The 72,089-nt window shown below is 36.1% G+C and overlaps 1 protein-coding gene across 8 annotated transcripts; it reads right to left on the bottom strand.

Moving 5' to 3' along the window:
- Positions 1-17,230: 17,230 nt before the first annotated feature.
- RGS13 (regulator of G protein signaling 13) lies at positions 17,231-68,019 on the bottom strand. 8 transcript variants are annotated; one of them, XM_065538939.2, is made up of 8 exons: positions 67,703-68,019; positions 39,636-39,706; positions 39,094-39,133; positions 37,360-37,429; positions 32,745-32,813; positions 29,089-29,150; positions 19,133-19,299; positions 17,231-18,156 (listed from the first exon to the last, which is right to left on the bottom strand). In XM_065538939.2, the coding sequence occupies exons 5-8, from the start codon at positions 32,807-32,809 to the stop codon at positions 17,965-17,967; spliced, it is 486 nt and encodes a 161-aa protein (XP_065395011.1). In that variant the 5' UTR covers positions 32,810-32,813; positions 37,360-37,429; positions 39,094-39,133; positions 39,636-39,706; positions 67,703-68,019; the 3' UTR covers positions 17,231-17,964. The 8 variants fall into 8 exon arrangements, with proteins under 8 accessions (XP_065395011.1, XP_005540324.3, XP_065394995.1 ...); XM_005540267.5 differs by lacking the exon at positions 67,703-68,019 and adding an exon at positions 40,973-41,132; XM_065538923.2 differs by lacking the exon at positions 37,360-37,429.
- Positions 68,020-72,089: the final 4,070 nt, after the last annotated feature.

Raw genomic sequence — 72,089 nt, 5'->3', positions numbered from 1 at the left:
TTTACCTTAGCTATCTTTTATTCTTTTCTCACCATAAGAGGCCTGTGAGAACTCAGTTACAAGTGCTGCCAGGGAAACACATCTAAGTGTCTAATAATATGGCAAAATGCATTATTAATTAGAAGCAGCAAGATGAGCTGTAATCCTGTCAAGCAGTCAAATTGCCGAGTAGATTTTCCCACCTCTTTCTTTACACGATTCCTTTTAAAGTATAAATTTCAAACTAAGTATGTTTCTAGATCTGGCATATTCCTTTCTTGTATTGAAAACTTTCCTTTCCTTATTAAGAATGAAAGTTCTCTAATGAAGGATGTTTATCATTAAAAACGTTGCTTATTTACCATCATAACACTCTCTGCATTGTGCTTATTTTTTCATTTATCTCTCCTCTATTCTAATGTCTAAGCACATTGAGGGTTTGGACCACATTTTATTTGCCTACTGCATATTGCCTGCAACTAGTCCAATGCATCATATCTATTAAGTATTTAATGAAATGCTAAGGAAGCAATGAATAAATTTGAACTTAATAAATTGAGACACACTGGGTCTGTGAATTCTGTTTGACGTCTAAGGCTGATACTCCTTTCAGTCTACTTTACTACATATTTCATTTTGTTTTCTCTTGTATCCTAACTATTGCTTTCATCCATTTTGGTTCTTACAAGCCATTACTTTCTAAAATGTGTTCTCTTTTAATAACTGTCTTTTCAGGATGACAGTTATCTACCAGGTACTGTGGTCTGGGCATGCATGTCCATCAGCTTGCTGGATTCATGCAGCACCCCTGAAGGGCAGGTTCTGTTTTCACCTTTTTACCAGATTTTTGTTTGTGTGCTTGAATCTTGCCACTCAGTCACTGACCCATATAAATCAAAGGTCCTACTTGTTGGGTTTCATTACTCTCCTCCTTTATACATCAGGGAGAAAAATGCCTTCCCACTAGGACTGTTTTGAGGCTCAAGTTAAATAATGTATACCAATATTCTTTATGAACGATGAAGACTTCATTGATTTGGGGAGGCACTCTGTCCTTAAACTGTTGAAATGTGAAAACAATCCTGGGCAAGTCCTTTCTATAAACGTATTTGTTTATACTTAGATAAATTATGTAAGCCTGAAGTGGCTAGTTCTTCATTTTAAGCAAGATCATAAGACAAGGCAAGAGTGATAGGTGCCAGATACTGGGTAGTGTCTTCAGAAACTGGCAAATGCTGCTGCCTCTGGCAGATAACATCAGATGAGTAAGATGCTGCTTGTTAAAATTAAATAAAATGAGCTCATGATTTTCTACTTTATTTTCTCTAAATTATTTGGCCATACATTCCAGATCCTTTGAGTACTTTTTTTCTTTCACTTTTGGTGTTTCTAATGATATTTCTTGCTATTTGCTCACATCTGTTGTTCCTCAAACTGAAGGTGAAGAAGCCAGTTGGTACTGACTGCCCACAGCCCCGACCCTGGATCTCCTCTGCTTACTTATTATCTAAGACAACAGTGACATGCTGGGGTGCCACATGGTTTGGACCATGGCCTCCAGCCTCTTGACAGGTGGTAGTTTGGCTCTTTTACCTTTGCCTCTTCTCCCTTTAATAAATGTATAACTGAGTACCCAATATGTGCTTTTCACTTCCTGGCTGAAGTAACCTATTTGCTAATTAAAGAGAAAGCGTTCCCTTTTAGTACTGGAACTTGGGCATCATCACATCAGTTCCCAGGTAAACCTTCTGAGACCTAAGCATCAATGATATTTTGAACTAATTTGTATAAGTTTATTAGCAGCAGTAACTAGAGATAGGTATAATAGCAAACATCCGTATTAAATCAGTTTGTATAGGTAATGGCATTTTAAATTTGAACACAGTTACTTATATTAGATCATTATACATTTATTTTCCATTCAGTGTGTTTGTAGAAGGCAGTACTTATAAGGGATTGGAATTATGAAAACTTTCGTTCTAGCCGAGAGTCATTAAGGAAGCTATTTATTCAAGTCCTTAGTTCGTTTCCAAATCAGGCTATTGGCTTTTTTTTTGCTATTGAATTGTAGGATACACACACACACACACACACACACACACACACACACACACACACTCATATATATGATATATATATGAGATACATATAGGATATTGACTGGTAGGATATATATATGTAGGATATATATATATAATCAATTTCTTATGAGTTATATGGTTTGTAAATATTTTCTCTCATTCTCTAGATTACCTTTTCACTCTGTTGATTTTTTTCTTTGCTTTGCAGAGATTTGTAGTTTTTTTTAGTTGAATTGTAAATATTATTAGGAGCTTACAATGGGAATTTAAGAGTCATTAATATGTTATGTTCTCTCCTAAGATTGACTCATTTGAGTTTCCACTGTGCACAGTTTCCTGATAAGATCTTACCTATTTTGGCTTTTGCTGCCTGTGCTTTTGGTGTCATATCCATAAAATAATTGTCAGGACTAATGTCAAAAAGATTTTCCCCTACGTTTTCTTCTTGGGGTTTTATAGTTTTAAGTCTTCTGTTTAAGTCTTTAATCCATTTTGAGTTGATTTTTGTGTATGGTATAATATTAGGGTCCAATTTCATTATTTTGCATGTGGATATTCACCATTTGTTGAAGGGATCATTCTTTCTCCGTTGTGTGTCCTTGACACCTTTGTCAAAGATCAGTTGACCATATATACATTGATTTCTTTCTGGGCTCTGTATTCTGTTCCATTGTTCTAGATGTCTGTCTTTATTCCAGTATGATACTCTGAAGAAGACATGCAAATGACCAACAGGTATATGGAAAGATGCTCAGTGTTACTAATCATCAAAGAAATACAAATCAAAACCACGATAAAATCACCTCACACTTGTTAGGATGACTAATATATACATAAACAAGACAAGTGTTTTTGGGGATGTGAGTAAATTGGAACGCTTGTATGTGTATACTGTTGGTGGGAATGCTTGTACGTGTATACTGTTGGTGGGAACACTTGTACGTGTATACTGTTGGTCCTGCTGCTATGGAAAAGAGTATGGAAGTTCCTTAAAAATTAAAAACAGAACTATCATATGATCCAGCAATCCTACTTCTGGGCATTTATCCAAAAGAATTGAAATCAGGATCTCAAAGAGATATTAGCACTCCCACATTTTTGCAGCACTATTTGCAAGAGCTAAGATGTGGAAACAACCTAAATGTCTATTTGGATAAATGGATAAAGGAAATGTGGTGTACACATACCCTGGAATATTATTCATCCTTAATAAAAAGAAAGTGGCTGGGTGTGGTGGCTCATGCCTGTAATCCCAGAACTTTGGGAGGCCAAGGTGGGTGAATCACTTGAGCTCAGGCGTTTGAGACCAGCCTGGGCAGCATGATGAAACCCCATCTCTACAAAAGAGTACAAAAATTAGCTGGGCATAGTGGCGCCTGCCTGTAGTCCCAGCTACCTGGGAGGCTAATGTGGGCTTGAGCCAGTGAGGTTGAGGCTGCAGTGAGCAGAGACTGCACCACTTCACTCCAGCCTTCTCAACAGAGTGTCTCTGTCTCAAAAAGAAGAAGTCCTATAATATTTGACAACATGGATGAATCTCAAGGACATTATGCTAAGGGAAATAAGCCAGTCACTGAAGAAGAAGAAATACTTCATGATTCTATTTATATGTTGTATCTAAAATAGTCAAACCTGTAGAAGCAAAGAAGAGTGGCTTCCAAAGGCTGTGGGGAGAGGGAAATGGGGAGTAGCTAATCAATGGGTATAAAATTTCAGTTATGCAAAAAGAACAATTTTTAAAGATCTACCATACAGCATCATACCTATAGTTAACAATACTGTATTGTACAAGTAAAAAAAAAATCTGTTAAGAGAGTAGAGCTCATGTTAAGTAGCACACACACACACACATACACACCCACAAATTGTTTAGCTTCTCAAAGCATCAGATTCCTCATTCTTCATCAGGGCTGTCAAGAGAAGAGGAGTACATGAACTACATATACTTTTGATATTTTGATATTTTGAACTAATTTGTATAAGTTTATTAGCAGCAGTAACTAGAGATAGGTATAATAGCAAACATCCATATTAAATCAGTGTTTAATCTTTCTCTGACTTCTTTCTCTAGTGTGTCCTCACCTATACCTGCCACTCTCTACTATTTTATTTTATTTTCACTCTTTACATCACTTATCACAATTGATGTGATTTTCTTTAGTTGAGTACCCTTTTTGTTACATAAAACCAATTTAAGCTCCAAGAGGGCAAGCGTGTTTTGCTTGGCTTGTTGCTGAATCCGCATCTCTGATAACCATGTCGTCATACAGTAGATGCTCAATAACTATTTGTTGAATGAATGAATGCTATATCAACACTTAGCTCAATACCTTTTATATGGTAAAATGTCATAAATGATCATTATGATAACTGTAAATATCATGAGGAGTTTACAGTGAGAATTGAGGAGTCATTAATCTGTTATATTCTTTCCTAAGCTTTGATTGAGTCTTTTGGATTTCCACTTTCTGTTCTGCACAGATTCTCTGTAAGATCTCATCTGGCCGGTGTCTTAGTCATGCCAACAGTTCCCAGTTCTGCATTTCTGGCCTCTACCTCTCTGGAGTCCCACTTATGACACGGCGGCACCTCACACGCAACATGCCCTCTGAATCCTGCCCATCCCTCTGATCTCCTTCACTCAGTTAATGGCACCTGTTCTTACTCTGCTGCTTAAACTAGAGACTTTAGATCAACCTTGATCTCTCCCTCCTTGCTGCACTCATAATTTCTCTTTCAAATTGTTTCTCTTTTCCTCATTTTCCTAGCTCAGACTGTCATTGTCTCTCATTTGGGCTTTTGTGATAACTCGTAATACAGTTAAATTATATTGAACACAGAGTCAGGACTTTATATGCACTTTTTATATAAAGAAGCCTATGAGGTAAGTGTGATTAATGCTTTTTTAATATATATTATTTTACTGATGAAGAAAAAACAAGGTTCAGTGAGATTAAGCAGTTTTCTTAAATTCTCATAGCTGCTAACTGTTAAAGTCAGACTTTGAACTTAGATCTATCTGATTTCAAAGCCTCTACCCTCTTCTAAATATTTCTAATTGCTACAAGATTCTCCCTTCTCCAGCTCTTGTTCCAATTCACACTGCTTTCCCCTTTCCTCTGAGTGATCTCTTAATTATTCTTCAAGATTCATCTCAAACATCACCTCTTCTCTTTTCAAATTGCACTGGGTAGAGGTAGATGCTTCTGCCGGGATTCCACAGCAGTCTTTACACAGGTCTACCTTGACTACGATTATTTTGTATTTTAATTATCAGCTTACATGCCGTTGAGAACAGAAATACCACCTAATTAATGTTTGTGTGTACAATGTCTATACTCAGTGGGAGCTGGGTAGATTGTTATAAGGAATGCTTCTGTAAATACTATTTAATGAGGAATTTAATACTTGCTCTTTTATTTTTATAGAAATCTTATTTCACTACAGTGTATAATTATCAATTTAGAACACCTGATTTTTTTAAACTAAGCCCTGTTTTGGTTTTCCATAAGCATCATGGGGAGATTTTTATAAGCAACCCATTTCCATTTGTTCCCCAAATCCTATTCAGCACCTGATAATCTCTAGCTTCCCTACTATCTTTGTTCACTGAGCCTAGATATTTTCCTCTGCTCCCTATATTCCAGCATTCTATTTTACCAGAGTTTGCTTTCTGCTAGGCAACAGCTAAAGTGTTAGCACTAGTGTTTCACTTCTCATGATGTGGATTTTGATGCAATGACAAGTGGTGAAAGTTGCAGCCCTACATATTGTGAAAATATTTTTGGGCAGTGGGGTGAAGAAAATAATTTTCTTCAAATTGCAACGTTTTATGTCTTTGGAGAAAGCTTTATATATCTCTTTTTCATAGTAATTCTTCCAAAATTCATAAAAAGTTCTTTGCAATTGATGAAATCATGGTGTGGCTAATGAATTATAGAGAAGTGTTCATATCTGCCAAGATGCTTGAATTCTGAATTGTACAAATCTCTATCATTATCTTATTTTGGAGAAGCTAAGATTTTATTTCTAAGCAGGAACAATGAAGGCTTGTCTTGCACATTTCCATAGTCTGGAAGTATATCTCAAACATTTTTTAAAAATCAAATATATTCAGGTTCTGATCTCGGAAGTCAAAGAATATGATTTTAACTCAAAAATATTAAAGTACTAAGGATAAAACAAACGTCAAAATGCATTAATATGAACATAGGCTTGTAGCCATTTGATAATTATCATTTAAAATTGTCTTAATGGAATGAAATACTTAATAATTTAAAAAATCCCCTGAGAAAAATTAGCAATATTTAGAGTATTATTAAGTTAAAATAATGTGAAACTATTTTAACTATTTGTAAAATGAAACACATACTTCCATGCAGTATTCTTGGACAGATAGCACTTAAGCGCAGATACAATTTAAGTTTAATTTCTCTCTTTCTAAGTCAAATACTTAGAACTCTTATAATTAGGGGTAAATGCAAAATATAATAAATAGATCATTATTAAACTCCTTATGAAAATTTCAATTTTTGGAGAAATTACTCTTCAAAATGAGTCCAAGTTACAGAAAAGAAAATGATGAACACATTAGTAATGGTATGTAACAAAACATGGATAGCACATGGTTTACTCAATCATCTCATCCTACTTTATTTTATAGATGAGGAAGCTGAAGCCTACTGGTCCTAAAGGTACAAGAACATCAGGTGAATGAACAGATGCTAATCCAATTGCTTTGTACCTCAATCCAAAGCTTTTTGTTTCCTGACACCACATGGCATCTTCTTTGTCCACCATGATGTGGAGGTGCTGAGGGAGCAGGGCAGAAAGCCCGTATTTAGGAGGTAAAATCAGAATATTAAGCAGAACTGAAAACTCTAGACTTACTCTGTTTTGGAGTACAAATATCCATCTATTCAAGGGGAAAAATAAGTAGTAAAGAATGCTAATTATTGTGATATCATTTACTAGTTATGTCCATATTAGACTGATTTAGTATAATTTGAATGAGAAAGACCCATGGTGTTCTAAACGTGCTTGAAGCATGTGTATTGTGGCCATGCATGTTGTATTAGTTCGTTTTCATGCTGCTAATAAAGACATATCTGAGACTGGGCAATTTACAAAAGAAAGAGGTTTATTGGACTTAACAGTTCCACGTGGCTGGGGAGGCCTTACAATCATGGTGGAAGGTGAAAGGCACGTCTCACATGGTGGCAGCAAGAGAGAGAATGAGAGTCGAGTGAAACGGGTTTCCCTTTATCAGACCATCAGATCTCATGAGACTTACTCACTACCACGAGAACAGTATGGGGGAATCCACCCCCTTGATTCAATTATCTCCCACCGGGTCCCTCCCACAACATATGAGAATTATGGGAGTACAATTCAAGATGAGATTTGGGTGGGGACACAGGGATAAACTATATGTGTAACATTTCCTACTTGCCCGTATATACATGAGTGTGTGTGTGTGTGTGGATAGATAGATATATACTCATTCACTGATGGAGTGAGATGAGGAGAATTTGAAACGTGGAAATATTTTTTTTTTCTACTGATAGTGGCTAGAAATCAAGTTTAGATATCTAGGACTTCAACCTGTATTTTTATACTGGTATTTTTAAGAGAAAGTGAATAAAATCAAGTGGCTTAGATAAAATTGGACTAATGTGGTAACACCTTCCACAACTAACAACAGTTCACCTTAATCAATCATATACTTTTTAATGAAAATATTCTCTTTTACAGCTAATTCTCTATCTTGGAAATGAATCCCCCAATATTTATTGTGTGGAATATCACAAATAAAATTTCTCATATTTAGATAAAGAATAATGGTAGTTTACTTTCAATATGGACAACATGCCTATAATAATCCTTTTGCTTCTTAGTATGAATTCTAGTTAATACTCATTTTCATATCATATGGTTCGTAAGCATTTCAAATTAGTAATGACATTTCAGTTGAATTTGAGATCCAAGAAACATTTTTCATAGTAGAACTAAATATCTTCAACAAAAATTTTCTACATTTAATTCTTTGGAAAAATAACTTTAAATATTTTAGGTATTTTATTTTTCATCAAAAGTATAGAATATTTATCCATTTGTACAGAACATTTACCCTGTGCTATGTGCTGAATAAAGAAAGTGAAACAGATGTGAGTTTTTCCTCTAAAATATTCTGACAAATACTAAGAATCTGCTATGATAGTGATGTGAAAAGCTGTCTTTCTGCAATTGATAGAAATATTAAATGTAAGTCAATTAAACATTTAGAAGTTCAGCTTTTAAAAATTATTTTGAAAGAAAATTTGATAAGCACATTTACCTTCCTGACTTTGGAAAAGAAAACCAAGAACTCTTTTAGTTGGAAAAGGAATTAGAAGTTGTTAAAAAAAAAGATCAAGGGAACATTTAATATATTTGTTAATAATGAAAACAACCAGAATTATCACTGCTTTATTGATGAGATAACCGAGCATTGCTTTAAAGCCTGCTCTCCCTTCAGCTAGTGAACCATGCTCACAAACTTATACATTTTCCTGTACCTATTTGGCTTGTATTGTCACACTCTCTCCTGTATCAACAATATTTAGTAGAACTGATCTTTTGTTTGTCCAGTCTTTCTATGCATTGGATAGAAGATTTGCTCAGTTATTAAAATTCAGATCATAATGCTCTATTTTTTATACATATGTTATCCTGAAATTTTACATTTTTTGTGCAATCCTGGAATTGCTTTTTAAAAGTTGGCAGTGCTAAGTTACAGAGTAAAGGAGATCTGACACCAGATTTATTCATTTCTCATTGATGATGAATTGACTGATTCATTTATTTACTCATTCACTCATTCATTTACCTATTTTTTTGAGTGTCATATGTTCCAGGTCCTCTACCTAGCAGTGAGGATATGATGTAAGATAAGATATGACTGTAGTCTTAAGCAATTCATATTCTTCTGTTACCTTCTGGCCTCCACAGCAATGAACAATATTACTTAGTGCTCCAAGAATCTTAATGATACCCTATTTTCTCCCATCCATTGTAAGTCATACAGGTTCTAAGACTTTACACATATTATCACTAAAGTTTAAATACAGTAAACATACAAATGCAAAGTTTAAATACAGTGAAGTTTAAATACTGTAAAGAATATTAATATCGCCCCAGCTTCCAAGATGGCGGAATCGGAACAGCTCCGGTGTACAGCTGCCAGTGAGATTGACGCAGAAGATGGGTGATTTCTGCATTTCCAACTGAGGTAACTGGTTCATCTCACTGGGACTGGTTGGACAGTGGGTGCAGCCTACAGAGGGTGAGCTGAAGCAGGGTGGGGCATCACCTTACCCGGGAAATGCAAGGGGTTGGGGGATTTCCCTTTCCTAGCCAGGGGAAGCTGTGAGTGACTGTACTGGAGGAATGGTACACTCCTGCCCAAATACTGTGCTTTTCCCATGGTTTTAGCAACTGGCAGACCAAGAGATTCCTGTGCCTGGCTTGGTGAGTCTCACACTCACGGAGCCTTGCTTGCTGCTAGTACAGCGGTCTGAGATCAATCTGGGACTCTGGGGCTTGGTGGGGGGTGGGGCATCTACCATTGCTGAGGCTTGAGTACACGATTATATGCTCAGAGTGTAAATAAAGCAGCAGGGAAGCTTGAACTGGGCGGAGCCCACTGCAGTTCAGCAAGGCCTACTGCCTCTCTAGATTCCACCTCTGGGGTCAGGGCATAGCTGAACAAAAGACAGCAGACAACTTCTACAGACATAAACATCCCTGCCTGACATCTCTGAAGAGAGAAGAGGCTCTCCTAGCACGGCATTCAAGCTCCAATAATGGACAGACTGCCTCCTCAAGTGGGTCCCTGACCTCTGTGTAGCCAGACTAGGAGACACTGCCCAGTAGGGGCTGACAGACACCTCATGCAGGCAGGTGTCCCTCTGGGATGAAGCTTCCAGAGGTAGGATCAGGCAGCAATATTTGCTGTTCTGCAGGCTTCACTGGTGATACCCAGGCAAACAGAGTCTGAAGTGGACCTCCAGCAAACTCCAACAGACCTGCAGCTGAGGGGCCTGTCTGTCAGAAAGAAAAGTAGCAAACAGAAAGGAATAGTATCAACATCAACAAAAAGGATATCCACACCAAAACCCCATCAATAGGTTACCAACATCAAAGACCAAAGGTAGATAAAAACCACAAAGATGGGGAGAAACCAGAGCAGAAAGATTGAAAGTTCCAAAAACCAGATAGCCTCTTCTCCTCCAAAGGAACACAACTCCTCGCCAGCAAGGAACAAAACTGGATGGAGAATGAGTTTAACGAGTTGACAGAAGCAAGCTTCAGAAGATTGGTAATAACAAACTTCTCTGAGCTAAAGAAGCATGTTCTAACCCATCACAAGGAAGCTAAAAACCTTGATAAAAGGTTAGATGAATGGCTAACTAGAATAAACAGTGTAGAGAAGAGCTTAACTGACCTGATGGAGTTGAAAACCACAGTATGAGAACCTCGTGAAGCATACACAAGCTTCGATAGTTGACTCAATCACGTGGAAGAAAGGATATCAGTGCTTGAAGATCAAATTAATAAAGTGAGAAGACAAGATTAGAGAAAAAAGAGTGAAAAGAAACAAAGTGTGCAAGAAATATGGGACTATGTGAAAAGACCTAATCTACGTTTGATTGGTGTACATGAAAGTGATGGGGAGAATAGAACCAAGTTAGAAAACATGCTTCAGGATATTATCCAGGAGAAGTTCCCCAACCTAGCAAGGCAGGCCAACATTCAAATTCAGAAAATACAGAGAACACCACAAAGATACTCCTCGAGAAGAGCAACACCAAGACACATAATTGTCAGATTCATCAAAGTTGAAATGAAGGAAAAAATATTAAGGGCAGCCAGAGAGAAAGGTTGGGTTATGCACAAAGGGAAGCCCATCAGACTAACAGCGGATCTCTTGGCAGAAACCCTATAAGCCAGAAGAGAGTGGGGACCAATATTCAACATTCTTAAAGAAAAGAATTTTCAACCCAGAATTTAATATCCAGCCAAACTTAGCTTCGTAAGTGAAGGAGAAGTAAAATCCTTTACAGACAAGCAAATGCTGAGAGATTTTGTCACCACCAGGTCTGCCTTACAAGAACTCCTGAAAGAAGCACTAAACATGGAAAAGAACAACCAGTACCAGCCACTGCAAAAACATGCCAAATTGTAAAGATCATCGACGCTCTGAAGAAACTGCGTCAATTAAACTGCTAGGCGAAATAACCAGCTAGCATCATAATGACAGGATCAAAATTCACACATAACAATATTAACCTTAAATGTAAATGGGCTAAAAGCCCCAGTTAAAAGACACAGACTGCCAAATTGCATAAAGAGTCAGAACCCATTGGTGTACTGTATTCAGGAGACCCATCTCACGTGCAAAGATGCACATAGGCTCAAAATAAAGGGATGGAGGAAGAAATAACTAAGATCAGAGCAGAACTGAAGGAGATTGAGACATAAAAAGCCCTTCAAAAAATCAGTGAATCCAGGAGCTGGTTTTTTGAAAAGATCAACCAAATATATAGACTGCTAGCAAGACTAATAAAGAAGAAAATAGAGAAGAATCAAATAGATGCAATACAAAATGATAAATGGGATATCACCACCAATCCCACAGAAATACAAACTGCCATCAGAGAATACTATAAACACCTGTATGCAAATAAACTAGAAAATCTAGAAGAAATGGATAAATTCCTGGACGCATACACCCCCTAAGACTAAACCAGGAAGAAGGTGAATCTCCGAATAGATCAATAACAGGTTCTGAAATTGAGGCAATGATTGATAGCCTACCAACCAAAAGAAGTCCATGACCAGAAGGATTCACAGCCAAATTCTACCAGAGGTACAAAGAGGAGCTGGTACCATTCCTTCTGCAACTATTCCAATCAATAGAAAAAGAGGTAATCCTCCCTAATTCATTATGTGAGGTCAGGATCATCCTGATACCAAAGCCTGACAGAGACACAACAGAAAAAGAGAATTTTAGGACAATATCCCTGATGAACATTGATGTGAAAATCCTCAATAAAATACTAGCAAACCAAATCCAGCAGTGTATCAAAAAGCTTATCCACCAAGATCAAGCCAGCTTCCTCCCTGGGATGCAAGGCTGGATCAACATATGCCAATCAATAAACGTAACCTAACACATAAACAGAACCAACAACAAAAACCCCATGATTATCTCAATAGATGCAGTAAAGACCTTTGACAAAATTCAGGAGCCTTTCATGCTAAAAATTCTCGATGAACTAGGTACTGATGGAATGTATCTCCAAATAGTAAGAGGTATTTATGACAAACCCATAGTCAATATCATACTGAATGGGAAAAAACTGGAAGCATTCCCTTTGAAACTGAGCACAGGACAAGGATGCCTTCTCTCACCACTCCTATATAACATAGTGTTGCAAGTTCTGGCCAGGGCAATCAGGCAAGAGAAAGAAATACAGGACATTCAATTTGGAAAAGAGGAAGTCAAATTGTCTCTGTTTGCAGATTACATGATTGTATATTTTGAAAATCCCATCGTCTCAGCCCAAAGTATCCTTAAGCTGATAAGCAACTTCTGCGAAGTCTCAGGATCAATCTGCCAAAATCACAAAATCAATGTGCCAAAATCACAAGCATTCCTATACAACAATAAATCAATGTGCCAAAATCACAAGCATTCCTATGCAACAATAACAAACAGAGAGCCAAATCATGAGTGAACTCCCATTCACAATTACTGAAAAGAGAATAAATACCTAAGAATCCAACTTACAAGATATGTGAAGGACCTCTTCAAGGAGAACTACAAACCACTGCTCAATGAAATAAAAGAGGATACAAACAAATGGAAGAACATTCCATGCTTATGGGTAGAACAATCAATATCATGAAAATGGCCATACTGCCCAAGGTAATTTATAGATTCAATGCTACCCCCATCAAGCTACCACTGACTTTCTTGACAGAATTGGAAAAAACTCCTTTAAATTTCATATGGAACCAAAAAAGAGCCCACATAGCCAAGACAATCCTAAGCAAAAAGAACAAAGCTGGAGGCATCACGCTACCTGACTTCAAACTATATTACAAGGTTACAGTAACCAAAACAGCATGGTACTGGTACCAAAACAGAGATATAGACCAATGGAACAGATACAGAGGCCTCAGAAATAACACCATACATCTACAACCATTTGATATTTGACAAACCTGCCAAAAATAAGCAATGGGGAAAAGATTCCCTATAAAATAAATGGTGCTGGGAAAACTGGCTAGCCATATGTAGAACACTGATTCCTTACACCATATACAAAAGTTAACTCAAGATGGATTAAAGATTTAAATGTAAGACCTAAAACCATAAAAACCCTAGAAGAAAACCTAGGCAATACCATTCAGGACATAGTCATGGGCAAAGAATTCATGATTAAAATGCAAAAAACAATGGCAACAAAAGTCAAAATAGGCAAATGGGATCTAATTAAACTGAAGAGCTTCTCCACAGCAAAAGAATCTATCAACAGAGTGAACAGTCAACCTACAGAATGGGAGAAAATTTTTGCAATCTACCCATCTGACAAAGGGCTAATATCCAGAATCTGCAAAGAACTTAAATAAATGTACAAGAAAAAACAAAACCCCACCAAAAAGTGGGCAAAGAATATAAACAGACACTTCTCAAAAGAAGACATTTATGCAGCCAACAGACATATGAAAAAATGCTCATCATCACTGGTCATCAGAGAAATGCAAATCAAAACCACAATGAGATACCATCTCACACCAGTTAAAATGGTGATCATTGAAAAGTCAGGAAACAACAGGTGCTGGAGAGGATGTGGAGAAATAGGAATGCTTTTACACTGTTGGTGGGAGTGAAATTAGTTCAACCATTGTGGAAGACAGTGTGGTGATTCCTCAAGGATCTAGAACTAGAAATACCATTTGACCCAGCAAGCCCATTATTGGGTATATACCCAAAGGATTATAAATCATGCCCATATAAAGACACATGCACATGTATATTTATTATGGCACTATTCACAATAGCAAAGACTTGGAACCAACCCAAATGTCCATCAATAATAGATTGGATAAAGAAAATGTGGCACATATATACCATGGAATACTATGCAGCCATAAAAAGGATGAGTTCATGTCCTTTGCAGGGACATGGATGAAGATGGAAACTATCATTCTCAGCAAAATATCACAAGGACAGAAAACCAAACACTGCATGTTCTCACTCAGAAGTGTGAGGTGATCAATGAGAACACATGGACACAGGGAGGGGAGCATCACACACTGGGGCCGGTTGGGGGGTGGGGCCTGGGGGAGGGATAGTGTTAGGAGAAATACCTAATGTAAATGACGAGTTGATGGGTGCAGCAAACCAACATGGCACATGTATACGTATGTAACAAACCTACACTTTGTGTACTTGTACCCTAGAACTTAAAGTATAATAATAAAAAAATTAATATTTTATTCTCATGAAACTTTTACATCCTATAATGACAGGATCATCTATGAATGCTTCTTTCAGCAGCTTTTGAGATATCATTGGTTTATAAAAATCATGTATATTTAAGACCTACAAGTTGCTGTTTTGATATATGTATATATAGTGAAATGACCATCATAATTTAGTTATTTAGCATATCTATCCCTTCACATAGTTACCATTTGTGTGTATGAATGTGTGTGTTGAGAAGATTTAAATTCTATTCTCTTAGCAAATTTCAAGTATACGATACAGTATTGTTGACTGTTGTCACCATGCTGTACATTAGATCTCCAAAACTCATTCATCATGCATTACTGAAATTTTGTACCCCTTGACCAATATATCTTCATTTTCCTCTCCCTCCAGTCCTTGGCAACTGCCATCCTACTCTGCTTCCATGAGTTTGACTCTTTAGATCCCACATACAATTCAGATTATGGTGTCTTTTTTTGTGTGTGTTTTAGATGGAGTCTCGCTCTGTCGCCCAGGCTGGAGTGCAATGATGTGATCTCGGCTCACTAAAACCTCTGCCTCTGGGGTTCAAGCAATTCTCCTGCCCCAAGCCCTCGAGTGGCTGGAACTACAGGCACCTACCACCAGGCCTGGCTAATTTTTGTATTTTTAATAGAGACGGGGTTTCACCGTATTGGCCACACTGGTCTCAAACTCCTGACCTTGTGATCTGCCCGCCTCAGCCTCCCAAAGTGCTGGAATTACAGGCGTGAGCCACAGTGCCCGACCCAGATCATGACGTCTTTTGTGTCTTGCTTACTTGGCTTAGCAAAACGTCTTCCAGCTCCATCCATATTAGCACAAATGGCAGAATTTCCTTCTTTTTCAGGCTAAATGATAATCCATTGAGTATGTGTGTATAACTTTTTCTTCATCCACTCATTTGCCAAAGGACATGTAGTTTGCATCTAGTTCTTGGCTGTTATGAATAATGCTGCAGTGAACACAGGGGTATAGATATCTTTTTGAGATCTTGTTTTCAATTCCTTTGGATAAATACGAAAAAATGAGATTACTGGATCATATGGTAGTTTAATTTTTTGAGGAACCTCCTTACTGGTTTCTACAATCTTTGAAGGCTTTTCTTGGAGCTAGAACACCAGCCTCAGCAATGAATGGTGTGGGAAGGCCTAAGTTAAGGGAGCAATCTGAACACGTGATCTTAGAAGAGTATTTTTGTGGCAAAAATCTGTTTTGAATGTACGACATTGTATTACATTTATGAAATCAATGGAAAGGCAATGGAATATCACACAAAACCCTTCAGATAATGAAGAACTCAGTAATTTAAGAGTACTTTTTGACCTGGTGCGGTAGCTCACGCCTGTAATCCCAGCACTTTGGGAGGCTGAGGCGGGCAGATCATGAGATCAAGAGATCAAGACCATCCTGACCAACATGGTGAAACCCCGTCTGAACTAAAAATAGAAAAATTAGCTGGGCGTGGTGGCACGTGCCGGTAGTCCCAGCTACTCGGGAGGCTGAGGCAGGAGAATCACTTGAACCTGGGAGACGGAGGTTGCAGTGAGCCGAGATTGTGCCACTGCACTCCAGTTTGGCAACAGAGCAAAACTCTGTCTCAAAAAAAAAAAAAAAAAAAAAAAAAAAAGGTACTGAAGGTAGTCAGGATTTTGAAGCTGGAAAGGAGCTAAGGTATTATCTATTTTAATCACCTCATTTTAAAGGTGAGAAAACTGAGGAGCAGGGAGAATAAGTAATTTGTATAATTTGCTAGTTTACCTAGACCTAAAGAAATTTATATAGCTAACCTGGGAAATCCAGAACTGAAACCCAAGTTTCTTAACAATGAATTCAGTATTATTTCCATTGTGCAGAATTAAAGTGTATTTAAATTGTATCAGTGATGCTTCTTTGCGTATTCACTTTTTTTTTTTGGTAGGCTTTTTTGGTTTCAGAGCTGGAGGTAAGGTGGTTTAGTGACTTATTCCTTCTTAGCACCTATGCTATGATTGGCTGTGTAGTTACTCACATTGCTCATCTTTTAAAAGTGGACGGTACTGCAGAAAAACGCCTGTGATTTCGTGAACTACAGAAGCATCTGACTCTGACTAAATTTACGCTTCTTGGTAACAATAAAATATAATGACTCACAGAATAAATAATTCAGTGGTAAACCAATTAGTGAATCACTGGAAAGACAGAAAAAACTTTGCATCTGCAGGAGGGTAAAATAAGTCTATTTTAAGCCACTTTTCAAAATCAAGAGGAAATACGCATATTTTAAAATAATTCCAAGAGGGAAAAATCATTTTTGAATGTTTTCTTCCTTCAGGAATACAAGACTTGAAATTTCTAATTTGTTCCCTTTTAACTATAAAATGGAACAGATAAACTTTTACACTTGTAAATATGATGAGCTTCTGATTATGGATGTTGAATCTGGATTCTTTTAATATTTTGAAGTGATAGGAAGGTAATATCCAATGAGGGTATTAAATTATCTACACTTTCCAGGAAAACTATGGAAAATACAAATATTATATATTCTCACCATATACCAACTTTAGGACTTTTGAAATTTGTACTGGAAAATATATTTATTTTGTCTTTGAAAAAGATAATGTAAGTCTTTAGTTGACATTTGGCTTTATTGATTTCCAAGACCATGATGAGTTCACATTGTAAGGAAAAACATCTCAAAATATAGAAACCACATTTTATATCCTTATAGCAATGTAAATGCAAGAGCAAATTAAGAAATTCATATTTTTTTAACAGCTTGGAATCATCAGAAATATTTTACATGTAGAAGATTCATGTGATAAAGAAGTTTGTTTATGAACATAATAGTAGGAAAATTTTACAGATAAAATGTCTCTGAAGAACATCTTTTTGATTTTCTCGTGGTATAATACAATTGATTGTACTGTGAGTAGCATTCGTCTATAAATTCGAGTTATTTAGAGTACTCTATAGAACATATTCATGCTAGAAACACAATTCATAGAACAACAATTTTTAAAGAACTAATTTGTAAATTATGACACCAGATTTTATTAACAAGGAAATATCCATTAATTGACTACTACAGTAAAAATTTTATAACGCTTGTGTCATGAAGAAAAACCTTCCTTTTCCTTATATATTAGTTGAACTACATAGGTATGCTGTAAATGTTGTTATTCATGTTATAAGAATTCTAGATTCCATTGCTTTTGAGATATGTTTCTTTTTAGGAACTAAAAATCAATTTAGAGTTTGATTTCTGTTTTATTTATACTGTGTTCCTGATTTTGTGGGTTTCTAAATAAAAAGATCAAACCCACTACTTTCAATATACCATTTTCTATGTACACGTTTGAGTTATAGTCGGAAACTGTTATTGGACTGCATAGTTTTCAAAAGTTTTTGGTACATTTCTGACTTTAGAAATCTGGGATAGGAATCCCTTTCCATATGCATATAGACTATTTTCTGAGCTTCTTCAAAACATGTTTCAGTGGGTTCCTGAATGTTCTTGATGATAGTCTGTCTTGTCGAATTGTCAATGTTAATCTGAAAAGTGAAATTACATGTACAGCGTCAGTAAGCATAGTTGAAAAAAAGGCACATATAATAGAAAGGTTTAATTTATTCCCTGCTCTCCTTTTCAGTGGAATAGGGTAATTTTCTTTGTAGTTTTATAGGCATCTAAGAAGATGTATAAAAAATAAACCTTTTGCTTTTTTAAAAGTAAATATCCAACTCCACATCCAAGAGGAACAAAAAAGAAAAATATGAGGCTCCAGGCCAGGGAAGTCTCTGAAACCACGGCTTACTCAGCAGGACGCAGTGGTTTCTTAGTAGCAGTCTACAAACCAGGGAGTTTGTAAGACAAACGTCTCTTTTTAAAGAAAAGAGAAATTGGTGCTTTTTAAAAATTTATCTCCCTTAATAGTCACAAATGTTGCTTTAACTGAATATGCTCTGAAATGGGAAGGAAATGAAGAGAAGTGGATAAATAGAGGGGAGAAGTGGCTATTTCAATAAACCAGGTATTTTCCAGACAAGAGTTCTGGGGAATATGTCAACAATGTAGGCTTGCCCTGTGCGATAGAAATCTCATATACTGTCCTCTCTCTTTGTTCCCTTGACAGGACTTTTTATGTCTCACTGCCCAACAACACAGGATTCTCACATGTCTCTTCATGGAATTTATAGTTCCTGCTGGGAAGGCCAATACTTTTGCCATAGACTCCTTTTTTCTTCTTAAGTTGCCTAGAAATTAAGATAATTTAATGGGGAGAAGCTTTGGAGCCTGATAGGTCTAATTTTGAATCTTAACTTTACCACTTTTAATGGCTGTGTGACACTGGACAAGTTCTCAGAGTCTCAGGTTTCTTATCTGTAAAATAAGGTTAGCAATACTGAATTTATAGCATTTTAGGAGACACTGGATATAAAGTGCCTGGCACTTATGGATGCTAATATCCATATTAGTGCCCTTGCAGGGATGAACTGATTTCCATTCCTGTCATTGTGAGGTAGTTACCTCTCTAGGGGACTGTGGCTGGATGTAAATCTTATAGAGCTTCTTTGCCCTAGAAGTTCTGCTCCACCGTGAGGCAATCTTCTTATAGGTTTCACAGGCCATCCAGAATTGAATATTTTCGTCACTGTGCTCCATTTTTAAATATGCTGCATAGACTACTGGACCATCTAAAAGTAGAGGAGAAATCAGTTTATTTTCATGGGTCAAAATCACCAAAAAAAATCTAAGCAATACGGTTAAAACAAAGCCTGATTAAAAACTCACAAATTATTTAACAGGTAAATATTTTATATCTATCTCTATATATCAATTTTCATGTCTATCACACACTCAGAGCTAACATCTGAAGCATGCTTTGACAATGCTGATCACTGGTGAGGTCATCCCTTTATTCTGAGTCACTCAGAGCAAAACACCCACCAGTGTGGATGAGTCTAGGACGGATAGGACAGGAGACATCAGAGAGCCCAGGAAAAGGACTTAAGCTGCTCAGGAGGACAGGGCTCTAATCATGAAGCTGACATGAAAAATCTAAGACCTCATGCCAAACTATAGGGTAAGAGCAGGGTTTCAAATGTAAACTTGTAGGTCAAGGTCGGGAGGAAAATATCCAAGCCATGTAAAAGTGATACTCTAATTAGTTTGTATACCCTGGAGTGTTTTTCAATGTCCAATCAGAGCAGAACACAGATAGATGAAAAATTCAACTTCATATTCATGGTTTATGGTTCAAGCCAGAAATAAAGGAGCAGACAAGGAATGAAAAATCAGATGTGATGCTGGAAACGATCTCAGAATCTAGTACAGGACAGGGATTACGTGCAGTGTAACCATCACATGACACTTGATGCCAGAGATTCTTATCTTCAGCTCTGATCTTAAATTGCCTTTCTGGAGTGCGGAGATAAGTATAAGCCTAGAAGGAGCTTTTCCAATTAAGACACTACTTTGTAGGTGCTAGTATTTGAAGAAGAGGATTAGGTGAGCTCTCACAAATCTAACATATTCATTGGAATCTTTGGGAGGACCAAGTATTCTCAAGGTTCAAGATATTAATTTTTTTTGGCTAGACTAGCCTGGAAAGTGTCTTGGTGTATCCAAGGAATTGGATTGCTATATGATAAAACAACAATGTAACTTTCAATTTATGTTAATAGAAATGTTTGTGTAGGCACACTGAGTAATAACCACTTAGAGACTGTTAGCGTAGGATATTTTGTTTACAAAAAGATGTACATAATTTAAAACAACTTGATGAATTTGGAGATAAGTATACACCCAAGAAACTATCACCACAATCAATGCCATAAGCATATCTATCACCTCCAAAAGCATAGGATTTTGATTAACACTATCTTGGTCAGTATCATTTACTGTTATGAGAAATAATGGTAGCCAGATGGAATGGAAATGATGAGTAAGATCATATTTTCCTGGATCTTCATCTAAGAGATCAGATCAAGTTTCCTAGCACTAGAAAGCCAGGCTTCTTGAGAGCTTGGCTTTGTTAGCAGTGATATACGAACAAAGATAACGAAGTATTTTGTCTTCAAGCAAAAGAACTCAAATAGAAGTAGATCTATTCTAAGGAGGCATTGGAGTTGGGGAAAGCTGAATATCAATATTACATTCTAGGAATACTCAAAATTGGAACATGGATTATTATTATCACGTGAGCAAATACAGCCTTCAGGACATTGCATGTGAGATGGTTCAACAAGGACATAACGTGAGATGAGTTAAGAGGACAGATGAGATGGAGGCATTATATAACTGTAACATAGAAAATGTTATAGATTAAATATTCCTATCCAATGTGAGGGGGATATATTTTAACTTAGATTTCAAACAAGCAGTTGATTTTCACACCGAAGGGACTGTAAGTTGTGTCTTGTCTCACCATAGGCACAAAAAGGTGGGAACAGAGAACATAGATGCAGGAATTGGTAATCCAGTTCCTAAAAAGATAGCTGAATGGTGGCAAACCAAAAAACAAACAAACCAATGAACAAATAACAACAACAACAAAAAGAACAAAAAGCTGTTTCTGGCTTAACAAGTAAAGTTGGAAGCCAATATTTATATGGTTTGTACTTAGCTATGGAAGAGAAAGAAAATGAGATACCAGATAAAAATCTGTGGATCATGGAATGAGAGTCAGTCACACAGGCTACTTGGATGGGTTGAGTGGATGAGTAGGTAGAGGTAGGAAAATGATCTGGAAACCAATATTAGATTCCAAGTTAGTATTTTGAATTTGTGTTTATGTTTAGCTTAATTGTGTAGTAAAGTTTATAGGTTATCACTTTAGAACCAACTGTATCTGTATCTGACTTCTTTACCTTTCTTCCTGATGGATTGGAAGACGTATCCCTGATTCTTTTTGGGCTGGCCAAATGGTTCTACAATTCTTGTCATACCAAAGTCCTTTGCTAATGAAGCCATATATACATTGCCCTATCTATCTATCTATCTATCTATCTATCTATCTATCTATCTATCTATCTATTTATCTATCATCTATCTTTTTTTCTGTCTTCATGATCTGTTTCCTCTATCTATCTCTCTGCACATAAATACACATATTATAGATCCCAAGTTGTAGTATTCTATATATACTGCATGGATATATGGTATTCTATATATACTATTAAAAATATGATATATTTCAGATACTTGATGTGGCAAATTGTAATATTGTTCCTCAGTTATTTCCTGACCTTTGTGTAGGGGGATTATACTTCCATGTCCTGTTTATATCAGCGTCGGCCATTGAACTTGTGTTAGTCATGAAATACGTGCAGAAGTGCCATGGACACGTTCAAGCAGAAGGTTTAAAAACTATCATGTGGTTCTATTTCCCATGCCCCACAGCCACCACAGGAAGAGCATATTCTAGAAAAGAGCTGCTCCTTTAGCCCGAAAGCTGGAGTGAAGACATGGAATAGAGTGGAGCTGACCCTAGCTGTTGTGTATCATGAAAAAAGTGAACCTTTATTATTGTAAATCACTAAGATTTTCTGTCACTTGTTACCGTGCGGTGACTAGTGAAAGCTAAACTGGACTACTTGAGCCTGTCTGACATTTCTGATATAATTCTAGTGTACAGAATGAGTGGACTCACGTCATTGGCATACTTTACAGAATTCTGTCTTCATCAGGCTAATTTTTGTCTGAATATACTGCGAGTTACTCAAGCTAGCAGCTGAAAATGCATTTGTGTAAAAGTGTTCCAGGAATCTTAGTAATTATTGAAGTCAGAACTGAATTGCTCTCTTTAGAATTTCCATTGATTCATACCACAAGTGAATTACAAGGTGGAAAAGCCTTTTCTAAATCGGGCAGTGTAGGCTGTTCCGAAGTTTTAAATGATACTCATTCCTGAACATTATGCTCAGGAGACTGCGATTCTACTTGAGCAGAGTGAATAAGCGAGAAACAACAGAATTGCTCATTTAAATTGGGAGGGTGGAAGAAATGGCTTATGTCATACATAGTGTATACTTTTTCCTTAAAAAGTGAGAGTGGTGCCTTTGGGAATCTCTAGACTGTTCTTTTAAAACTAGTCACTAAAATTAGTATTTCTATGACACACAAGGTGACACATGCCAGTGTTCTTGATGCAGAAGGGAAATGTGGGCTTTCTCATGGCTGAGTCAGAACAGTGGCCCATCTATTCCAGAATTATTTTTTCTGTAAGACTGCAAGGCTTACACCAGGCAGGAAATCCCAAGGGTGTACTATGTTGCAGTACCATTAGAAATGCCTCTAAGCCAATTTAAAATTCATTTTATTTTCAATCTGTACCACTGGGGATAATGCATTTCATAATTCTACCATAATATGTGTGGAGTTTTACACTGAAGCTTCAGTTTTATTAAAATTCTCTGTTGTGACTTCTATGCTGTTAATAATTTCTGATTTTTCTTCTACCTTTGTTATTAATATTAATATTATTAATATGAACACAGCTTAAAGAGCTGTGGGTCGTTTTTAATGCAGAAAACTTCTAGTAAAGTAATAACCACTGTTAACCATTTGATATATTTCCTTTTATTCTTTTAATCCTTTGTTCATGAATAATTGCCTACCTAACTAGAATTCATTCATCTACACAAACACAAATACACACTGGAATCATCTTATGGGCATTATAATATGAAAGCAATTTTGTATCATTCTTATTCTTTCATAGTTAATAGTACATAGCAAACACTTTCTCCTTTTCATTTTTAGTGATCATATAATAGTATGTTGATGGGATAGGCCATAATATATTTAGCCACTCTATTATTATTGTTTTAGATTGTTTCCCCTTTTCTTGGTTATAAGTTATCCTACATTGAATATTTTAGCTTATAAACCTTTTCACCTCCATTTTCTTAGGAAAAATAATTGATTTAAAATAGTAGAATTTTTAGACTGAAGATGTAATATTTTTGGAGACTCTTGATACATATTGTAAAATTGCTTTCAGAAGGATTTCATTATTTTTCATTCCCAATGGCAGTGTCAGTGTTGACTTACTCCACCCTCTCCAATCTAATGGGGTGAAGTCAGTAACTTGTAATTGTTTAAATATGTATTTTTAAAATATAATGCTTAAACAGTTTTGCGTTTTTACTGACCATTTCTTTTTTTCCTCTGAATTCCAAATCTTTTGTCTATTTTTTCTTTGCATTGCTAGTGTTTTCTTAAAATTTTCACATCTCTTTATATACTGAGGACACTATCTCTGTTACATTTATTGCATTACCTTCTGTTCTCTTTTACGTATTATTTTTGTTTATGAATTTTGAGGTATATTTGTAAACCATCAAATCTGAAGAAGCCTCGATTCATCTATCTGATCCTGCTTTCAATTTCCTCTATGCTTTTATTAGAGAAAAATCTTTAAAACAAAAATCTAGCCACAGCCCTTTATTTATTCCCCTCAACATTTCCCATTGCCCCAGTGACAAAGGCCAGCCCTCTTTGCTGTGGTTTCCTTCCATTATCCTTTCATTCACCTGAGAACTCTTAGGGGATCAGGAGTGCAGCTTATTCATCTTCGTGTACCCCTTGCCTCAACACTGCTTGCTATATAGCAGACACTGAATAAGCACATGTCAATTTGGACTTTTGAATCCCTCATATTTCTGTGTCTTAAAATGATTCCCTATGGCTCTTGAAAAGTGAAGAAGCAGACCCTAGTTATTCAACATCTAGGAAGCACTAAAGACCACAGGTTTATATCTGATATAATATTACTTTTTGGTTTTCTGAAATTCTGAAAGAAATACCAAAAAAAAAAAGTACTAATTGGACAGTGATGTCTATACCAGGCCAGGTGGTTCCCGCCCCCCCCCCCCCCCCCACCACTTTGCAAGGTGAAGAAGTGCACAAGAAGTTAAAGAAGACAAAAAGTGCTAAGTGGAAATGGTAGAGGCAAGGCAGTGCAGGTAATATAAGGGTTGATGAAGGGAACCATGGCAACAGCAGTAGTTAGCAGAGATTAGAATAAGTGATAGTGTAGGAAACTGCCAATCACACTGTGCAGCAAAGGAGCTTGCACAGATGAAAAAAGCTGAGAGAATGACTCTGCTTTTGGAATCAGGATGTACAAAAGGGAGCAGCAGTAACCGTCAGTAACTTCTACTGCCTGCTTTGTGCCATGATGCTGATGAAGATGCATCAGCCCTTCATATGGTTCATGATACAGGGCAGCCTTCATTGCCTTCAGCAGTATGACAATCCCACACTGTTTAACTGGCATTTCTAAGGTGGTCTGCATGAGACTGTGATAATTTAGAAAGGGTGGAAAATAGTACATTCCAAGATGATTTTGATCAAAAGATTAAAGCATTGTGATTCAGAGCACTTGCTTATCCGGAATGACTTAACATCTGCTCTGTATGTATACTGGGGCAACCTGAACAAGTCAGAGAAAAATATACGACTGTGGTCTCATATTTGAAATCATAACTTCAGATTTTAGACAGACACTCAACACTGCCCGGTCCTCCAATGAGCCTTCCACAGTATCATGGTTCTCTAAATCTGCAGAAACTATTTCATGCCTTCTTCCTTGTTATGTTAAAATATACTAACACATCTTCTCCTGAGCAATTGAGCAATCTACTGGAGACCTTGCCTCAAACTTCACTGAGAGCACAGATTAATCAGATGGATATTCACTGTCTTCTCTGCAGAAATAACCAGAGTACTTCCATCTGTACTCCTCCTTTATAACCTCCCTCCTGAGAGGCAAGTGTCCCTGTTCCTTTTTGGGACGGCCAAACAAGTTTTTTCTGGTTCTCTCCTACTTTTGCTTTTTCCATCACTTTGCATTCCTCTATTATTCTTATAAGTATCTCCACTCTATTCTATGTCATCAGTTTCTTCCCCGTGAATGGTTGCCATCATCCTACAAATATATTGCTGTATTTCCCAAATATAACTAGTAACAACTATTGACTCAAACTTCCGCTATTGACCTCATTCTTGCTTCCAGTCAATGCTTTTTTTCTCTGCAGAACTCCACAGCAAAACTTACGTCAATGATTCCCTATGCCGTGTATCACTTCCTCTGGTTCTGCCTGTCTCCACCATACCCATGAAACTGCTCTTGTTGAGGCACTGTTGACTTCCATATTGCCATGTCTAGTGGTCACTGTTCCTTCCTCACCTCAGCTGACTTCTCAGCAGTCTTTGATAATTCACAGCTTCCTTCCTGAAATACTCTCTTCTTTGGCTTCCACAAGAACACACTATTTTGATCATTCTTATCTTACTTTGTGCTCCTTTTCCATCCACTTTGCTGACCTCTCTGGTTATCTGCACTTGGAAGTAGCACACAACTAAGTTTCATCTTGGGGTGTGTTTTCCTCTATCTGAACTCTCCCTCTCAGTGGTCTCATAGCCCTACGACTTTTGTTAGCATTTATATGCAAATTACCCCCAGCCTTGTCTTCCCCACTGAGTTCCAATTTTACCTGAATTATTGCAGCAGCCTTCTAGCTAGTCTCTCTACTTTAGTTCTATTTGAGTACATTATATTTCATATAAATAACAAGAAAATCTTTGATTTTTTAATATATAAATAACAAAAAATCTTTGGTATTTAAATATATAAATAACAAAAAAATCTTTGATATTTAAAAAAGTATTCGTGAATAATGTAGCATTAAATAGCATATCTAAAAGGTGTCTAAGTTGCTAACATTCTTAATTTCTAATTAACTTTTGGAGTTTGCCAGAGTTCTGTTCTCAAGCTGATGGTTTTCTTGGATCCCCTTTGCCCACTAAGATGTTGAATTTAATTGTATTTTGATCGCTATGACTTAATGGCTCCCCAAAACATCTCTAAACCAATTTCGGTTCATCTGTTGAGACCCAGGCTGATATATTTCTTTTTCGTGTGTGTGTCTGAGCTACATGTTGTTAAAAATAATGTTTTAATCTGTGTAAAAATATGTATCTGCATATCTCAGCTAGAGCATGCATTTCACTAATGTTCTTGGTTAATGTCAACACATTTTTATTCTCTGGCACATTTAATATTTATATTTTTAGTTTTGTCTTACTGGTTGGATGATCCATAGAATGATTTGTTTTATTACTTATGTGATTATTGAATTTTTACATGAACTTCATTGTAATATGATTTCTGTAAAGGCTCTTACCCTATTTTTGCTGGCTTTTATAAAGAGCACTATGATGTTTTCCTATTCTCATCTTTGCTAGAGCCTTTGCTTATTCTCATGACACTAGCTTTCTAAATTGCTGATTCTAGCAAGGCAGATGACCACTTGAAATCCTTGCCAAATAATTAAGCCTATTCACTTTGTTTATGAGGCTTCCAGAACTGGCACAGAAACTTACATAATATAGCTTGGTGTTTTGATCTTTTCTCACTAATATTTTTCTTGTATTTATTCATGGAACATTTATTGCATGCTCATTGGGCACAAAACACATTTTCAGTCTCTCAGGGGTTTGAAAGGTAAATGAGAGGCAAGCTGTGCTCTTAAGGAATTTATAATCTAGGGAGAAAGTCACTATATAGAAAACCCAATACACTAACTAGCTACAGTGAAAAGCAGACTAAATGTTAATACTATCAAAATAGAAGATAAAGTAAAAATTTCTAAACAGTTTTCTGGAGAAAGTGGCACTTGAATTTAACTTTCAAAGATGAGCAGAGTAACTAGAGATGAAAAGGACTTTGAACAAAAGCCTGGATCAGAAGAATCATAGATGTACAAGTAGAAAACGAAGTGACAGTCACATTGGTGGAGTGCATGTTATGTGATGAGGCATAGCTAGAGACAAATTTTAGGAAATGTTTTGGGTTAGGGTGTAGAGAGTATTAAATACCAAGATTTTGGACTTGTTGGTAGGCAGCAGAGAGAAAAAGAATGATATTCAAAGACATGTACTTTATTACTATTAAAAGAAATTACCAATTATTGTGTGCCTATTAGGCATTGAGCTAGATGTTTTATATCTTACCTGCACAATAAAACTGAAAGGATAAGTGATATCATTCCCATTTTGTAGATGAAGAGTATGAAACTCCAAGAAAGAGATCAGTCTAGCAAGGTGGCAAAATGTGTGTTACAGAGGATTAGGACAAAAATTTACAATATAGTTAACTGAATATATACTTTTGCCTCTTCATCCCATTTCAATGTTCTAAAATTGACCCAGAATATATTTGTTTAAAATTCACATTCATGCTGGCAAATTGGATTATAAGCTATGAGGAATACCTGAAAAGTGAAAGGCAGTGGTGATAGCATCAAAGGAAGAAACTATGGCCCCAAATGCCCATTGGAAAGGCGTGCTACAAAAGATGAGAGCTCAGGTGGTGACCCAAGCCTGTAGAGGTAGATCCAGCCCTAGGGATGGGGCAGAAGTAAGTGCCAGAATTGTTGATTAACGTGTTTCAGCAGGAGTAGCCAAGTATCTACACCTACTGCCATCACCTTCTGGGCTGGGCAGTGACAACTGAGTCCATACTAAAGAGGGTCTTGAGTCAGAAAGAGCAGGTAGTGCCTCGGGAGTATGGCAACCTCTGTGAGGAATAGGAGGTACCTTGCCCAGAATAGCTACTGGTACCCCCACTAGTTAAAGCATGTAAGTAGCACAGCTAACTCTCCTTTATAGTCTATCGCTCTAAACAGATAAAACATTCACAGAGAGGCTAAAATGGGATCTTAAATAAAAAGATGGGTCTATAGGCAAAAATTAACAAGCATTGAGGGGAACCAACTCCGTTTAAAAAAAATACCAAATTCAACAGGAGAATTTTCTGTGACTGCACCCTTCATTTTTTTCTGTACCTGTCTTCTGGCTTTATCATTTTCTACAACCTGTCAGCTTTTCTGACCCCAAACGCAACTGACTATTCTCTTGAATGCACGTCCTCCTTTATTTTTCCTGACTGAGCCCATGACTTTATGTCTTTCACATCCATTGCTGATATCTCTTATTTATACCATGTTAATGTTGATACTTACCAACAACTATATACAGACCCATGTACAGTCCCACTTAAATCAGACACTGAAAAAGTTGAAACAAACTTTGGGGAGAAGTTTTAGAACATCAAGACTCAAATTTGTTCTTACTTTTGAAGGCAGCAAGAACAGCGAGGTAAGTTTTTGGTTTAATACTAACTTTAGAAGGCTATGGTATGTGTTACTATTTAAGCATATTTTCCAAGGGATTTTGTGCATATACTTGTGAAGAATAAATATTCACAGTGACTAATCTTGTTTTAATTAACACCAGAGAAAATAATAGTGGTTGACACAACAAACTATTTTCAGGTTTTCTTTTTTTAACTGTATCAGTTGCCAGTTAGAAGGCTGTGAGAAGAATAGCATACATCCATCATCTGGCACCCCCACCTTTACCTCTAAGAATGGAACTCGCTAGTTATTCAAAGATGACAGATACACAATACTCACATTTTGTAGCCATTAAATTTTCAAAAGACTGGGCCCACTGTAACACTTCCTCCAAAGTAAGGCTTTGAAAAGAAACAAAAAGCACTGATTGGGCTAAATATTCTCAAGGTTTTTGTTGAACTAAGTAAAATTATATTATCTCGAAAATGACACCAAAACATATTTACATTCCGTTTGTGTGTGGTTTTCGTTGGCAAGTTGTCTTCCTGTGATATTTTACATTTTATTTTTACTATTTAAATTTTTAAAATTATAAAAATTATGCAAATAGTATAGACTTGAAAATATAATTTAATAAATACTATACAGAACCATAGTCCTATAATCTCTCTATTAATAAATTACCACTATTAGTATTTTGATGTAGGTTTTTAAAGTCTTTTTGTTATGTTTGTATTTGTGTGTTTTTAATCAAGAAGTAATCACATTATGTGGGTGTATACTTTATGCATTTTATGTCATCATAATTGTCTTAATCATTTGTAGTGTTATAATTTATAATTACAAATGTATAATCATTGATAGTCATATTGTTTATGGTGACGGCAAAATAGGCTACAAGGGGGGCATTCCATAGTTTATTCATAATTATTCTCAAACAGCATATTGATTTTCTCTCATTTTTCACCATTAAAACTCAAATGTAGCCCAGCTGTGTTTAAGGCTTGCCATAGCCACATGATTAGAGTAATTCCAGGACACTAGCAGAAGTAGAATCAAAGCTGGTTAAGAGGCAAATTTTTAAGGTTTTTGGTACAGACTGCCAAATTGCTTTTAAAAGGGTTATGCACTGTTTGCTGCTGCCACCAGCCAAGTGTTTACCTATTTATCTATTAGAATCTTAGAGTTAATCCGCAAAACCTATTTGCATGCACTCACATAATACAGTTAGTAACCCTAAAGCTACTATTTTCTCAGTCTCCTATTTGCTAGATTTTTTTTGTATCAGTTTTAATTTTTATTAAAGTGTATTATGTCAAGTTACATTTGACCTAAACAGTATAAACAAAGCCATTTACCATTTAGAAAACAGTTGTGAAAGATTCCAGAATTCTGTTCATTTTGGTGAGCTTCATGAGGTGAATTGGCAAATGACTGTATTCTCAAATACAAATAACTTTATACACCATGGAATACTATACAGCCATAAAAAGAAACAATATCATGTCCTTTGCAAGGACATGAATGGAGCTGGAAGGCCATATCCTCAGCAAACTAATGCAGGAACAGAAAACCGAATACTGCCTGTTCTCACTTACAAGTGGGAGCTGAATGATGAGAACTTATGGACACATGGGGGAGAACAACACACACTGGGGCCTGTTGTAGGGTGGGGGCGTGGGAGGAGGAAGAGCATCAGGAATAATAGCTATTGGATGCTGGGCTTACTACCTGTGTGATGGGATGATCTGTGCAGCAAACCATCATGGCAGACATTTACCTATGTAACAAACCTGCACATCCTGCACATGTGCCCCTGAACTTACAATGAAAGTTGGAAATAAAACAGAAATAGCCAATGTGTTTATTGCCATTCAGTTTATGGTGCATTCTTAATTGTTCTACTTTCAACAACTAGATAATTGAAGATGGCTATAGACACATGCAAGCACGGTCCATTGGCTATACCTAAAATTAGCAGCCTAAAAATTAGTGCTGCAGGAACAGCCATCGGCATTAGCAGGTTCTTAACACAATGAAGGAGGATTAAAGAGATTAAAAAATATCCTAGAACATGGAAAAATATTGGGAGTCCTTAAAAGGTCAGATATCTTTTGTTTTCTAAAAATTCAGATGGATCCTGCCAGTTTTGGATGAACTGCTTGCATCAGTACTGAGGCTTAACAGTGTACTGTGTTAAGATTGCTTTCAAAAAACATTTCCATGAAATACTATCTGAGTCATTGTTCTTTTCTCTTGTTAAAACTTTAGAAAAAGTAACCTAAAATAACCTTTTCAATCCAGTGAAATGGAAAGAGCTAGGTAAGGTTTATTGAATGCCCATGCGTTCTAATCATTATATAGGGAAGAATAAAATCTTCCCTATATAAAACCTATACAAAGAATAAAGAGTGAAGAGTCATTAATGTGTTGGGAAGAATACAATCTACAACACGAGTGAAGAGTCATCAATGTGTTGGGTTAGCTTAAAATTAAGTGTTGATAATTGTTGGTAAGAGAGTTCTTTTGTCTCTAAGACTCATGAGATTTATGGGGAGAGATGATTGGAGTAATTATGGTTCGGGGTAAAGATGGGAAATAAAATCCATTTTTGATTGAACCCCATTTGGCTTATAATTTTTTTCTGAGGCTCTCACAATTTTAATGCTGGCCTATGGCTACCTGGGTGCCTTTATTAGGATTATTTGAAACACCTTTTTTCCTGATACAAATTCTCCCTTGTGTCCCCTCCATTCTTCTGGACAGATGGGCAGTGGATACCAGATATGAAAGCATTTTAAGATACCATGATGTTGTAGGCAAAGGAATGAAGAATGTTTGGAGTCTCTGACAGTCGTAGGTTCTAATCCCAGTGGTCTACTTGGTCTTACTTAAATTGTCCTTGGTCTTACTTAAAATCTTCAAACCTTAATTTTACTGTCTATATAATAGGGGTAATAACATCTATCTCACAGTGTTATATTGAAAATTAAATTAGGTCATTAATGCCAAGCACCTATTAAATAACTGTTATCTGGCAGCTTTCCATGAATGTGATTTTTTTTATCTTTTTGGTCTTCCCCTTTTCTCATGGTGAGTCTATAAGGCTGATAGAAGAAATGCAAGCTGTGACAGTGTTCCTCTGTGGGAATCATCAGAAGACAGGAGAGCTGTCCCTTAATTAACAAGTTATATCTTTGAACTTGGATGCACTTGTGCAGTGCAGTAGCCTTCATTGATCATTTAAAATGCTGAGCTTTGGGTCTTACTATCTCTTCTGCCCACTGTTGCAGCATCCTTCTCCTTGCCACACAGTAGCTTGTAAGTGTTTTTGGACATTTTGGTATTTTAGTGAAAGAGCAAGCATGCCAGGGGCTCTGACCATACAGAAAGGTGTGGCCAGAACTGAGGACTGGACATGGACTAGGTTAGGCACTCATGGTTCATCTAACAGGAGTTCTCAACTTGGGAATTCTTTGAGGTGAGCAAATCCAACGCAATGGCCTGTTACTCTTCTCAGGCATTATTCTTTTCACTGTTCTCATCCAAATGGCTGCATTTTGAGTTATGGCAAAGTGTGGAGGAGGAGGCTTGGGAGCTTGGTAAACATTTGATTCCTCCTCCAGTCTCACCTTCTTTATCTAGGTATGAAACTTTCTGGCACTTCGTATGTGGAGGGTTGGAACCAAGAAAATATTTTGGATTGAAGAATCTCATTTTAACACAAACAATATTCTTTGTCTTTAAAAAGAACAGAGACTATTCATAATAGATTCTAAAGCATTTAACTTGCTGAATTCTCATGTAAACCATGAATAACGAAAACAAGAATCTTAGTAACACATGACTGCTCTTCTGGTGAAATGACTCATGTGTAAATGCAAATTTTACTTTCTGAACAAAATATGTTACAATAGCAGTTTAATAAATATGTACCTATTTATCATCTGATAAATATGCTTTACACTTACCATAGAAACTTAAATGCTACTTACTTTGAAGGGGGCCTCTTAGATTCATCTCTGAACACCTTACAAATCCAACAATTCCGCCTGCTCATTTTTCTAAGGAAATACAGTATATATTTGTATAATTTGGTCATTTAAAATAATTATATATTAGAGTCACTTTCTAAGGAATATACAATATTATAAATCATAAAAAAGGATGGGTTCTTGGAGTTAATGGAATACAATCACTGGGCGAGTAGGGAGGAGAGAGGAGAATAAAATGACTCATCTCTCATAAATATTTTATAAAAATACATGTGCTTAGATTTGTAAATGACTTTACTCAACCGGCCTAACTATTTATCAAACAATGAAGTTTAAAAAATACCAATCTCTGAAAAAGATCTTTTCATTTAGAGCTTACTGATAATGAATTCACCAACTCCCAAGGAAAGGGACAATTTTTATTTTTATTTTTATTTTTTTGAGACAGGGTCTCACTCTGTCACCCAGCCTGGAGTGCAGTGGCATGATCATGGCTCACTGTAGCCTTGACATTTCCGGTCTTAGGTGACCCTCCCACCTCAACCTCTCGAGTAGCTGGGACTACAGGCATGCGCCACCATGACTAGCTAATTTTTGTGTGTTTTTGGTAGAGATGGGGTTTCACCACATTGCCCAGGCTGGTCTCAAACTCCTGGGTCCAAACAACCTGCCCACTTCAGCTTCCCGAACTGCTGGGATTGTAGGCATGAGCCACTGTGCCCAGCCACAATTCTTGTTTTTAGAAAGCTCTCTCAATGTATTGGAAAAGAGCCTCATTTTAACTGGACAAGTAAAATAGTGTAAATAGTCAAATAAAAAATAAACTACCTTCTGAGTGAATTTTAAGGGTGCTGCTTATCTGGTTTTATCTACTCTGGGCACAGTAACTTTGACTTTAAAATTGAGTTCGAGTTTATTCATCTCGGGCACCTTTACATAACAATACGTGTCATAGAAGGTTTTTAACTCAGGACTTTAAAAAACAACAAATTTGTTAAGAGTTATTAAATACACATTTTAAAGCTGGAAATGGTTTGCTAAACATATATGCATACATATATAATGAATTATTAAGGGTAAGCAGTGAATTTTTATATCAGTCTTTACGATTCATTCAAAAGTCTATTGAGTACTTGTTATGTGCCAAGTTCTGATTGCCTGTGATCAATATACATGTTGTCTCTCCTCTTCCTGTCCTCACTGACAAGCAATTAAAATACATGTGATGAGCCAGGCACAGTGGCTGATACCGGTAATCTCATCACTTTGGGAGGCTGAAGGGGGAGGATTGCTTGAGCCCAGGAGTTCTAGACCAGCCTGGACAAACATGGTGAGATTCTGTCTCTACAAAAAATAGAAAAAAATTAGCTGGTCATGTTGACTTGTGCCTGTAGTCCCAACTACTTGGAATGCTGTAGTGGGGCAATCACTTGAGCCCAGGAGATGGAGGATGTAGTAAGCTGTGATTGCATCACTGTGCTGTAGTCTGGGGAACAGAGTGAGACCCTATCTCAAAAACAAATAACAACAACAACAACAAAAACCCCAACATGTGATGGGGGCTTGGATACGGGAAGTACAGGGGTTGTGCATACGCCTAGGAGGAGAACCTAACTAGACTTGAGGGGTTAGTGAAGGCAGCCTAGTTAAGTAATATCTGAGCTGAAACCAGCAGGATATGCACGAGTGTGCTGAGTGAAGGAGGGGCAACATGAGCAAAGATTAAGAGGCAATGAGTTATGTCCCACTGAGGAAATAAAAGGAATTTAGGCTCAGCACTGTGGTCAGGCCTGTAATCCCAACACTTTGCAAGGCTGAGGCGGGAGGCTCTTTTGAGCCCAGGAGTTTGAGACCAGCCTGGGCAGCATAGAGAGACCCCGTCTCTCCAACAAAAAGAACAAATAATTAGCTGGGCATGGTGGTGTGCACTTGTAGTCCCAGCTACTCAGGAGGCTGAGGTGGGAGGATTGCTTGGGCCCAGAAGGTTGAGGCTGCAGTGTGCCATGATCACACCATTGCACTCCAGTCTGGGTGACAAAGAAAGAACCTGTCTCAAAAGGAAAAAAAAAAAAAAGGAATTTTGTTACCACATGAATTTAGAGTGTGGCAGACAGAGTGAGAGAGTGAGCTGAGAGGCATAGAGAGTTAAGATTGAACCAATAATCATGTTTAAAAATGTTCACTGCAGCAAGAAAGTGGTGGGAGAATTTGTAATGCTAGGCGGAGGCCAAGCATGTTAAGCCATACAGGCCATGGATTTCACAGTAAGAAGCTGGGAAATCATTGCAGGATTTAAAATTCAGAATAGACATGCTAAGACTTGAAGTGGGTTTGTGAGTAGAATGAATTACAGTGTGGCAAGAGTGTCATCAGGGAGACCAGTTAGGGGGTGACTGCAGGAGTTCAGGTGAGGGATGATTAGGAAGGTGGCAGTGGAGATGGAGGGAAGGAGAGAGATTTTAGACATTTTGGAGGAAGAACTATTAGAACATGTTGACCCATTGGATATGGAAGGTGAGACAGAAAGAGAACAAGTTGAGGTGAGAGATTTGGCTTCAGGATAAAGGTGGGTTATTTTCATAAAACACATAAGAGGAGCCCCCCGCCCCACAAAAAAAATGACGAGATGTTCCAGGAAGAGAGTGTGGACTGTAAAAAGCAGACAGCCCAGTATGAGTTTCTGAACACAAACATTTAAGAGAAAGGCTGTGTAAAAGGAGCTTGCATCAGAATAACACAGTATCACGGAAACCAAGGAATGAGTTTATCAAAAAGGAAAGAGTGGCCAATGAAGTGTTAAAAGCTGGGAAGTGATTAAGAGAGCAAAGGATCAAAAAATGTCAGATTTGTTCACAAGATGCTCATTAATGACCTTGCTGAGAGTGGTTTCAGTGGAGCAGGGAGGACAGAAACAAGAAGGAGGAAAGCAAGAGAAAATGAAGCCCAGGATGAATGAAAGGCTGCTTGTAATTTCTGTTTGCCCTCCTTCCTTCTCCTCCTTCCTCCCTGCTTTCCTCTTTCCCTTCCTCCCTCCCTTTTCCTTTCTTTCTCTCTCTTTCTCTTCTTCCTCCCTTCCTACCTCCCTCCTTTCTTTCTCTCCTTCTTTCTTTTTCTCTCCTTCTTTCCTTCTTTTTTCCTTCTTTCTTTTTCCCCTCTCCTTTCCTTTTCTCTTTCTTTTTTTTCTTTCCTTCTTTCTCTTTCTCTCCTTCTTTCTTTTTCCCTCTCCTTTCCTTTTCTCTTTCTTTCTTTTCCTTTCTTTCTTTCTTTTTTTCCTTCTTTCTTTTTCCCTCTCCTCTCCTTTCCTTTCTTCTTTTCTTTCTTTCTTTCTTTCTTTCTTTCTTTCTTTCTTTCTTTCTTTCTTTCTTTCTTTCTTTTTTTCTTTCTTTCTTTTCTTTCTTTCTTTTCTTCTTTCTTTCTTGAAAGCTGTTGATAGATGTAATAATGACAGAGAGGCAGACTCTTGTCATTTGACCATTCTAGTCTGCATGTCTCTCTAGGAGGCATTGTTACAATAAGTCAAGTTACAATGTGAGTGACATTGTTAAGTTGGCAAAAGGTACATAGACAGAGGTTGAAAACCCACAATAAAGAAGGAAAACCAATAGAATTTCAGGTTCCTGAAGAAGGAGGAGGGGCTAGAATTCAGGATGTGGGAGTTGAGACGTTGGAGAAGTGGAAATACAGGAAACAGTTACTATTCTCTTGTAACTAGTGAAAAATACAGGTATAGATTCAAGTTCATTTGCAGGTTTGGGGATAAGAATATATGGGAAATGTGGTCTGATTAACTTCATTTTCTATGTAGGTCTCTACTGTAAGTGAGGAGGACCAAGAAGGAGCAATAAAGTTATTTGTATCTACAGGAAGGAAGAAAATGGAAAGGGAATAGATTAATTCACTTATTAGTACTCTTCTGATTGCAAATAGAGATTCACAAGACTTAAGCAAAAGGGAGAGTTTATTAAAGGGATATGTTTGTGTGTGTAGTTAGGTTCTAGATGACCTTAAATAACAGACTAAAGCTGTTAGACTCTATTTTGTTAGTAGAAGTAATCCACTGAGGTCTTTAAATAGCAGTGTGATAAAAATAAAAATCTTTTTCTAGAAAGATAAATCTGACTGAAAATAATCAACACTGACATTAATTGAGACTAAACAACTGTTACATTGACTGGCTGTCAATAGCTAGTCCTGTGTGTAATTGTACCTTGAACTACATTAGTTCAAATTTCAAGCTACTTAGTTTGAGTTGCAAGATTCCTCATCTCTGTGATCACCTATAAAATGTAGTTACACAGTGACTCGCAGCTTATCTTCTAAGTAGGAGGATAGGAAAAAATTTACTTCCTCCACATGTCTTCTCTGTAAGTATAATTAGTCATCCCTGTCTTATGCTGAGACTTGACCTCTCCCTTACTGTCTATTTTTAACAATAGTTTTTGTGTCCCACTGTCTTCTCACTTGATCTATTGGAGCTATGTGTACACATTTTCAGACCTTTTATTGTGGTGATTTCTGTAACTCAAATGTATGTCTATTAATGGGTTATCATATTTTCTTTTATAAATTTAATGAAATTGGCAAAAGCAGAATGGTCTTAGTATGCAATACTCACTAAGGTCTGAAGTATAGTGAAGGTAAAGTAATTTCTGGATGCACTGGAGTTTAGGGGGTTCCCACAGCTCCTGCGAGTTGACAGAGTATATTCAAATAGTTCTGGGGTCTGAAGCCAGACAGACATGTGCTTGAGGTCAGGCTCTTATTAAGCTGTGTGACCTTGGGCATATTAATTAAACCTCAGATTTTCATTTCCTTTTCCTTTTCTCTAAAATGGAACTGTAAAGATTTAAAAAAATTGCATGTATGCAAAAATTTTCTGTTCCAGTATATTCGATTTTCCTTCAGCTACTTGCATGCTCTTACTCAGGAAATAGTTCCTAAGTTCTTTTGTATGTACCAGGAAACATATATTCTGTTAGACTGCATTTCTTCCTCTTTTAAAATTTCATCTCAGATCTCACAAGTGTTCCCCACTAACTTTATTCATTCTTCAACATGTCAACATATAATCTGCAAATCCTCCTTCTCTTCATTTTTGTTGTTCCCATGTTTCTATATTTCTATTGTTCACACATTTTATTAGTGGCTGAGTCCCAGCTTTAGAATTAATTGGGTCTACAACAGGGATTCACAGACATCTGGGTGTGTGTATCACACTGATGGGTTGGGGCTGCCAGAAGAGCCCAGGCATGCTTGAGTGTTAGAGAAAAAAGGGGCAAGAGGCCAGCCCAGCCACAGCTTCCCTTTAAATGCAGTTATTCAGGTTGTTCTCTCTATGGAGATGCCTGATCCAAAAGGAGAGAGAAGGCTGAGATCCACTCAGACTCCCCTAAGTCTTGGCTTCACAGCCAAGTGGGGCTTCATCCACGTGGTGAAAGGCTACTTTTTAAATAATTCCAGCAAAAACTCTGTGTACACCAATAGCAGCCCTGGGCTCAGCTACATAACTGATTCAGTGAGGGTTCCTTGGTCCAAGCAACTTATTAGTTAGGTGACATTGAAAAAGAAGCAATATATATAGATATAATGTTATTTATATTTCTGATTTATCTATTCCTACTAGACTTTAACTTTCCTAAATTGTTACATTCGAATGTTACTTGATAATTACATATAAGTAGTTGTTTATATGTTGGTTAGCATTTTAAGTCAAACATTTACAGATTTATTAACTTATGGAATACAAATAGAATATAATGTCACAAAAGTATCAATGATTAAATTGTAAAAATATTTAGTGACGGAATTGTGTATGAGATGCGTTATGCATAGAATAAATAGACCATAAGATCTTCTCTGGTGTTCCTGTCCTTTAGGAAATGGGACTGGAGACTGGACGCTGTCCCATTGACTAGAGTTCTGCTCCTGTGCCCAGAGCCTGGTGCCTTCCCGCCTATATTCTAAGATTTCTGGAACTGAAAGTCCATCCGCATGTCTGTGTTTCTCTCTATTGATTACTGCCGGATTCACAAGCACCATGTACCACCATTGTGTTGGAATATCACAGAACTCCCCACCCCCCAACTTTATAATGCTCTCTGCGTTGAAACAAAGAGATAAATTCACAAATACTTAACCCAGCTTCAGGTAAAAAAGGTCATATTGACCACCTGAGTTTATTATCTCTTCCAACCCAAACACTAGTAATATTACAGCAAAGGAACATGCAAGGCTTGAACATGAAGGAAAAAGGACATTAAACAAGGGGAAAAATAATGACAAAATATTCCAAAGTAATTTTGGAAGATGGAAGGCAGATGCTCAGAAGTAGAAATTAAAATTCTCATACCTCTAAAATGAGAAGAGAAAAGGCAGCCTTAGAATATCATCTGACAAAATAAGAAAATATAATTCACAGTCTGAGGACAAAGAATGTGCAAAATAACCAGTGGTTTAAAAAGAAGTATCTACAATCCAACATTCAACAATATTTATCATTAAATAATACATCTCAATCAAAGTTTAATAGCACCAATATAGAGTGGCAGAATGAAATCCTCTCACATTTACAAATGAGAACTTCTAAGAAATATTCTTGGTAATTCCATAAAGGGTACATTCTAATTTTTTTGTAAAAGTAAAGTTCTTTAGGATAAGGATTTGATTAAAACATCCTATTGATAAATGTATTTTGTTAGTTAAATTCAACCAAGGGCATCTTTAGTTGTACCCTTAAAATTAGAGTTCAAGTAGTCAATACTGATAAAAATAAAAATTTACTTTAAATGTTTTATAGAACTACATATCTACTTTGGCAAAAAGAGAATTCCCAGTGAAAGAGTGATCTAAATTGGTCTGACATAGAACTGATTAAATTGTGGACAAACTCACCAAGCTTCAAATAAACAATGATCATTTTTTTCTCATGTTGGTGGTATAATATGTGGAAACATTCCATTGACCTAAAAATAAAATAATAACAAAATCAAACAAAAACAAAAAGATTATTGTGTGCTTCCCGGAGAATGCATATTTGGCAAATATTTCTATAAATACTCTTAAGTTTTAAGTAAATACTTTTTCCACCTCAGAAATGCTGGATTATGGTTGTTCCTATTTTTATTTATTAACTCTTTATCTAAAATTGTTTTAATTTCATGACATAAAAATTTCTTTACGGTTTTTATTTGTATTTTTCCATTGCTCTTTATTTAAATAATCCATATTTATCTTAACATTGTGTATTAATTTGCTTTTCTTTTTTGTTTTTCAATACCCTCTCGGTAAAACTAGCATGTACTTTTACAATAGAAACATAGAGTGTTTAGAACAAGTTTAGGTCTCCATGATGATTTTGCCTCCACTGTTTTCTCCTAATAATTATTTAAAAGAAATAAATTTCACTGATAGAATCGAATTCTCAGACTGATTATAAATGCATTGGTGATGGATTGAGTTGTATTAGCAGTATGCCAGAAATAGATTTGTTTCCTCCATTATTTAAATGAAATCTTAAAGTATCATGAAAATAAATACATGTTCTAAAAGCAATTCTGTCTGTTAACATATATCTGCATTTAAATATGTTTCTTTATTTTATGATATAGCATGTTACATAAAATTTAGTAAAATTTGGAACAATTTACATTTTAGCGAGACTTTGTTTACACAGCACACAAATTTCTTGTCCTTTAAAAAATGCAAGAAATTAGTGCATAGTTGCACTTAAGCATAACATAAAAGAATAAAAACATTCTATAAAATCAAGATTAACAATGTTTCAGATAAACCTTACAAAAATCCACACCTGCGTTCAGTATCGCTAATAAAGTGATGAAACTAATAATTTGGTAATGCATGATTTTTGAAACAATTCATAAATGTCTGATTTTGTAATATATTTTTATCTAAACATATAAAATGAAAAACATTTAAAATGAGAATATACACAAAAAATATTTAAAATAAAATAATATACTTTAAAACTGTAGTATTTCCTCTATTGCCCAATTTAAAAGATTCATTTATATAGTGAGTGACTGTAAGTTTTGTTTTAAATATAGAAAGCCAGGCAAAAGAATATGTGTTTGTTAGTTTGCTTTTTTTCCTTAGAAAAACTTCTGCTGACACTCCCAGAAGTTCTACCAATGAAATCGGCATCCTTTAGTCATTTATATCAAACCAATAGTCTTGTATTTATCAACTATTTTATAGAATCTCATACTTACAAATATATCCTGTCGAGCAGTCCACCATGCTAAATTTGATCTCCTCTTTGTTATGATCCGTTTGAAATCAGGTTCTGAAATTTTATGAGACACCTAACATTTTATTTTTCCCAGCGTAAAAGGATTTTACTGTCTCTGTAATTACCTTCGATGGCACTCTGGCCTCAGTATGAATGTTCTGTTTTTACACACATGTATCTATGCAAAGAGAGGTTTTGTTGAATATGGAAAGTAGTGCTGTAGGACTCCAGTGCATTACTGATAAAGAGGTTTTATCTAACATTATCAGACCATCTGAAGTGATCAGATGATTGGAAGCAGCAGCTCCATGAAATCTTCAGAGTAATACTCAAACCTTTTTTTCCAAAATAATTTTTCTAGTTTTAGAAAATGTATAGTCTAAAGTAAAATTCCCTTTTAAAAAAGACAGAGAACTGAGTACAAACACATAGGACCTCACTGCAAACATATGTTAGCAAATGGTTAAGAACTATTAAAATCACTCTGTTTGTAATAGATTACTAGGGACTTTTAACAACTGAAGGATCTAAAAAAGTATCTTTTCTAGTTATACCTCTGTAGTTCCTTCAACCGGTCCTCTAGGGCAGTCCTGGACTCCATTGTTCTACAGTTGGTTAACGTGCCTTCAGAATCTGAATTGAACACAGTGCTTAAGATGAAGTCTAATGAATACAGAATATGGCAAGATTGTGAATGTCCTTGTCCTGGATTTACTCCAATTGTGTGTGTGTGTGTGTGTGTGTGCGCGCGCGCGTGTGTGTGTGTGTGTGTGAGAGAGAGAGAGAGAGGAACAGAGTGGTGGGAGTAGAGAAATGCTAGAATAAAACAGCAGTAAAGAAGATCAAAATGTGGTTAATGGAGTGTTTCTTAAAATATTTAGGGGCCCAATGAGACAGAAGATTAACCTTACTTGTCTTTAGTAATATTGAAATTCAAACCCAAGAAAATTGAATTTATCAAATCTGAGAGATAAGTTTGGGACTAAAAAAGGAAAGTAAACTTTGGAAAGTCAGAAGCTGCATAGATGTAGCAATAATGTAGGACGTAAAGGGCAGGTTTGCCTTAGTTTGGGAGGATCTGGGTTGTTTGTGGATAGCACTCATTTTCTCTGGTTGCTACTTGTGCAATTTCCTCACCATCTCAGTACATTTGGGATACTGGATCTCTTCAGGAAATCTTCAGTGTCATAGTCAAGACTTTTCCTCACTCCAAATAATTTGATTTTTTGGGAGGATTTAGGAATGTTTGCTCTTTCTCATGGTGTGGACGCAAGGAACTGGCAGGAAGGTTCTGGAAGTAACACCCTGTGTGAGTTGTGTTTCAAAGCTTGCTTAATGGAGTCAAACATGAGAATCTCCCTACAGAGTAAAATTTAAGTGTCAACAGGGACTGAAAAACAAAGAAATCATAGAGTGAAGAGTAACAGCATGAGTAGGTGCAAATTCCTGGAGGAATTCAAGAGCAATGTATAGATATTTGTGGCAGATTTCTAAGCATGGTTTGTTTCTCTGAAAAGGTGTAGTTCAAGTTCAGTTTTTGAAATCAGAGCAATATAATGCTTTGTACGGCACATAGGTGGATCAGACTAATTCAGAGCTGTCAGGTTAGGGCAGGTAACACGATTATGCTTTCGTTGGTGCAGCTTGGGAATGCCCTTTCCGTTGAAAGGCTGTCGTTCTGATGAACTGATCTGCTTACTCTGGAGCACTTTTACTGTATTTCAATTTCAGCCAATGTAAGTCCAAAGTAATACAAGTTCCAACGTGCACAATTAAAAATATTTAATATTTTCATGTTGAGAGTTCAAAATGAACTTCACAAGAGCAGAAAAATGAAGTATTAGAAATTATAAATTCAGAATTTGCCATTTATATCTTCTACAAAAAGTGGAGAAATATAATTACTGGTTAATGTTGGTGATGACAGCTTAAGAAATAAGCCTACTATTTTCAGTGCATCCTATTTATACTATATAGTTGTTGCCATTTGTTCAAAGGGTGGCTCTGTCTGTCTTCATATACTCATTGTCCATATCTTGGAGTGGACAACTCAGAGACATGACCAGTCTCCTGTCCCCTCTGGTTTGCTGCCAATTAGAAACAATCTAACTTTGGTTTCTGATTTGTGTGAACCCCAAATATACTGAGAACAAAAATTAGGAAGAGATTACTGAGCATTCCACACTATTGTTAGCACAAAATAAACCTCAGTAGCAGTTAAAGTTACTTACCAATTCTGTCTGCATTTATCCAGATGACTTGCTTTAAAGATGTCTTTAATTATAATCATGGTCCTGTTATGCTATAGTTTAGTCACTAACTCCCAATCATTCTTAGTTCCGTTTTGGTAGCTGCTTTAAATCCATTATCTTGGCCCTTCCAGGAAGTCAGAAATGCTCTGAGGTTTCAGATCTCCAGCATGTAATTGAAAAAAACAGTGGTCCTACTTGGTTTCTACTTTCTCCTGAGCACTTGGTGGATTATCTTGCCCTTCCTGACTAAATTCTGGGGAATTCATCCAAATCTTATTGTTTCCTCCCGTGTATTTGGGCTAACATTAACATAGGAAAGTGTTCTTTTCCTGGAAAAAAAAAAAAAAAAAAAAGGAAGATACTCCGCAGTTGTTTAATTTGCACTGAGATGAGTCTATTAGCTCTTTTGTACTTTCACGTTGTTTGATCTGTGAAATTGTCTAAGGATGGGGTTAAGGGCACATCCCTTTGAAGAGGATTTGCACTGGCTCTGTCAGGCAGCCCAGGCACTCCTCTAACACAAGACTGCTTTGTTATTTTCTTAGCTTGGATCTCCTGGACCACACAGATAGGGTAAATTTAAATTACAGACCTGGTTTTATGCTGAAATACACGTTTCCCTGTCATCTATTTTTGTAGGTGACTTGTTTATTTTCTGTCTGCTCTTTCACTGAAGGTATAGCAGTTCAAGAGCCCCTGGCTCACATTAGGACAGCCTTTGATTTTGTTTTCTGGCTTGCAACAAATCTTAAAAGCCAGATCTCTAGGTTCCTGAGATTAGCAAGTGCTGAACTCAGCTAAATTTTAAATATCAGTTTATCACTCCGATTTCGGATTCCCTCTGTTTTTTTCTTTATTTCTCTTAGTTTCTGCAAACTTGCCTATGCATTTAAATGGGGTTATTTGTTATATATATATTTTTTCTAGCATGTCTGGTAGATATCTGGTAGAGAAGGTTTTCAAGATGTGTCTCAAGATCATCAAGATATGCTTTCCTTTTATATAAGATAATGTTATATACTCATTTTAGACAAAAGTAAATGCAATAAAATGTCAAGGAAATTGGAACTTTGGCATTTCCTTGTTATCGCAGATGGAAAGCATCGTTTGCTTCTTTAGATGCAGAATGCTTTGAACATACAAGGCCCACTGATGTGCAATTGCAAAGCTGAGGCCTGTTTCCAATCACCTAATCAACTCACTATCCCTTATTCTTTAGTTAAGCCTGTCCTGTTCTGCCATGTGCAAAAGTATACAAATTTTCTACTATAGAAGGGCAGAACAAACATACTTGTGCCACATTTCCTGTTTTTTTTTTTTTTTTCTTATCACAGAAATTAAAATGGTTTTTCTGTGGATCACTATTGAAATACTTTTTGTCTTATTCTTGAAACAAATCTATCCTCAGGACTTACGTGGTGTCTGGTGACTCGGGGCAGTAGATGGCTAGGTAGTGAATCAGAGGCAGGGAACATTTTAAAAGAAATAGGTACCTCAGTCAGCTGACAGGAGAGACCTGAAAGAGCATAGTGCTCAGAATTAGCTTGCATTCCTTCTCCCTCCTTTACCAAAGGAATCTCCCACTTTTCTCATTCATGCTTCAAATGCGTGTGTGGACATAGCATTTAGACTGGTGTAGTAGAAGCTCAATAAATATTCGAAGAATGAATAGATATAGTTTTTTTTTTTTTCCCAACAGGATTTATCCAAGCTAAAAACTACCCCAATGTTCATTTTAACCAATTATCAGTTAGATAAAAATTATCGGGCGAAGTTTGGAAAGGATTATATTGTACAAGCTTCCCATATCTCATACTTTCCTAAGAAGTAGTTCTGCCTCTCTGACTGTAACCTTTTTATAACCTATAATTTGTGTAGTGGTTAATGAGATATATCTGGAGAGTCTTTGTAAGTATAATTTACACAAATATATATTTTTATGAGGCATGCAAATTTAAACAATGATGTCCTTGTGACTTAGTCAAACAAGGAACTATAATAAAATACAAGGCAAATGTTTTTCTTTAAGGTTATGATACTATGTCTTAAAACCTCTGAAAGATGTGATAATGCAAATAAGATGAGATAAAACAAGTTTAGTTTTGTAGAAAAGGCAAATAATTTAAAACATTGCAATTCCAGAAGCTTCAGAAACCTACTTTGATATGCTTTCCTCTATACAAAAAGTGTTATTTAATTCCCCTACAAGTTTGAATATTTGAGGAGTTGCTTTAAGAACTGTAAAACTAGTGCATCAACTACATGCTCTTTGCAGATATGGAAAATATTTTCTTAAAACATTTTTTACATAAAGGAAAAGTAATTTCGCCCAAAGAAAATAACATCCATAGGAAAACGAAGAGTGATTGGTGTTATAAGAAATATAATCCTGGAGGCCCGGAACTACATAAAGCATCCTGGAGGTACAGCGTGAGGCCAATAGAGATTATAAAAATGATTTTTATATATGAAGCTGAGCAAAGGGGCAGAATAGGAAGAAGAACAAGGGGGACTGAGACAAGAATGATGACTTTTGTTTGAAAAAGAAAATGTTCAGGGTATTAAAAACACATGCCATTTTTTTACCCCAAAACATTTTCAAACACTACAGAAAATAATATCTAATAAACCATGAAACTTGATTTAACTCTTTTAAAAATTTCCAAACAAAGGAACTTAGAAAAAATGGCATTCTAGTTATATTTCCCCTAGATCAGTGGGAATTTATTCCATCTTATTGCTTTTCCAAGTGAGTAGGCAGAAAGTAAACAGAAATGTGAAATTTGTATCGATTGTTTTCCTTATAACCTTTGCCAAACAGTTTTGTGCAGGCAGCTCTTCTGATAAGGAAGGTGTTTTTATATCTAAATGTTGATTGTCTACGTAGGAAGTAGAAGAGCTTGTTTCAGAGACTGCTTCTCCAACCCCCTCCTTTTTTTTTTTTTTAAATCATACTTTAAGTTCTAGGGTACATGTGCATAACGTGCAGGTTTGTTACACATGTATACTTGTGCCATGTTGGTGTGCTGCACCCATCAACTCGTCAGCACCCATCAACTCGTCATTTACATCAGGTATAACTCCCAATGCAATCCCTCCCCACTCCCCCCTCCCCGTGATAGGCCCCGGTGTGTGACGTTCCCCTTCCTGAGTCCAAGTGATCTCATCGTTCAGTTTCCACCTATGAGTGAGAACATGCGGTGTTTGGTTTTCTGTTCTTGCGATAGTTTGCTGAGAATGATGGTTTCCAGCTGCATCCATGTCCCTACAAAGGACACAAACTCATCCTTTTTTATGGCTGCATAGTATTCCATGGTGTATATGTGCCACATTTTTTTTTTTTTTTTTTTTTTTTTTTTTTTTTGAGACTGAGTCTGGCTCTGTCGCCCAGGCTGGAGTGCAGTGGCCGGATCTCAGCTCACTGCAAGCTCCGCCTCCCGGGTTTACGCCATTCTCCTGCCTCAGCCTCTGGAGTAGCTGGGACCACAGGCGCCCGCCACCTCGCCCGGCTAGTTTTTTGTATTTTTTAGTAGAGACGGGGTTTCACTGTGTTAGCCAGGATGGTCTCGATCTCCCGACCTTGTGATCCGCCCGTCTCGGCCTCCCAAAGTGCTGGGATTACAGGCTTGAGCCACCGTGCCCGGCGCCACATTTTCTTAATCCAGTCTGTCACTGATGGACATTTGGGTTGATTCCAAGTCTTTGCTATTGTGAATAGTGCCACAATAAACATATGTGTGCATGTGTCTTTATAGCAGCATGATTTATAATCCTTTGGGTATATACCCAGTAATGGGATGGCTGGGTCATATAGTACTTCTAGTTCTAGATCCTTGAGGAATCGCCATACTGTTTTCCATAATGGTTGAACTAGTTTACAATCCCAGCAACAGTGTAAAAGTGTTCCTATTTCTCCACATCCTCTCCAGCACCTGTTGTTTCCTGACTTTTTAATGATTGCCATTCTAACTGGTGTGAGATGCTATCTCACTGTGGTTTTGATTTGCATTTCTCTGATGGCCAGTGATGATGAGCATTTTTTCATGTGTCTGTTGGCTGTATGAATGTCCTCTTTTGAGAAATGTCTATTCATATCCTTTGCCCACTTTTTGATGGGTCCAACCCCTTTTTAAAGTAGAAGTTCCATCACGGACATTTAGAGGTTAAAGGAAATTTAGATAATCTAGTTCAAAGCTTTCATTTAATTGAAGAAAGAAATTGATCTCTTGTGTGTTGCCCTGAACCACACAGTAGCTGAGATACAGCAGAGGCCAAAACCCAGGCTGCCTAACTCCTGCGTTCTGTGCACTTTAAGGTCTCTCATTCCCTTTCTGGCTTAGTTCTGGTTGAAAATCAAAGAATTGTGTGTATCTTACATTCTTATCTCAGTTTAGGTAATAGCCTAAAGTTTTTAGGCCTGTGTGTCTATGTATCTATCTCCTCTTCTTCTTTCTCTACTAGAAAGACATGTGACAAGATACTGTGGTTACACAAATTCTCCCCCACTCTTGCTTTATTTTATTCATTTGAGTGTTATTAACATAGTTTCTATTTGAGTTGAGTAAATGGAATATTATGCTTCTGAATATAATTTTTCTGCCTCAAATGATGCAATTTGAGCATCATTCTTTAAAGACACACAATATATGCTGCCTTCTTATAATGAAATATCTGAAAGAAAAATATAGATTAACAGATGATTATTATCATTGAAAATGATTTATTTTACAGAACAATTCCATAAGAATTCCTTTAATTCTTCTAGTTCAAATGTCTGAAATTCAGTTTATGCCCAGTATTCAAGCAGATGACATAAAGCAAAATACATTGGCTTTATACATTTTATGAATTTGCTTTATGAATTTTATGCATATTGAATTTGATGACACTTAAAAAACACCCAAGTGTTTCTAAACAAAGAACTCTAGCAGCTCAAAACACTTGTTATATCTGATAACATAAACAATAATGTACTTAATAATATATTTCTTATTATTTTATTTTCACTTTCTGCCAAGGCCCGGGAAAACATTTAAATTGCTTATGTGCATGTTTAGAAATATACTGGAGAATCAAACATGCCTAAGAAAACGGGGTCAAAAAAGTGTTGTGAAACAGTAGTAACTAAGGAATATGCCACTTAGATCTGTTCCAAGTCAAGCAGTGTTCCAAAGGGACCGTGGCTTCATTTTTAGGCTACAGTTCATTGACTCAGGCTGTCGCTTCTGCTAATTGGCATAGCTACTCTTAGCCTACAGATGTTTTATTGGGCCTTGATAATGGGAAATAAAATGTTTTATCTGTCATTCTAGAAAAAATAAACTGATTACTGTTGAGAAGACCTTGCCCAGGGTCAAGCTTTATTCTTAGGTGGATCGCATGCAAAATTATTTGAAGATACTGAGATTCACACGGTCCACACACACAGGAATTCCCTTGGCCAATAGGTGATGGATTAGTCAATAAAAATGCAACAGAGATTTTGGAGGCCATACTTGAAATGGGGATGTGAGGATCAGAAGACCTTCCAGGTACAATCAGTCTAGTGAATTAATTAGTAGGTAGCTTGGTCTCTGAGAGGTTGAGACATGAGACTATCAAATGGCAACAGCCCATGATGTAAACCAATGAAGCCAAGGGAGGTTGCTGTGGGGAGAGAGGAAACACTTCCTGGTTGATGAAGACACCATGGTACACATGTTTAGAAGGGTTGAGAACTCAGGAATAAGAGAGACTGGTGTAGCTTCATGTGCATGTGACACGTCCCATGCTAACACAGGGCCAGAATTTGGTTTTAGGGCCCTGTTGTCACTGTCTTAATATTCTTGATTTTGAAACAAAGGACCTTTCATTTTCATTTTACATTGGGCATCACAAATTATTTAGCTAGTTTTGCTGGAAGGGGATATAAAACTAAGGGATAGATACCAGAAGACAAATTCTGTGTACATTTTAATTTGGGTTGTGGAAAACTGTATTCTCTATCAAAGGGTTTAGAGGAGATGCATTCAAATAATACTCCTAAAAGTTGGATAAACTGTAATGAGGGCATTTGGCTGTGAAGTTGCAGTGAGTGGAGAGGATTGACATTGTTGCTGATGGTGATGTTCCTGGGTGAGTAAAGGACAGTGTTGAGATTCACAGGGCAGGAGTAATGAGGTCGTGTAGGGGAGGCAGAGTCAGGGCTAGGGTCTCAGAAGCCTACTGGATAGCAGTAGCAGCTGGGTGAGAAATCTCTAACAAGGGTCATTAAAGTTGCTTGGGCAATTGCAGTTGATCTAATTAGGAGGTTTGATGAGTAAATAGAATTTAGAGAGTTGCATTGTCCTTGTTCACTGGCACTGAAGACAAAGTCACTTAACTGTCAGTGTTCCAGATTAGTTATCAGAATGATTTTCCATACTAGCTTTCCTCTAATTAAGAAACAGCTTTTAATGTGATAGTATCTGTCAAGTGCTCTCTGGGTCCCTAGATAGGCTCTTTATCAGTTGGTACAGTAGCCTATTCTTTCAACAGAAATAAGTGAATTTGGAGTCCTGTAGAGTTGCCTAGGAAGATATAGTTTAGAGTGTAGGAGTTCAAGTGTTCTGGTTGGAAGTTCTCTAGAGAAATAAATATAGTAGCTCCTCCTCCCCAGAAAAGCTCTAGTATATTATCTAGTTATATTTATTTCCTGACAAAATTAAGGATGGGTTCAGACACAAGACATTAGGTCTCTCAGATATTGCAGATGGGTACTGTTTAACCTAGAGGATTCATTAAAACGATAGTTTGTAAGCTCTGGGAGCATTGAAAACAATTTAGGTTGACTCCTTAAATTTTCAAATGACAAAATTGAAAGAGAGAAGGGTTGTGAGTGGGCCAGGTTTCACAGCCAAGTATGTAGAGACCTATCTAGTGACCACGTCTGTCAGCTGCCGGGTCACAGGTCTGCTATCACACAGTTTCCTTATGGCTATATTTGAAGAGTTTCGTTTCATTTTGTGTCTATAGACGTACCCAACACTATTATGAAGTATTTATTAATCAAAGTAATAATAATAATAACTACCATTTCCATAGAGCATGAAATGGGCGCAATGAGCTAGGAAATTTACCTAATCTTTTTAATGTCCTTGAGAGGCGGATTCTATTATCTTCAATTTTCAGAAGAGGAAATTGAGACTTAATGTCACATGGCCCTAAATTAGATAAACTTTAGGAAGTCTTCAACCTTCCAGTAGTTTTTGGCAACTATTCATCTCTGAACAGACTCCAGAACATTAGTGGATGCTGTCCCAATTTATCCTCACGGAGCAAAAACTAGGGCACTAATTACAAAGATATTTCGCTTACAACATTTAGGTTTTGTTATTAGGAATCATTATGAACCCAATCATAGCTGGTCCTATATTGGTACATTACAGATAATTTATAATTATATATATACACTACAGCTGTGAATAAGCGGAGGAAAATGAGCGAACTAAAATGAGAGATTTTTCTTTTAATTTTATCTTTTTTTTTCCAGTTGATGACATAGAAGACTTAATTTCCTCCTCATGATTAATCTCACAGTTGGAGAGTATACCCACTCTTACAAAGAATCCAGGTGAGAGGAATGGGGAATTAATAAGAGCTAGGAGGGTACCATTTTTGTAGAAATATAATAGTGACATACATATTTGTCGACTATCCGGGAGACATACCCGAGCAAAATATTTTGATTATAAGAAAGGACAGTATTTGAAATCAACTTAAGCAGAGCTGACTAGAAATGGAAGAACACCTAAGGGAAATAAAAGGTTTTTCTAGGTTACACTTGCCCAAGTCATGGGATATTCCGGCTAAAGGCAAGCAAAATTCAGAACATATACATTGACCCCTCTGCTGGGAGCAGAGAAGAGCAGAGTGGAAGTCCAAGGAGTGTGGTGGATGCCTGTCGGGGGAAAGTGCTGTAGCCTGGAGTACCCTTTATCCTGCAGCTCTTTGCCAACCCTGTTCAGAGACAGAGAGAATATCCTCTGAAATGAACTCAGGGCCCTACTGTCAACTGCTTCTCATTTACGTTAAGCAGCAAAGCTATTAGACTTAATTTACCTAAACTCTTCCCCTATAATATTCTTCCTCTATAACATTCGTGGTCTGCTAAGGTTGCTGTAAGCAAAGCAAAGTATAAAATAGCACACAAGTTCCTGTTTGACAAGTGAAATACCAGTTTCTTATCTCTCCCCAGGGACCTCTTATAACGAGAAATTGGCCTTGTGAGTTTTTAAACTTTTCCATTCACAACCCTGTATGTCTTTTATTATTTTGTCTTTTAAAATTAGCATGCTATTTAAAAAATATAGAAACCAGGCTTTAGAAGCACAACAAGGGCATCTGCTTTGCAGAAACTACTTTTTAGTTCCTGTCTCTTCACACTGAATTTTCAGTTGCTGTTAAAGTAGAGAAATATGCAAATGCATGACCTGTGTATTGAGTATGTTTTTATCTTGAGATTTTCCTATATATCCAAAGGATAGATATTTGTTTGTAGATTTGATTGCTGTTTCTCTATAAGACTGTGCTTGTGGATTCTAGAATGTGGTATAGCCTAAAAGGCATGATAATTCTGTAAGGTGATTATATGGTAGCTGGTACCTTGCATTGTTCCTTCATCACTGAATCATCCAATATATTTTATTGTTAATAATGACCACAGTTTGTATATACTGAGTTTTTGAATTTAGGCAGCGATTTGAAATTATTGGAAGAATGAATCTTCTGATTTTATGGGTGCTCGTCATTTGTACCCTTGTCTTTATTTTTGCATTAATAAAGACACTCTTGTCTTTATTTTTGCATTACTGTGCTTATCACCAGGTACTACATTTGCATGCTGAATTGTCTGTCGCCTTCACTGGACTCTAAGCAATTTGAGAATAGGCCTTGCGTCTGTCTTGATCATTATTGGGTCCTTGGAACAAATTAGTGCATGGCTGTCAGTGGGTACTTAATAAATATTTGTTTAATTGAATCAATACTTTTAATGTAACTTTTTAAAATATCTTTAATACGACAAGCATTGTAAAGAGTGCCTTAAACACATTTTCTCATGTAATCTTCACAACAACCAAATGAAGTTGTTATTTCGGTCTTTATATTAGAGAAAAGGAACCTAAACTTCAGATGGGGTAAGGAGCATACTTAGGTCTTCCACCTGAGCTGTGTAATTTGGGATTGGGACTATGTGACTTAAAAGCACATATCTTACTTCCTATACCACACTGCTTTGTGTATCAGAAGGTAGAGTGATATAAAAATCACCCCAGATACTGATGGGGACTTGAAAAACATGAAAGATGGGAAAGTTTATAGATATATTGGCAAAGGAACATTGGCAGAGAGAGTTAGCCCCTTCAAAATTTTCACAGAGAAGTTATTTTCATTGACTACAAATATTTCTTGCTCCTTAAATAAACCAGAAAAATCTTGTTTGTTCATTATTTCTGCCATTCGAATTGATATAATATACTTGAATGTTGTTAATTATAAGTAAGGATGGCAGAACCATTATTATTTGATTTAATTGACATTGTCAAGCAAGTACTTTCTGAGAATGATTTTGAGTGGGATTGAGGGTTGGGACAGAACAGTGAACACAGGTAGTATAATATGTCGCATATTTTCACAAGCTTACAGTATAATCAGTAATAAGAAGAGTAATCAAATTACTAGAAAGAGAACATAATAAAGGTAATCAAGGTTGTACAATCTATAGAGGATATAAAAGGAATAAGAAATTAGATTTGTTTGTGGATATCAGAAGTGTATTACTGATAAGGTAGCATTGGAAAGGTCCTTGGAAAATGGGCAGCATTTAACAGTTTTATGTGCTGTCTATTTGAAGATGAATAAAGACATGGTCTCTTTCCTTAAGAAAGCCAAGACTCATTGGTAGAAATGAGTCCTGAGTGAGTATTAGCAGGTGAGAGAACACCGAACTCCAGAGAGCAATTAAAAAATAATTATGCAAGTGGCCAGGCGGGGGGACTCACACCTGTAATTCCAGCACTTCAGGAGGCCTGGGTAGGGGGATCACATGAGGCCAGGGTTTGAGACCGGCCTGGCCAACATAGTGAAATCCTGTCTCTACTAAAAATACAAAAATTATCTGGGCGTGGTAGCACACACCTGTAATCCCAGCTACTTGGGAGACTGAGGCAGGAGAATAGGTTGAATCCAGGAGGTGGAGGTTGCAGTGAGTCAAGATTGTGCCACTGCACTCTAGTCTGGGCGACAGAGCGAGAATCCATCTCAAAAATAAAAAAATAAAAATATTTGCAAGATAATATTGAGAAGGTCATGTGAGACTTTGCGTTTTGTTAGAGAAGCAGTAAGAACTTCAAATATAGGTGGCCAGCAGTCCATGAGCCCGGGGATTTAGAGTGGGTTTATCTGGTCCCATAAGTGGGTTAAAAGTTTGTTCCAAGAAAGGATCCAAAGGGGCTTGCAGGGATTCGTAGGAAACTGCCTCAACTAATTTAAGTTTCTGTTCAGTTGACGTCGTTGTCATGGGGAGTCAGAATGCTTTGAGTGTGGACTCCATGAGGTTTGGAAAGGGAAAGCATTCTTCCCTGAAAAGTGGAGTGGATTGTTGTAATACTCACCAAAATTGGCAAAGAAAAATCAGGCAGCATTTGTGTTGGGTTATATTGAAATCACGTCAGAGACTGTGAATAATTAAAACCACTCTCAAGGGAAGTTTGTTTTTCCTTCTTGTAATGCACATATGACTCTGGCACAGAAAATGTTTTACTAGTTAATTTTGCTTCATTTCCCATTTAAGATTTGTCACAGTAAATAATCCTTTCTCAAGCGGCAGTATCCTGAACATAAAATACAGCAAATGCTGTCTGGATATTAGGCAATCAGTCCCATAGTGGGATCAATCAGATTTTCCTTAGATGAAAACTATAAAACACAATAAACTAACACACATAATTAAAGAGTAGGAATGTTTCTATGGTGAGATGTCCAGAGGTGGTTTTGCTAATAGAAAGAAAATGGGATGTTAAAGATGTTAATTAGCTGTGCTGTGGCAACAGCTTTTTCCACAGTGCTAAGCTTCTCTATTTGCCTTACATGTTTACAGCTCCATGATATTGGCTATGAAAATGCAAATAGTATCTCTATATATTTGAATTAAAAATTATCAATAAGTCATTTTTAATAGCTTTCATGAGGAGTTGTTTACATACCATAAAACCATTCATCTTTCTTGTAAAAATTGAGATTTTATGTGTAAATATATAGTATTTGTGCAATCATCATCACAATCCAATCTTAGAACATGCCCATCACTCCCATAATATCCCACATACCCACTTCCACTCTCCACCCTCCCTGAGTCCCAGGCAACCACTAGTCTGTTTTCTGTCTCTATAGATTTGCCTTTGACATATGAATATAGGATGGAGGGCATCATTCAACCCATAATATATTAGAATAATAATAACAACAATTATAATAAATACTCATTTGTCGCAGAATATACTAAGCACTGATCTGTAAGCCTTACAAATAATTAATTATCATAACAAATCTATAAAATAGATACTGTGATTATCCCTGCATTATAGATTTTTTAAAAATTGGGGCATGCAAAGGTCATACAGATAGCAAATAGTGGATTGTGGATTGGGCATTAGAATCCAGGCCATCTGGCTTCAATGTGTATACTCTTACACCTCAAAGTATACTGTATGTACCACTCCCTAGGCATTCACAGTTTGCCCAAATAGCCTTTACATTATAATGAAATGGAAAAACTCTTTGATGATGGACAGTTGACAACCCTAGTCTCTTAGGATGGCATTATGAAGGAAATTATATTCCTCCTTAATATGGAAATATAAATTCAGAATGGTCTTTGATTTCTGCTGAAGAGAGAATAGATTATGTGAGATGAACTGCCTCATAACATAACACTTTTATTAGGTTGAATCATATGAAATTGGTTTTTATAAGGTAAAAATGGTAGCATATGGATAACTTTATGTGGTTCAAGCTAATATCTTTACTGCTGTTTAAGCCAAGTTTTGTTGGCTTCCACGACTTGTCTTTTCTTGGTAGATCGAGTAGGCAAATTTCTTTCTTTATTTCTCTGCAAATTGCTTTACCCTTCCACACTCTACCACTCCCACCTATCCCAAACATCTGGGCAGCCAGACCTGCAGCTTCCACTGCTTCAGGGAAGAGTGATACACAGCGTGCAGGGGGCGACTGCAACAACAACATAGGATTACTGACTTTCAAAGTTCAAATGCCTACATCAGAATATAAAATATAAATTTTGAGGGCAAGTAGAAATTTTTCCACCTCTGTTCCCAGGTTAAATAAAGATTTTTAGTATCAGAGAAGGAAATAAAAAGGTCTGAGTAGCAGCAAAAAGCTTCTTTTCTGAGAAGATGAGAGCCAGTTGCTAAGCAATGGGATGTATTAGTTGTTACTAATCCTTATAATAATTTTCCTCAGGAAACTAACATTTGTTAGTTATAACTCAGGATGGCTATGCCTTCCTGTCCCAGGTCAATCCTGGAAGGGGAGGAGGGTGAAGGATGACAGAAATGTGTCCTATTTTTTTGTTAGTGCCATGGATCACAGCAAGACGCCACCGTCCTCCCGGGACCACATGGCTTAAGTTACATTGTGGTTTATTTCATAATAAGTCTAAACTTACTGACAGGACATATGTCCACTTTAAAAAAAAAATGATTTTTGCACACTTAAATTTGTTAAATTTCACACATTTATTACTTGAGAGAATTATGGTTTTAAATTTTTAAGTCTTCAAATTCAGCTTTTATCTTTATTTTTATATAAAATAAATGTTCCATGTTTTTATAGACATAGTGCTAAGGACTGAGGTTTCAATATTTATAAGAAAGATTATATTCATAATATGTTTTATTGTAAGCTATAAGGTACTTTATGAAGCACTTAAATAAATATTCACAATATTAGGAATTAAAGTATTTTCAGATCACTTTGATTTTGTGTATTAAAAAAGTCATGTACTATGTGAAACAGAAGATTATACAGATAAATAAGACACAGTCTGTATGCTTATTTGCATTTTGCATATTTTTTATGACTTTAATCTCTATTTGCAACAATTTAGGCAGGTTTACAGATTAAGTAAGTTCTGGATATACATGCTGATAGAGGCAAATATAGTGAACAAGACAAAGAGAGAAAGTTTTACTTGGGCAAGCTTGAGTTAAAGAGTTGCCAGGTAAACAAATCCCAAATAAGCAGCATGAATCATGGTCAGTTATGACATATAGAAGCCCCTGATGTGGGGATAACCAATTTTGGTGTTAGAAAGAGATCGATCTATATTTCCAACTGGGTCATCAAACTATGTGCATGATTGTGAACAAGTTACTTTATATTATAAATGTTAGTTTTCTGAGGAAAATTATTATAAGGATTAGTAATAACGAATACATCTCAAGTGCTTAATAATTGATAAATTTTATTATTTTGTTGCTGATAATATTTTCCCATGATAATGCCAATTCACTATATGTAACTTTAAAAGATTAGTGATTGGCAGGGTGTGGTGGCTCAAGCCTGTAATCCCAGCACTTTGGGAGGCTGAGACAGGCGGATCACGAGGTCAGGAGATCGAGACCATCCTGGCTAACACGGTGAAACCCCGTCTCTACTAAAAAATACAAAAAACTAGCTGAGCAAGGTGGCAGGCGCCTGTAGTCCCAGCTACTCGGGAGGCTGAGGCAGGAGAATGGCGTGAACCCGGGAGGCGGAGCTTGCAGTGAGCTAAGATCCGGCCACTGCACTCCAGCCTGAGCGACAGAGTGAGACTCCGTCTCAAAAAAAAAAAAAAAAAAAAAAAAAAAAAGATTAGTGATCATGGTCATTATCTGAGAACAGTGTTTTCACTTACAATGGAAAGCAATATTTTATCTGTAGTTACCCTTAGCTTATGTACACAGTTGCTGTCAACTCAAGGAGATTGTAATTGAATGGGAAAGAAGATGACTATTTTTATTTCCAGCAATTTTTTGAACCAACCAAGTAACTGAAAATGCTTCCAATACAAAACAAAGAGATTTTCTGGCTAAAATAATTTTAAAATTATTTTAAATTCATGGCTGCTCTTACTAGTAAGAAAGGAAAATTCTCAATTTCATATACAAAGCGGGAATTGAAAATCATAGTGGTAGGATGGAAAACTGGAATTGTGACTCACCCTGGCAACAAATCTTTTCTTTTTTCTTTCCTGGTTAAGGAAAAAGAAGGAAGCTAGCACCTGGGGTATGATGCCTGTACCTGTGGAAAGTTTGTATTCAGATCCGCTAACCCTCTAATCTGTTTTTCAGAGGGATAACAATCAGACATAGGTTGAACTAGAAAATATCTTTCCAGTGGCATAGGAGACAACAAGAAAGCTTAGGTCTCTTGGCCCTGGGCTGTAGATGAAAAAATGAAGCCTTCCATGATAACTTGTAATCATGGTAATGGGAATTAAATTTACTCTATCTGTGAGCTCCTAAAATTCTCAAGAGAGGAATCAATGTAAAAAGTAGTATGGGCTGGTAATATCCTTGGGGCACCTAGCAGAAGGCAGACAATATATCCCTGGAATGACATCTGTTAACACAGGCCACACAAGACTCCTTTGGAAAAATCCATACTGAAGACGAGCTTAGTATCTAAAATTTACACACAATTTAACAAACCCTCATGAAAAAATACCAAATTAGAAAAAGAAGCGAGATTAGATTCCTAAGATCTTCAGCTAATAGAATTGCTGAATAGAAACTATAAAACAAAAATATTTAAACTGAATAATCTATTTTAAAAAATCTCAATTTTGAAAACAACAAAACCATATTTCAAAAGATTAGACAGATGTGAAAAAAAACAGATAACTTCTGGAGGTGAGAAATATAATCACTAAAAAACAAACTAATGGACAGATTAAACCACAGATTAGCTAAAGGAAGAATTTGTGAATTAATAGATGAACCTAAGAAAATTATTCAAAAAATAGCAGGATGATATAACAAGATGAGTATGTAAGGTAATATGGTGAGAATTTTCATAACTAATAAAAGATTAATAAGATTGATTATGTTTAAATCCTCAGCAGAAATCTTTCTATCTATTTATCTATCCATCCATCTATCCATTTATCTATGTATACATCTATCTTTATATCAGTACCTCCACATATTGATACAGCATGATAAAAGTGTAGAGTTTTACCAAAATAAAAGAGAAAAAATTAATAGTAATTAGACCTAAATAAAAGATTGCTTTGAAGTAATAATTGCAGATACCTCAGTAGCAAAAACAGAAACAAGAAAATAATGGAAAATTTTCTTCAAATATTAAGAGAAAACAACTACACATTTTGTATATATTTAAAGTTCTACACATACTATTTGATTCTCAATGAAAGATTCAAATACATATACTAAAGAAAGTAAAAAAAAATAGAGCTACAGGGAGACTGAGATTCAGAAAAGAGATGATGAACAGAGAAAATGGTACACTTGGAGTTTTATGTACACAACTATTGTTTGTATGAACAATAATAATAATTTCAGAGATATGAAAAAAGTGGGACTAAAATGCTGCCAACAAAAATGAGAAAGTTAAGAGGGGCTTGATGAGAGTTAAAATGTCCTGGCATCCTTGTAGTGGGAACAAAGTAGATATTTTAGAAATAAACTTTATACTTTGCTATGTGTATATTCATGCCATAGTTTTGTGGGTTGTAAGGGTAAGGAAATCCTGCAACTCAATAACACAAAAACCCAATTAAAAAAATTGTATAGACACATTTTCAAAGAAGACATAAAAACATGTAACAGGTATATGAAAAGCTACTCAGTGTCACTAATCATCAGGGAAATGCAAGTCAAAACCACAATGAGCTATCATCTCACACCTGTTAAGCGGCTACTGTCAAAGAACCAAAGACTAGCGTTGGTGAGGATGTAGAAAAATCAGAACCCTTGTACACTGTTGATGGGAATGCCAAATGATGTAGCAACTATGGAAAAAGTAAGGAGTTTCCTCAAAAAATTGAAAAAAAAAAAAACCTACCATGAGATCTAGCAATCCCACTTTTGGGTATTTAACCAAAAAAAAATTGAAATCAGGATTTTAGAGATATTAGCATTTCCATGTTCATTTCAGCATTATTCACAATAGCCAATATATAAAAATAACCTAAAGAGCTGAGTAAATGGATAAAGCAAATGTGGTATATACATACAATGGAATGTTATTTAGCCTTGAAAAAGAAGGAAATCCTACAATATGCAACAAAATGGATGAATCTTAAGGAAATTATGTTAAGTGGAGTAAGCCAGTCGCAGGACAAACACTACATGATTCAACTTCTATGAGAAATAATCTATCTAAAATAGTCAAACTTCTAAAAGCAGAGAATGGTGTGGTGGTTTTCAGAGAGTGAGAGAAGTAAGAAACGGGGAGTTGCTAATCAATGGGTATAAAGTTTCAGTTATGCAAGATGAAGAAATTTAGAGATCTGTTGTACAACATTGTGCCTATAGCTAACAGTACACTGTATTGTATTGTACTCTGCACTTAAAAATCTGATAAGAGTGTGGATTTCATGTTAAGTGTTTACACCACAATAAAATGTAAAAAATAGAATTTAATCTTCAAAAGATGTCTTAAAAATTCCTCATGCATTTAGAAACTAAAACAAAATAAAACAAAAACACACTCTAAATAATGGATCAAACAGAGAGTCAAAATAAGAACTGGAAAATGTGAATAAAAGATAATGAACATGTCGTGTATCAGAATTTGTGGGAGAATGCTTAAATGATTTTTTTTTTTTTTTTTTTTTTAAAGAGACAGGCTGCAGCATAGTGGTGTGATCATAGATCACTGTAACCTTGAACTCCTGGGCTCAAGCAGTCCTCCCATCTCAGCCTCCAGAGTAGCTAGGGCATATACCACCATTATTTTTATTTTTTATTTTTTGAGGGAGTCTCGTTCTGTTGCCCAGGCTCGAGTGCAGTGGCGGGATCTCAGCTCACTGCAAGCTCTGCCTCCTCGGTTCACGCCATTCTCCTGCCTCAGCCTCCCGAGTAGCTGGGACTAGAGGCACCCGCCACCATGCCCGACTAATTTTATTTGCATTTTTAGTAGAGACGGGGTTTCACCATTTTAGCCAGGATGGTCTTGATCTCCTGAGTTCGTGATCTGTCCGCCTCTGCCTCCAAAATGCTGGGATTACAGGCGTGAGCCACCGTGCCCAGCCCAGCATGACTATATGTGGGCCCAGCCCACACACACACACACATTTTTTTAAAGTTTTGTACAGATAGGGTCTGGCTATGTTGCCCAGGCTGGTCTTGTACTCCTGGCCTCAAGCAATCCCCCCAGCTTGACCTCCTAAAGTGCTAGGATTATAGGCATTAATGACTGTGCCAAGCCTAAAGTGATTTTTTTTAAGGATAAATCATATGGCAATAAATGCTTATATTTTAAAAAGAAAGAAAACTGTAAAATAATGAGCTATGCGATCAACAAAGAAGCTAGGGAAACAGTACCAAAAAACATAGAAATCAGAGGGAAAGGAATAGTACACAGGTAAAAGCACAAATTAATGAAATCAAAACAATAGTCATAATTTAATAGAAAAGGAAAACAGAAAGGATTAAGAAACAAATTTGTTTCTACATAAAAATGAGGAAGTCTTTCTGACAAAAGTGATGTAGGAGAAATAGACAGATGACCTTTAACAATATTAGGGAGAAGAAAAGGTCATGGATACAGATCTACAGTTCCAATAGATATGAAACAGAATCACAGGAGAATACTCTGGCCAAAAAACAAATGGTCATATTTCTCCAAAAATGTCTCTTAGCTGACTAAAAAAATAATTAGAAAATCTGAATAGATCTTTAACTATTATAGGAATTAAATGAAAGTTTGAAAATCTTCATCTCCTAGTGCATCAGCATACTTCCTCCTATGCCCCTGTCTCCATCCACACTCACAGAAACACAAATCCAGCTCCGGTTAATTTTACAAGAAGCTTAATCAACTATGCAAAGAACAGGAAATCCAAACATGACATCAGCTTTTCCAAAGAGTAGAAAATGAGTATATCTCTAAACACGTTTTATGAAACTAGTAAAACCTCTATATCAAAACCAAAGAAAGACAACATGAGAAAGGAAAATTACAGGCTCATCTTTAATATGTAAAAGAATACAATAGAGCTAAATCGGACTTGTTTTAGAATTCAAGGAAGTTTTACTATTATAAAATATTTTAGTGTATTTCATCACATTAATAGATATAAGCCATGTGATTATCCCAATACGTGCAGAAAAAGTATTTGATAAATATGCAATACTCATTTACAATAAAGAAGACTAGGAATAAAGCAGAAATCCCTTTATCCTATGAAGGGTTTCTACCAAAAACTTACAGCAAATGTCACATTAAGAATAAAACATTTGAAGTACTATCCTATTACTGTCATTGTTTCTATTAAATGTTTGCTGGAGGCCACACCTAGTGCAAAGTGCAAACAAGTATAACTATTAGCAGTGAAGAGACAAAATTATTGTTGCATTGGGAAGGCCTATTAGCTTACTAAGAAAATCTAAAAAGATTATATAGGCAAATTGTTGGGCACTAAAGAAAGGTTAATTACGCTGTTGAAATACAAGATTAACATGTAAAAATAATCTGCTTTTCTTTATATAGCATAAGCAAAGATAAAATATAGCTTAAAGCATAGCATTTAAATTGTGACAAAAATTATATAGACCCTAGGAATAAACTTAACAAGAGATGTACAAGAGTTTCTAGAGAAAACTTAGTATTTTCATAAAACAGAGAAGCTAAATAAATAAGGAGCTATATTATGTCCATGGAGGAAAATATTATAAACACAACTCTGTCTTCATTAACCTATACATTCAATGTAATTCCGAGGAAAATTTCAGTAGAGCTATTTCATTTGACTTTGACAAATTCTTGCTATAATTCATACCTCAAAAAACTGTCAAAAATAATTAAGGCATTTTTCAAAATGGTGGAGAGAACAGATACCCAGGTTTACTCTAAAATTATAGAAATTAAAATGATATAATATCTGCACAAGTAAAGACAAATAGAAAAATGTACAGCACAGAACAGTCCTACTCATATGGAAAAATAAAATACTACAGAGGTGAAAATCAGAGCACAATTCAATAGATTGATGCTGGGATGGTTGATTATCCATATAGAAAAAAAGTCCATGACCTTAGATACCAGCCTTACATTATACCCAAAACAATGGGTTAAAGGCAAAAATATTGAAGATTTAATTAAAAAATTAGTACAGAACCTGTCATGATCCTGAGCTACAGAAAGATTTCTTAAGGAAAAACTAAGGTATAAAACTTAAAGAAAAAGATTGGAAAGTTTACTGCATTGAAATTAACAACCTCTGTACAAACAAATTGCAGAAGAATATATACTTATATAAACATTTATACAATGTTTTAAAACATAAACCCATACATGTATTGCTCCTGGTTATATGTAATAAAAATATAAAGACAAGCAGGTGGATTATAAACTCCAAATATAGATAGTGATTTCTGATAGAGATGGAAGCAGGAGATGGGTATACAGGATCTTAATTGTCTGTGCAGTATTCCATTTTTTTTTACTGAACAAAATATGACAAAATGTTAAGATTACAAAAATAAGTGATAGATCCATGGGTGTTTTACATATTGACTTAAAATTTTCTCTATGCTTGAAATATTTAATAATCAACTTTTTTTAAAAAATGAAAACTAAAATAGAAGAGAAAGACGGTAAGAAAAAGATGGTAAGAATGTGCGTGTGTGTGTGTATGTGTGTGGGTGTGGGTGTGTGTGTGTGTTGGGGGTGCCTAGTGTGGAAAAGGAGGGATAACTGTAAAATAAGTTCAAACATTCAAACTATCAGGACTAGAGCTCTTCAGATGTAGACAGTGGAAGTCTGTGAGAAGACTTAATAGAATTATGCAAAATTATAAATTTCTAGAATAAAGTGAAAAAGATATGCTCATTAAATATTAAGGAAAGATGCTAGTGGTTCCTTTTTCATTTTAGTGAAGCAACTTGAGGAAACATTCAAAATTAATATCATTTTGTTCAATAGTTAATAAAATTACCAAACATTTCAAGATTGAGACTATAAATGAATTAAATATTAAGTATATATTATGAATTTATGATCCAAAAGAAAATATATGTGCCAGAAAAGCTGATATATATTAAACCTTGAGTTCAGAATGGAGCATTTAATATTCTGTTGTGTTGTTAGGAACAGGTGCCTAGATGAGGAAGGCCATGTGACTGACAGCAATTTGTAGAGTCTCACATAAGAAGCTGCTCAAAAGGCCTGTAAATTCTGACCTTCCTATATTACTAATTATAGAATTGAGGCACAGAGAGGTTGCACAATTTGTTCAAGGACACACAACTAATTTGAGGCACAATCAGGACTATAAATCTATGACTTCCATCCCGGGAATTTTATGTTGAATGATTCCACCTTATATTTTTATAATTTTAGAGGGTTAACTGATAACAATGCCTACATTCACTTTGAACTTACATAATGTTATTTTCTTCCTTTTTAACTATGATTGATAGCTAATATATTATCTGAAGATTTAGGTACAATTTTTAAAAGATGGTCTTTCTTAGTTACAGTTAACTGTTTTCAGTTTCTTTGTGACACAAAAGAGAAATTTTATATACTTCTTTTATTTTTAAAATGTGACAAAATCCGCAAAAGGAAACATTGTCATTGTATTTATTAAAAAAAAAATTAAAAATCATTTACATTGATCAAATTGGGGATTTCAAAATATGCCCATTAGCCACTAGGTGTCATCACAGGCCATTGTAATTAAAAGCCAGTATGTAACAAAAGTATATAAAATGTATTTCTAATTTTTAAAAAGTGTTATAAAACATAAGAACAGAAAACTATGCAAAGGTAAATAATCAAGATGATGTTGTCTTCTAAAAGACAAGTATAAAAACATCTGAAGTTTTATTTATACAAGTAGAAATATTTCAAGTTGAGGTGCCATTTTGTAGGAGATTCTTAAATGACTGACAAGTATTGAGGCACTTGTGACTCAATACCTATATTTGGCAGCATTGACTGAAGAGGAACTTTTACATCAAATCTATAAATATAATAAAGGATTACTTTGGAATAACTAAGCTCACTAAACAGAATACAAATATTTTGCATGTAACATTTGATGTAACATAATTATATAATTACATCTATTTTCACATACAATCTATTTACTCAGTTAGTATACTATTTATATTGTTACAAAGTATGTAATTTTGTTTTTAATGCTATTTCTTAGGACTCAACTACATTTCAGCCATTTGATGTGTAACAGCAGTGAACATAGGTCATGGCTCACATGGAATTATTCTAAACAAATCACTTTCTGGTTTTTCTTTTTCTTTTTCTCTTTTTTTTTTTTTTTTTGAGGTAGGTTTTCACATTAAAAAAAAAAAAAAAAAGCCAGTATGTAATTTCCTTGAAAAGTTAATAGCAAAATTTTTGCTGAACTATTGACTCTTTTATAGATCTAGATACATAGCTCTATATTAGTATATTTAATACATATACTAGGGATGAAAAAATATATTTAAATAAATATAAAATCAAATGTTATTTTTATATTTGTATTGAATATATTAATATTCTATATTTAAGGACTAGGTGGGAAGATTAATCAGAAATAGATTTCACATAGTTATTATCATAGCCCATGAATAAGAAATGATTATAGTACTGAGGATTTTAGCAACACAAACACTAAGTTTAATCAATGTTAACTAATGACAACATTTGTCTGTCTTGGGATTCCACTTGCATGTTGCTTCATCACGAAAGAGAGGGTTGCGGTAGACACAAGATCAGCTGCTATTGGTTCTGTTTCAGGGTGGAGGAGGAACATCAGAGGCCATAGTTCTGTAGGCTTGAAGGACATTATTGGGCTTGGCTAACTGGAAGCAAATCAGGCACCTATTTACTCCTGTACGCCAGTTTGTGATACTATGCTTCCCCTTATATAAAGGTTTGTTTTCTTCAAATAAGATGTGAACTTGCTGTTTCTTGGTTGAACATGCAGGTGTTAGTGAGTTTTTAGAATGGATCTGTCATATTCCCCATGGACTTTGAGTATTTAGTCACTTGTTTCAGAAAAGGAAACAAGGACAGAAAAAGAGGTTTTGGGTTCTCTTCATCTCTATCATGGCATTCTTTGGTTCCTGTTTGTCATTCAATTTGATTTCTCAGTGCCGAAACTTCTTGAAGAATCCTCTACCTTATAATATGGAGCCCATCTTCCATTACATACATAAAAAATTACAAATGTTTCGGCCTTTCTTTTAGCTATGACAGGGGCACATGCCATAGTATCTGTCAATCAGATGTGTCTGTGGCAGGATGTGAATCAAAAGTTAGTTACCTGAAAAAGAGGAACTGCAGAATGCTGCCGGCAAGAGTGGTGAGGCGGTGACAGCTACAACCCACGTTAGTGCTATGGGATCCAGTAGCAGCAGATGGCGCTTGATATCTGGGATTTTGACCCTGAAAACAGCAATGTGTGTGCCCAGGGGTGGTGGTGACGCCAATTTGTGGGACAGTTTTGCAGCAGGATTTGGGAGGAAGTTTCCAACTTCTGGACCTCCTAGGATGATGAGAACTATCCAATAGCCTTCTAATACATAAATTCCTTTCATGCTTAATTACATTTTTGTCTTGCATTATTTTTGCTGTAACATTAAAGAATTCCTGACTTATATACTTCCCATTTCCAAAGCAGAAAAACATTGGTGCCTACATCGTGATAAAGTAAGGCCTATCACTCTTTCTTACTTTCCAAATTATCCATAAATTTCCCTCTTTTCTGCCAATAATGAGCTGGATAAAATGGCGGTGGCAGTGGTGGTGGAGGTGGAGATGGTGGTCGCGGCGGTGTGTGCAATGTATGGGTTATGAGAGTGTGTACGTTTGACAACAGGGAAGATTTCTGCCATTAGAGAGATGCCAAAGACCCAGGTGCTGCTCTTGATATTTATGTATGGGTCTGTTTAAGTGTTGTGTCTTTTCTTCATCCCTTAGAGCAGCACACACAAGTTGTAGCACCAGTAGCCAGGGAATGTCACAACTTTTATGTAGAACAGTGGATGAACACAAATAAGGGCTCTGAGTACTTGCTCATCAGCAGTAATAGGTTGCAAATGCCAGCAGATCTGTTGGAGACCTACTCTCTACATTACAATCACCTGAACCTCAGACCTTGAATTCAAATCTCTCTTTATACATATTTGTTTACTATCATGTACATACCCATTGGCTTATTATGGGAAATTTGGGTTTTATTTTTATTATTTCTTTTTTAGAGAATTTTGGTTAGAAGCATTGGGGCCTGACAGAAATGAGTCAAATTCCAGTGTTGGCATTTAGTTGCTGGGTGACTTCCAGCATGAGTTATTTAAATTTAGGTAAAAATGAATTTTTAATTACACAAATAAAACACAAAACTATTTTCTTTATGAAATGTAAACTATTGCAGATAAGGCTAAAGAAAGCTCGTGACACTCCTTGAGCGCCCCAGTGTCTGACATTCCCCAGAGGCAAACACTATCTCCCTTTTCCTCATCTGTGAAATAACTATGATGATACCTATAATACCTACCTGACGGGCTTGTGGTGAGGCTCCCTGACTCAGGAAACTAAATTAGAATGCCTTCCCTGATCTTCCACACCAGCTCAGAGAGCCTTGCTTTATGATCCCATGACAGACACTCTCTACTTCTTGATAGTAATTTTACAGCGGTTATTTATTTCTTCAATTACAGAAGAGTATTATTTACCTAGCACATCCAGGATTTGGTGTATACACGATTGATGATATATCCAGAGTTTAGATAGCCTTAATGACAAAGCACAGAAGAGAAGAGTAGGGAATAAAAAGGATGTCTTGGCCTGCAATGTATGTATTCCATGCCAAATGTATATTTGTGTGAGTGTGTGTATATACATAAATATATATATTTATATATGTATACACAAATACATATATTTATATATGTATATACATAAATATATATTTATATATGTATATATAAACATATATTTATATGTATATGCATAAATATATATTTATGTATGTATATACATAAATATATATTTATATATGTATATACATATATATATTTGCATTATTGTTGCCCTCAACAGTTGAGGAAATATGAATTTCAATTCACTAAACTATGTATCTAAAAAATTAAAATTTCTCATCTCCTCTTACTTAATTTTAAAACCTGGTTGTTCTGGGATTTCCATATAACTGTGGTATTAAGACAGTAAGATAACTTCACCTGGTCCTGGGTTGCCATCCTCTGTTTATGCTGGAGTCCCTCTACACTACCTTCTTGTTCTGGTGGTTGAGCTACTCTGGTGGTCTGGTCATCTCTGATCCTGTAGAGTCCTCAGTTGCTGACCCAGGTGGGTCATTGCTGAATATTCCTTGTCTCTGACGAAAGCCCTTTTGAGTCCAGTCCTCTAGCAATTTCCATGCTCTTCCATGGCTCGAGCAGTGGAGCCTTCTATGGCTTCCCAAGTCCAGCTGTCTAGAGACCCCATATAGTTCTTCTTTCTGTGCTATGCGTGCATTGTGATGGGGTGGAGAATCTCTGCCAGAGGTTTGCCAAGTTGCCAAGTACCCAGTGCTTGCTGTCAGCACCTGGATTCTTAGAACTACCTGGCTGTTTTGTAATAGTCCTCCCCTGCGATAAATCCCATTTGGTAGGTCGGGCACTTTGTACTTGTTTTCCATTCTCCTTGAAATGCTCTTCTCATAAAAGCACAAAGCTCACCTCTACAGTTCCTTCAGGTTGCAGCATTGTCTCGTCACAGGGGCTTTCCCTGAATACACTTATGTAAACCTTCTCTATCTCCATATTCTCTATGCCTTTAACCCCTATTATTTTTATTTTAGTATTTATTGCTGATATTGATTTCTATTTTTTTCTCACTTTCTCTCTATTTTTATTATTATTACTATTATTATCTGTTTCCCCAAGATAATACAAATAATTAGGTTGCTGAAGTTCACAGGATTTGAATGTAGCCCTGTTTGTCTTCAAGTAGATGCTCTATCTGGGACAACACACTGCATGTGTTAAACCCCTTGTATACCCTAAAACACTGTCAAAAACTCGTAAACCCACAATAGTAATGATTTTTTAAACAATACAGCTGACCAAATATTCCCTCTCCCTCCCACCCTCCTTCCTTCCTTTCTTTCTCTTTCTCTGTTTCTTTCTTTCTTTCTTTCTTTCTTTCTTTCTTTCTTTCTTTCTTTCTTTCTTTCTTTCTTTCTTTCTTTCTTTCTTTCTTTCTTTCTTTCTTTTTCTCTTTCTTTCTCTTTCTTTTGCTTTCTTTCTTTCTTTTTCTTTCTCTTTCTCTCTCTCTCTTTCCCCCTCCCTCCCCCTTCCTCCCTCCTCTCTCTTTCTGTCTTTCTCACCGTCCCTCCCTTCCTCCTTCCATCTGTCTCTCTCTCTTTCCTGTTTTCTGTATTTCATGTAAGATAGGGTCTTTCTATATTGCTGAGGCTAATCTCGAACTCCTGGCCACAAGTAGTCCTTCTGCCTCAGCATCCTGAGTAGCCGGGATTATAGGCATGTACTGCCATGCCCAGCTATGGAATTTCAATAGTAGTATTAGATACTATTGTTCAGTTTTTAGTGTTTTTATTTAAAAATTCAACTAAAGTTGAAAATAATAGCAATTAATTTTTACTCCATAAACTTTCTTTGGAAACACTTTTATTAGATTAATGTTAGGCCAAGAACAGTTGGCTAGCCAATTTTTATAACAAAACTTTATAGACTTAAGGAAACAGTGGTCTATGCCTGTCTTGATGTTGTAAGGTGACCTGAGTGTTTTCAAGATTACCAAAGTATTATAGAAATGCATGTTAAAATGATAAAGAGAAAAACAAGGACACACACAAAAAAACACATTGCAGTTAAGCACGTCACACACGTCTAGTTAAGAATGATGACCCTTTGTGTGGAGTTAGATGTCATTAAAAGTCATAGACCATGATTTAAAATAGTTGCTGTGGTCAGACATGTGATACCACAAAGCGGAAGAAGTCTAATCTTGAGCCACATGTATTTTTAAAAAAACATCCTAGTGCCCATGTATTTACGGAAACAAGCTTGGCCATTCATTAGTAACCAAGACAGGAAGAAGTCATCTGATATTCATGCACAAATTTAGCTATTTCCATTTGAATGAATATAATCTTGAAAGATTTAGTTTTTAAATGGTTCTATTTACTCATAATAATTAAATGTTATGTAAAACATTACTTGTAAAACATTTTGATGTAAGTTTTTAACACAGTTTTTATTATATGATCTTGAGGAAGACAGGGCATTTATTATTGTTATCTGTATAAGTGAATAAACAAACTAAAGAAGTTAAATGACTTGTCCTAGGTCACCTATTTTTTTCTTGGTGGAGCCCAGATTCAATTTAGTCTTCTGCTCACAAAGACTGTAGACTTGGAATAAAGTTAGAAACCATCAAAAAACATTATCCAGGTCCATTTCTTTGCATACAGTCTATACATGATTGAAATGAAATTTATCTCAAAAATCTGTTGTCAGCATGATTTGGTATTTCCTGGAATTTTACAATTATAAAACTAGATATATTCTAGAGATCTGGTCTGGCTATCTCCTTTTATTTTGTGTTGTAAACATAGTTCCTTTCTGTTAATCCATCAAAAAAATTTTAGTAGTTTATATTTTTAATAAAAAATACTAAATATAGTTTGTTGCAAGTTTGGGCATATGATACTAAATACTTTGATACTTTTAAAAATGTGTAAGAAATTGACACCATCGTATATTAGAACAAGCATTGTAACCTCTTGAGAGAGAATATAACCTAAAGCAGTTCATCCAAAACCTTCTTACATTATAGGATTTACATTTGACTCTTTCCAATATGTCTTTAGGTCTTCTTAGTATAGATTCTCTAGAAATACCTCAATAGCAGAATAAAATTTATGTTGGAAGATGATTGAAAGCTTGTGACTAAATTTTTCTACATCGTTGGCATCATGTAAATGCTCTATCTATCTGTGTGTCTATCTCTATCTATTTGGGGTTAAATTTATAGTCCAACACTTTGTAATTTGTTTTATAAAAATCTCACATAACTTTCCTATTTTGAAGTCTCCTGAGTATTAAAATATAATTAATACTTGAATTAAATATATGTTTTGTAACTACTAAGTTATTAACAACAATTGCATTATATACCTGGAGTTGAGAGAGTAGAGAAGGATAAAACATTATGTAGTGCAGATTCGAGCTATTATATTGTTCAGAGATGATGCAATAGGTAAAAACTGGAATATTCTTTAAGTGGGACTTGAACTGGGATTTGAAGGATCGATTTGGCTTTGGAGAAAAGAAGTATAGCATTCTAAAAAAGGAAGACAGCAAACAAAACAAAACAAAAAAACCCATGAGAGTAGAATAAATGCCTCTGTGGAGTCTACAATGAGGAGGCTGGGTTTGTCTGTTTACAAGATGAGCCAGACTGCAGAACTTCAGGAGCTAGAATCAATGGGCTCCAGTCCAGGCCATCTCTAGGATATGGAATCAAGGTCATCTGAAAAGTGAACACATTGGGCAGCGTGTGAAACCAAGATGTTTGACTGTTAGAAGAAAGGAAAGTGGGTAATTCTAATCAAGGGGCCAAAACAAACACAAGTCAAGTTGGAAAAAGGTCACCTATCAGTGGAGCTTGAAGCGGCAGTCAATAAACAGTCAGGAGGGCAGGATATAAGTGGAGCTCAGTCTGTGAAGGCTTAGTATCAGTGCCTGAGTACTCAGTAAATTAAGTCAGTATGAGATACTAGTAATAAGAAAAAAAATGAAAGTTATTCAGTTATAAGGCTGGAATATAAGCAAGCAGTGAGACCAGAGCAACATACTGCCAGAGAAATTATCAACAGAAGAATGTTCGTATTTCCCTGTTTCAAGTGCAGTGTTGTTCAGAGCCTAGAGACAGGGCTGAACATGTGATTGGGGATACTGAGGCTTGAAAGATAGGGGACATATATGGATTAGGAGTCAAACATGCCACTCCTCATGATTTAACTTGAGAGTATATGTTAGATTATGGCAGGGAGTTGAATATGGAAACCTTAGAAAGTGGAAGAAAGTGTTCAGGTTTGATGTGGTTGCTATTCAGTAGGTCCTTGAGCAGAAAAGCAACCACATTAGGTCAGTTCTTAATGCAAACTGTTCTGGCTATAATATGCAAGATAGCTTGAAAAAGAGAGAAAGTGGATATACATGAAGTAGATGAGAGTATTTTGCCACAAATATTAGTGTGAAGTTATGGAGCACTTAACTTCATTTACCAGGCAGTTTCAGAGAAGATATAAGGATGGGACTTTCAGTGCAGTGAGTTGAAAAATGAATATGAAGTGAGTAAATGAAATCAGCAAGGGTAGACTATCATTTTCAAGAGTGTCTGCGAGCAAGGAGAAATAAATAGGAAAGTAGTTAGAAACTCAGGGTGTTTTTTTTTTTTTTTTTTTTTTTTTTAAGAGTGAAGATACTGTTCTTATACAAACCCTTAGGAGGAAAACACTTTTTTGCTTTTAGGACTAAGGAGAATGGTACTTCTTAGCAATTATGTTTTTATGTTAGAAACACTTTTGATTTTGAAATT

The sequence above is a fragment of the Macaca fascicularis genome, chromosome 1 (genome assembly GCF_037993035.2).
Source record: "Macaca fascicularis isolate 582-1 chromosome 1, T2T-MFA8v1.1".
Lineage (NCBI taxonomy): Eukaryota > Metazoa > Chordata > Mammalia > Primates > Cercopithecidae > Macaca > Macaca fascicularis.
Note: the sequence above shows the minus strand (reverse complement) of the source record. Positions and strands in the feature narration are given on the sequence as shown.

Coding starts and splice junctions, on each gene's coding strand:
- RGS13 (XM_065538939.2), bottom strand. CDS start 32,809: ATGAGCAGGCGGAATTGTTGGATTTGTAAGGTGTTCAGAGATGAATCT. Junction 29,151..32,744: donor TCTAAGAGGCCCCCTTCAAA/GTAAGTAGCATT, acceptor TTCTTTTCAAAG/CCTTACTTTGGAGGAAGTGT. Junction 19,300..29,088: donor AAATTTAATGGCTACAAAAT/GTGAGTATTGTG, acceptor CTCTACTTTTAG/ATGGTCCAGTAGTCTATGCA.